The sequence below is a fragment of the Siniperca chuatsi genome, linkage group LG4 (assembly GCF_020085105.1).
Source record: "Siniperca chuatsi isolate FFG_IHB_CAS linkage group LG4, ASM2008510v1, whole genome shotgun sequence".
NCBI classification, from domain to species: Eukaryota; Metazoa; Chordata; class Actinopteri; order Centrarchiformes; family Sinipercidae; genus Siniperca; species Siniperca chuatsi.
In genome coordinates this window covers 22,179,937-22,252,025 of record NC_058045.1, presented here as the reverse complement: position 1 = coordinate 22,252,025, position 72,089 = coordinate 22,179,937, and the positions used below count along the sequence as shown (strand labels likewise).

The following is a 72,089-nucleotide window of genomic DNA, read 5'->3' as shown; positions in this document are numbered from 1 at the left end:
GCCTCTGCCAGTCACATGGCCCTTCCTCCCAGCTATTCGGGTGAGGCGGTAGGATGTAGCGTTTTTTTGCTGCAAGTTTCTCTGTACATCGAGATGGATTCTCATAAATTCAACACCGAACAAGCTAAAGTGGCATTCCTCATTTCCCTCCTCTCCGGAAGAGCATTGCTATGGGCTCAGACTCTTTGGAGCTCACAATCTCCCATGATTAACTCCTTCTCCAACTTCTCGTCCCACTTCCAGGAAGTATTAGGTCTCGCCACCGGGGACCTGGCGGTCTCCGACCAGCTCTTCCGCTTACGTCAGGGAAATTCATCGAGTGATTACACACTACAGTTCCATACGCTAGCGGCTGCTAGTGGATGGAATGAGGCTGCACTGATGACAGCCTATCGCCAGGGTTTGAATTCCCAACTCCGTAAGAAGATGGTAATCTACGAAAACAGTATTGGACTTGAGAACTTCATGCAGAAAACAGTGAAAATCGCTCAGCTACTTACCGCATGTCAGCCAGAAGAAACCGCTCATTTGCCGCTCTCACCCGAAGCCTGTCCTCCAGTACCAGAGCCCATGCAGGTTGATTCTCACCAACTCTCTCCCCCCGTGCACTCCGTTTAAACCAGGGCCGGTGCCTGTATTGCGGGGCCTCTGGGCATCAGATCAGGACATGCCCAACCCGTCTTCCACGTCCTGCGGTGAGTACCATTCCCAGTTCTCCTGCAATTTCTAAATGAACTCTTCTAGAAATTCAATTACTCACCCCTCAGTCTGTCGTTGCAGTACGCGCCCTCCTCGACTCGGGCTCCTCTGGCAACTTCATCTCCCCGTCGTTATTAAAACGACTTGAGTTACCTTTTTTGCCTCACGCTGAACTCAGGGTGGAAACCATCCAGGGAAAACCGCTGGGACGTGGTAGAGTGAAGTATCAAACACCACCCATCATCCTACATGTCGGTTGCCTGCACAAAGAACAGATCTCCTTCCTGGTACTGGAGGACCCCACCGTCGACGTCATCCTGGGACGCCCATGGCTCACTCAACACTCTCCGGAAGTCAGATGGGAGTCCAGTGAGATTCTGCGATGGAGTCCAGCCTGCCTTCAACATTGCATCTCCTCGGTTCCTAAACCTCCGGTCAGTCACTCTCCTGTCCAGGTACATGCCACTCGTGTGGAGAGTCCGGATCTCGACGTCCCATCTGACTACGTGGCGTTCCAGGATGTCTTCAGCAAACAGGCAGCCACCCTCTTACCACCACATCGGCCATGGGACTGTGCCATTGACCTGCTGCCTGGGGCTACACCGCCTAAAGGACGCGTGTATCCTTTGTCCATCCCGGAGCGCACGGCTATGGAGGACTACATCGAGGAGGCTCTCCAACAGAAGTTCATTCGACCTTCTACCTCACCTGCGGCCTCGAGCTTCTTCTTCGTGGGAAAGAAGGACGGTGGCTTGCAGCCTTGCATTGACTACCGGACCCTCAACAGCCAAACTGTCAAGCTCCCCTATCCGCTTCCTCTGGTCCCTGCCGGCTTCATGAACGAGGTATTCCGGGAGTTTCTTCATCGTTTTGTGATCGTCTACATTGATGACATCCTCATCTACTCCCGGAACTTGGCTGAACATCGCCACCACGTCACACAGGTTCTCCAACAGCTCCAGAAACATCGGCTTTACCTGAAACGTGAGAAGTGTGAGTTCCATCGCCCCACGGTCCAGTTCCTCGGGTACATCGTCAGTGCAGAGGGCATTCATATGGACCAGGGGAAGATCCAAGCCATCCAAAACTGGCCACTTCCTCAATCAGTTAAGGAACTCCAACGTTTCCTAGGGTTTGCGAACTTCTATCGCAGATTCATAAGGAGCTTCAGTTTCATGTCCACTCCTCTCACCTCCCTGCTCCGTCGCAAACCCAAGTCACTGTCCTGGAACCCCGAGGCTCGAGCCGCGTTTGAAGAGCTAAAGAGAGCCTTCTGCATTGCTCCCATGCTCACTCATCCCAACCCAGATCTCCCCTTCGTGGTAGAAGTGGACGCCTCCACTACCGGCGCGGGAGCGGTGCTATCCCAACGCCACGGAGAGCCTCCTCAACTCCATCCTTGTGCCTTCTTCTCTAAGAAGCTGTCCCCGGCGGAGCAGAATTATGACATCGGCAACCGGGAGCTGCTGGCTATAAAGTTGGCATTAGAAGAGTGGAGGTATTGGCTGGAGGGAGCAAATCACCCATTCACTGTCATCACCGACCATAAGAACCTAGAATACCTACGTACTGCTAAAAGATTGAACCCTCGCCAAGCCCGCTGGTCCCTCTTTTTCACCCGTTTCCACTTCTCCATTACCTATAGACCCGGAGACAAGAACGTAAAAGCAGATTCCCTCTCCAGAATCCATGCTCCCGAGGAATCCCTCACACCAGAACCCATCCTTCCTCCAGCCATACTTGACAGCCCTATCCAGTGGGACCTGAACGACCAAATACAGGCCGCTGCAGTTTCGGAACCTGCTCCGCCGGGAGGCCCAGAGGGTAAGATCTACGTCCCAACCAGCCTACGTAAAGACCTTCTGGGCCGGGCGCATGCTTCTCCGGGCTCTGGCCACCCAGGCAGCCAGCGTACTCTCTTGCTCCTTCAGGCTCGTTACTGGTGGCCCAGTATGGTCCGGGATGTCTCCCAATTCGTGGAAGGATGCTCAGTCTGCGCCATCTCCCGCACGCCACATCAACTTCCTGCTGGCAAACTGGTACCCCTTCCGATACCACGTAGACCTTGGTCCCACGTCAAAGTCGATTTCGTCACAGACTTACCCAAATCAGACGGTTTCACCTACATACTCGTCGCGGTGGACCGTTTCTCCAAGGCCTGCAGGCTCATTCCCTTGAAGGGCTTGCCTACCACTCTTGAGACCACAGAGGCCCTTTTCCAACAGGTATTCCGCAACTTTGGTATCCCAGAAGAAATCGTCTCTGACCGAGGACCACAGTTCACCTCACATGTGTGGAAGGCTTTCTTCAAACTCCTCCAAGTAGCAGTCAAACTCTCCTCCGGTTATCACCCTCAGACCAACGGCCAGACTGAGCGGAAGATACAGGAGATAGGGAGATATCTTCGGACCTACTGTCACAACACCCAAACCAGCTGGAACCGCTTCCTTCCGTGGGCCGAGTACGCACAAAACTCGCTAAAGCAGAACACCACGGGTCTCACCCCGTTCCAGTGCGGCTACCAACCCCCGTTGTTCCCCTGGACAGAGGAACCCTCTGAAGTCCCAGCCATTGACCACTGGTTTCGAGCGAGAGAGTGTGGGACTCAGCCCATATCCACCTGCAGCATGCTGTACGGAGACACAAGCAGTTTGCTGATGCCCGCCGATCCCCTACCCCGGTCTATCATCCAGGGGATCGCGTCTGGCTTTCCACTCGGGATCTGTGTCTCCGTCAGCCTTGCCGTAAGCTGAGTCCCCGCTACATAGGTCCATTCCCCATCGAGAGGCAGATTAATGACGTCACCTACTGGCTCCAGCTCCCGCCGAGGTACCGCATTCACCCTTCATTTCATGTCTCCCTCCTAAAACCTGTGTCTCCATCTTCCACAGAACCCGAGGAGCTACCCCTAACTCCTCCTCCAGATGTGATCGAGGAACCCCTAATCTACCGGGTGGAGGCCATTATGGATTCCAGGCGACGGGGCGGCCGGCTAGAGTACTTGGTGGACTGGGAAGGATACGGGCCCGAAGAAAGATCTTGGGATCCACGAGATGACATCCTCGACCCGGCGTTACTGACGGACTTTCACAGGGCTCATCCGGATCGTCCTGCACCCCGAGGCCGACCCCGTCGCCGTCAGCGGGCGTCAGGAGCCGCCCCTGGAGGAGGGGGTACTGTCAGAGAGCCAACACAGACACCACCAGCTCCACCCACTGCAATCAGCAGATCGCACTCACCTGAGTATTGATTACACACCTGCTACTAATCATCTAGTTTTTCTCCGCTTTCTGACGAGGCAGCAAGTTTATTCGTGCTTCTTTAGTGTGGGAGACGAAATTTGGACATTCATTAGCACTGCTTCAAAGACGCTGCAGTCGCACACTCATATTTAGAATCCTGCTTACTCTCCCTGTATATCAGAATTTGATTATGGTGCCTTGTGGCTGTAAACAGCCCACTGAGCAGGGAATCAATGCTGAGATGATGAGGCTGAATTGTATATAAAAACTGCAGCTAGATAGATAGATAGATAGATAGATAGATAGATAGATAGATAGATAGATAGATAGATAGATACATAGATAGATAGATAGATAGATAGATATTGACACCATGTAAATGTCTTAAATTTAACGGCTTCATAGGAACATAATCCGTCTTACCTTTCATACTTAACTTTTAGATTTTAAGATGGTAAAAGACATCAATTAATTAATAACAGACAGAGAATTCATGAAACTTGCTGTTGTTGGTGATGCTTCATTTTTAAAATTTTCTATCGCAAAACTCTACCCACATTACATAAAAGAGGGGCTCTAGCTAGCATTAGCTGTCTCTCATTCATGGGTTAGGGGAAGGGTGAGGGCAAATGACCGAACTGTCAAAACTCACTGCAACAATTAGTTCTGTAACCTCAGCGCTTCGTACATTACCCCGTGATTCAAATCACGGTACAGAGTGACATACAGAGTGATGTAGGCAGACCACAGATGGCTAACGTTTACCACCCAGCTGGTTAACTGCATGTGTGTTCATTGGAATTTAAGTGATATTACGAACTATTCTTAGTGTCCGCCCACGCTGGTATTGCATCAATCAAATTACCAGCACAGAGATTAGTAGTAGTACCAAAAATTCCCACTGCCTGGAGGACCCTAATATATGTTATCACTGCAGAAAAGAAATAATTTGGTAATTACGATTTTGAGCAAGTACATTCAGCAACAAACACTAAGTCTATGCAATGTAGCGTTGCGGGGTATAGGCAGATGGAGGAAGAACGCAGCAACAGCTAACCCGAGGTTGAGGTGTCCCCTGTAAAACATCAAAAACAGGGTGGGTAACCCGCTGGTTCTCTAAATGTGTACTTCTAGATCCAAGATCCCGTAAATGGCACATTTAAGTCTTGTTTTAGGGTGCATTTGATATGGGCCACAATATTTCAGTAAGGAAGGAGCACAAGAGGTCTACATTAGGATGAAAGTTATTTTAAAGCAGAACTGACCGTTCGCTAAACCCCTCCCCTGAACATTCCTCTCAAGCTTTGGATTTCTTTACATGTTAAAAGTATTAAAAAGTCCATGAGGCTCTAGTAAGATCAATTTCCAAAACCCAAAACACAAGCAAAAGTGTAATGATAGATTAAACTCTGTGTTTATCTGCTCTAATGTAAGCTGCAAACGTTAGCTTGTACGGCTAATTAACTGAGCGTTACTTCCAATTAACTATGTTACATTAGTTTATGGGGTACAAGTAAGCAAGCACTGTTCACCTCAGCACATCCACAGTGAGATGTGAGCGGCACATAAGCGCTACCGAAGTGTTAGGTCCATTCATTCTGCACTAACTCTGACATTGGCCGCCTCTGTACGCAGAGCAGCTGACTATCAGCAGCTGAGGACAGCGGGCCGGCCAGGCTGTCTACATCAAAAGACAAAATAAAAATAGTTTTCAAGTAGGCTGCATGAGGATTATGCAGGAAGGGAACCGCATTGTTTTTACTTATTGATTCATTGATTTAAGTTTAGGGTAATGTTAGCGGTGCACTTTTTTTGGTGAATTAAGTTTACATCCCACAGCCGCAGCCAACGTTACCTCAGATATCTTATCCATCCAAACATAGTGGTTAGTTCTCATCCTGAAAGCCTTTTGTAATGTTGTGAGTGAACATACTGTTTGAAAACACAAAGTATTTAAGTTAAGCAGCCACATAGAGTTATGGCAGCAAAATAACGGTTCTTATCATGCTAATTCTAACACTATTCTTATAATACTGTGACCAACTTGCTCTACACTGCAACACAAGAACAATGCTGTTTGTTGTGTGTGTGTGTGTGTATTCTACTGTACACCTACAACTGGTGAGGATGCTGACTTTATTTTTTGCCTGGGACATTTACAGGTTTGTAGCATCAGTCCTTTAACAAAATATCATGTTGCCACAAAGTACATATGTAAGGCCACTTTTACAAGATGCCTGTTTTAAAACGAGTCAGCTGGAAACATTAAAAGAGGCAGTGTTTTCAACTAACTCATGAAGCATAACATATTGCTTTTGGTAAATTGAATATAAATCTTACTTAGGAAAAACCTTTTCTCCCCTTTCATCCTCCTTCAAGCCCCATCGTTCTTTGCAGCCTGTCTATAATGCTCAGTCTTTCTCTCTCTGGTCGCTGGGTAATAAATTGGTTGACACCAGACATTTAGGCCGGCGATGGAAATATCACATACAAATATCACACTGACCCTCAGCAGTTCTCTCATCGCCTGCCGGACAACGTCCTTCTTTGTTCTTCACACACAGAGGACAAGACACGGATACAGGAAGGAAGAGAGACAGAAAGAGAGAAGTAGAGGAAAGAAAGATCTAAGAAAGGATATACAGGATATAGGTGGAGACGGACAGGGGGACAGATGAATGAACAAAATCAGCCATCAGAAAGATAAGGTGTCTGATTATTGTAATTTCCACTCCCTCTCTCTCACTCTCTGAGGGCTCCATAGCATCATTAAAAGCTCATTTGTACTTTTCCCAAGCCCCTCCCCCTCTGCATTGATTAGATGTCTCACTGATGCTCCGGTGATTAAGAAGATGATTGTCATTCGATGGAATACCAATCAACACACTTGTCATGATGAGCAAACTTCACATCTAAGCCCTCATGTTGTGTCACCTATATGATAGTATTTAATGTATACACACATATTCAAGGCGTCATGTATAGTTTTTTTGTGTTGTTTCCTAATTCCTGCAGAGTTGGTTGGGTCCTCTGAGGTAGAGAAAAGGCATTAGGCTTCATGGGCTAGAAGTTTTAGTTGCTTTGTAAGTTTCTGTTCTTTTGTCCATCAAAAGAAAAAGGTGACATTAGATAATGATTATGTTTCATTAAGTAGTTTTAAATGACACTTCTAATTAACAAGAAAGTATCACACACAAGGAAACAATGGTGGAGTGTAAACTGATGAAACAGACTATACTATAGTATAGTCTGTTACTAACAGTTACTAATGTAACAGTAAATCCACTCTTTGAGTAAGTAAATTATATAGGTACAGTTACTTTATTGTACTGTAAACTACATAAGTGAAAATGTGTGATGTCGTACTGCACTCCTCAAAGTAAAATAGAACATTTTGCCGACGCCTTGTGAAGCCTTGCATAACGCAACCCACAATGTCCACTGAGCTTGACTCGCAGAAGCGTGAAATTGACTTGCGTATGTGTTTAAATACCTGTATTTACTCAAATTAATATTAAAATGATCAAATACAGCCACAAAGCATTTACCACATTTAAATAAGTTGCAAAAGTATATTTAATACGGATGTACTTAAAAGATCATGTCAAAATAACTCTCAACTATAATGGAAATGTGGCTGCTGAAGAACCGTTGCTTTGCTTCTGAAAGTGGAAACTGGAACTGCGGTGGAGAAGTGGCACAACCAAAATGCAGTATGAGGCTAGCTAGCACTTTAAATAAGGATGGCTCTGGACCACCATCTTGCCAGTCAGTGGATGTGGGTAAAAAGATGCTTTAGAGTCATAGTTAGATCGAAAATGAATCATATCTGTTCTGTCAGATACATCTGAGATGGATGATTGAAGAAAGCAGCTGAAATGCGTCCAGTTTAGATCCAGGTTAGCATTTACCACCTAAAAAGCCACTTGTGTAGCTGAGGACTTTAATCTTGTTTTTACTTTAGTTGAACAAATTAGAATTGTACATTATTATTATGTATTAATAAAGTCTGCATTGTTTTGAAAGAAATTGCAGCACCCAAAGGTTCATTAATGCATTTGTTTTTTGTTTTTGCTTTCACATCTAAAATTTCTCTCCAAATATTCACCTATTTTAACCCTGTCTTCAAGTTTGCATACATGAATTATACTGTGGTAATTAGACAGGTGTTGTGCTTATGAAGACAGAATTATCCATTCATCTGTGAAAAACTTCAGATGACTTTTCAGATAACAACCTTTCTAGAGTGACTACACTGTATGTCATTTATTCAATCACTGATTGACTGATCAATTACCCAAAGGGCAAAGTGTTGATTGTGATGTAACAGATTGTAATAGTGGTTTCATAGAAGGCTGCTGAGAAACAAATTGTTTCTTGTTGCCAAGTGAACAGGCTTCTCTTTTTTTTGCATTGCTTTGTGTTGCTGCATTTGATCTGTTTTGATTCCTTGACAGTTGGATTGAATCTGATGACAGCTCGGGGCCTGCAATGCTCTGTGTGTCTTCTGTAATTGGTAATGCTTGATTTTCCTGTTTCAGAGGCAGAAAACCAGAGCAGCAATCTGTCTGTGCACAGGCAAACAGTCAAACTATCAAGGTTTTTAAGATGTAAGAAGTAGAAAGAGGAAATATTGCTACTGATAGATCAAACCTAAAATCAATTAAGTCAGTGTGAAATGGGAATTCTCCTATATATATATTACTCTCTTAACACATACACACAAATACACGAGCTAATTAAAGGAAAACCAGAGTGGAAGAGAATCAGACAGGCAGGTACGCCGATGGGATGAAGGAGACTTTAGACTTCATAAAGGAAAGAGAGCAAATTGAACTCCTGAATGAAGGAACTATTTCATTACATGTCCCCTGGGTGTGCAGGGTAATAAGGTTAAAGCTAGGGGCGCACACCATGGGATTAAAAGACACAAAGACACACAAGCAGGAGGGAGTGAAGATGGAGATGAAGTCATTGTAGCACTAAATGTGTAAAACATCCCCAAACACATCCCACACTGCCTCTAGTTTGAATTCAGCTCTGGAGAATAGCTGAAATCGAAATTACATGTTGTAGACAAGAATCACATTCCTTCAACATAAACTAGATTATGTCAAGTAAAATATAGTCAAATTCTTGCTTCGACAAGAAAAACGACATATGTTTAGGCTTCTAGCGGCTGTAATAATTGTGACGGTAGCAAAAAAGGAAGTGAGGTGACGAATTATAGAGCGATAAAGTCTGCGTGGGGAGGAGGTTGGGTGACTGACCATGATCATTCACTAACCTTAGCCACGAGCTTATTATTGTAACCATGACGACGATGGTCCCTTAACCCCTAACAAAGCACTTATTTTAACCCAAACCACATCTTGTTTCCCTAAAACCTAACCAAGTCGTTTTTGTGCCTAAACCTAACCAAACCTTAACCATAGCGTTGTCGCATCATAAACTGATTTATTTATCGACAGTGATTTGTGAAGGCACAAACAAATAATGTCATCCTGCTGATAGTGGCGTCAGATCAGAAAATACTTCTATGTGTCGTTTTAGAAGGCGTGGACAAACAACGTATTTTATTGTTTAATTTGGAGGATTTGTGGGAAAAAAACCTTCTCTATTAATGACAGACGGTAATGACAAGTTTAATGGTGTATATTAGCATGAAATAATTTGAAAAATAGAAATGAGGTTAAAACTCAACACAGTGGTCATCTGGCCCCTCAGGGGACAGTCCATTTTCTGAGGAGGTGCTATCCTGTATGCTGTTGCATGCTGGGGCAGCAGGTTGAAGGTAGCGGACGCCAACAAACTCAACAAACTGATCCGTAAGGCCAGTGACATTGTGGGGGTGGAGCTGGACTCTCTGGCGGTGGTGTCAGAGAGGAGGATGCTGGCCAAACTACACGCCATCTTGGACAGTGTCTCCCACCCACTCCATGACGTGCTGGTCAAGCAAAGGAGCACCTTCAGCGGAATATTGATATTATATACCTCCATTACTGCTGTGCAATATCTTAATAATCTGAATAAGCTACACTTAACTCGACAATACATGCAACACTACTTATTACTTATTACATTGTTTTATTATACTGTATTATCATCATCAACCGGTAAACCCACTTGGTACTTATTTTATCTTATACTTATACCCACCTGGTACTTAATTTATTTTCTGACCTGTTTTTATAGTGTTTTTATAGTGTATATTATATTTTTTGCTAGTACTTTCTCCTGTGTGCACTGACGTAAAGGCGAGCTGCTGTAACAAAGAGTTTCCCTACGGGGATCAATAAAGTATTTCTGGTTCTGATTCTGGTTCTTAAAAATCTGTGAAGTTTGATTTGAAGTCACTAGTAAAAAGTGTAAAAACTGAACAGCAAAGCTTTGCATCAATTTGATTCGTGTGTGTTAACAAGCCCCCAAAGAACAGCATTCTGTGTGATTTTGACGCACTGGCCGAGGTTAGAACTACAAATCATGTGACAGCCCATACGGACAAAAACACCTTTAGATCTCATGTACTATATTGAAAGGCTGCTCCTGTTTTTGAAGCAGCAGTAGGTCCAGCTTTCATTGGAAATGAATGGCATGCCATCCATTGCTTAATACAACATAGACGCATGGCCGTTATTACATAATATCTAGTTTAGTTTAATTTTATTTCGTAGTTTCAATACTTGAAAGAATTGTTTGACATATTGGGAATGGGCTCCTTGCTTTCTTGCAGAGTTAGATTAGTTAGAAGATTGATACCACTCTCAGGCCTGTACAGTATGAGGTATATGAAGCTACAACCAGCAGGCGGTTAGCTTAGCTTAGCAAAATGACTGGAAGCATGGAGAAACAGCTAGCCTGTTCAACAGTAAAACAAAAACTCCCTGCACCTCTAAAGCTCACTAATTAACACGTTATATCTTGTTTGTTTAATCCATACAAAAAGTGCAAAAATTACAAGTTGTGGTTAGTAGTGATTGCTGGTTGCCTGGCAACGTCCCAGTGATGACAAGACTCCAACTAAACGTCTCTTGGATGTCGATTCATATTTAGTGTGCAGACATTAGAGTGGTATCAGTCTTGTCTTCTCTCGGCAAAAAAGCAGCTACATTGTGGTTTCACATCAATGATTGGTAAAGGTAATCAGGAGCCAGGAGTGTTAATTTTCAAACAAAACACTCTAGTAGTGTATCCAGCAGCAGTATTTTGACCTCCACAATGACAAGATCTGTAACTTCCCATGAGATTCCAAGATTTCACATCTTTGAGACCAGCCCAAAAAGCACGGCCAAAGACACTGCAACCAAGCTTTTTGCACCGCATTGATGGTTTGCCTCTACATAGGGAGCAGTAGTGAAAGAGAATTTTTGATGTGTTTTCTTTGTCAATGCAAAGGTTAAATAAAAAAACAAAGTCTCCCAAAGTAGACCGTTTGAAAAATGTGAGCGCTTTTTAGTTGGCCGAGGTCATCAGTCAGTCCTGAATCTTTTATAGCACAGCTGAATGACCTACTGCTCTCACCACCACCATCTCATTCACACACACACACACACTAACTGAAAATGGATGGTCAGAAACAGTAAACCAGAAGCCTGCACACTAACTGGAGATGAGCAGTCAGTAAAGATGGGCATACACACACAGTAGCCTGCTGTTACCCCCACACACATCCAATCCCTGGGCTAGATGGGCAATGAGAGTTCACCACACGCACATACAGTATGCACCCAGAGTGAATAGTGCTGGTTTGAAGGGCAGAGGGGCAGGGTTGAGAGGGGACCAGTGTCCAGGTGTGCCTCTCCAATTATCTGCTGCTGCTGCCTCTCAAAAGTACATACACACACACACATGCAAGCACACACAAAAACATACCCCCCTCGCTCAGATTCCCTTCTCATCTTTCCACACCACACAATTAAAGCACCATCCTGCTCCAGCACCTGGTCTCCCACTGTAGAGAAGAGAGTGAGGCAGGTACAGGAGGAGAAAGATCAATCTGATATCCTGTTTGTATTGTCTCTCTCTCTCTTGTCTGCATCTCAGGCTGTGTCTTTTATTTCTTCTTTTTTTATTTGAAGTGAGATGGCAACCTGCGAGAGCCGACCCGCGTGTGTCTCCAGTCCTATTTGGCATGCCAGTGACTGCTATTTGACTTTGAAAATAAAAAATCCGTGAGGAACAGGGGGGTACGGCAATGGAAGAGGAGGAGAAAAGACAAGATTGAGAAGGAGGGATCTGAACACACTGATAGGTTTGTGTGAAGAGGAGAAAGAGGACAGGTGAAAGAAAAAATGTGGAGGAGGCAGGAGAGAGAGAGAGGTGGAGGTGAGCAGGGAAAAAATTGTTAAACAAACAGAGAAAGTAATAACAGGAGCTGAACGTGAGAACATTGAGGGGGATGAAAAGAAATACGGGAATGGGAGCAAATCAAAGCGCAGAAGGGTGAGGAGTGAAATGGTGAGACAAAACAGGAAGCTGCGAAAAGAGTGAGACTGAGAGTAAGAAAACAGGCGAGGCAGCATCTAGGGGAAACAGCGTGGAGAGAGGCTGCTTTCCATTCACAGGGTTAGAGGTTAAGACAGCACACACACTTCCTGTTGATTGTAAAATGTGCTCCTCACTTGGCAGCAGCCAGACTCAGGTTCCAGAGAGGCCTGATCCTGAGGCGCGCTTACTGACTTCCTGCAAAATGTTTTCCTTCAGTCAGTTTGTTTGCTTGTGCAAAGTGCTGCTTTGAAAGTTTTTTTCCTGTGACACAGTGAGTTTTTGGTATCGTTGGTTTGGTTATGGTTTGATATTTTGGTGACTTTCCATATGCCACAGTGAGAGAAAACATGCAGAAGAGAGAGTGTCACTGGCAATCAGGCAGTACACTGCGGCTTTGTTGTCTTTTCCATCTCTGTCTTCTGTTTTTGTCACTGTAATTGGTGGAGGTGCACCAATATAAACCTCTCTCAGGTCACACAAACCCCCGACATTCATGATTTACTAAACCAGCAGACCAGCAGAATTCTTTTTATGAATATGGAAATAATGCCAGTAAGAAAAAATTAAGATTAAATTAAGATTCATATCATCAACAGCTAGCATGCTGTATGATGGCCTTCCCTCTCAAAATGTTGTCCCCCAATGCACATGTAAGCTCCTCCCAAATGTAGCTACCTCAGAAAGCAGTCTATGGAAATAGCCACTACATGGTCTGTCCACTGTAATGGGATAAATCCATGTGTTTGTGTTAGTTTTTGGATAGTTGTTAGCAATAACAGCTACATATAGCTAGCTAACTGTTAATTGTTGTAACTACACTGCTAAAATTGACATCTTGTTATTCTTCTGGTGTTTTTTGCAGATATCAAACAGCTTCAGGTGCATTACCATCAGGGCTGTAGCCAGGGCAAATTTTTATCCGAGGTCCACCAGTGGCTTTGGGGGTTGTGGAGAAAAACTGTTACAATTTCCTGCAGTATCTTCCATCTTTCTTTCAATGCACATTGAATCTGTCTGATTCTTTGCTCTCTATCATTTTCTGTCTCTGCATCTCCTCTTCATTCTCTCACAAGCTGACTCTCTGATACTGACAGTCTTTGGGCAGAGAAGGTGATGTATCGTGGTTATACTCACCCAGCCACAACTTTTAAAGCTGAGTTAAGTCAATATTTGAAAGGCATAATGTTATTTCATGTATATATAAAAAGTAATATGTCTAAAATGCATGATGCCATTGCCTGTTAAGTTAATAGTTTGCTAGCTAAATTAGCTAGTTAATGTAGTGGTCACGAAACAATGTGGGTTTCGACATTTACTTACTTTTTGCACTTTAATATCAACTTGCACTTTTGCAGTTGCTACTGCGATTGCAAGTGTAATTTCCCATAGGGAGCCGAAGTTGCTAGTGTGATTGGATCCTGCTGAAGTTGGACTACTTTTTTTTGTTGGAGCCGGTTAAAATGGATTTGGGTGGCCGGTGACAATTTGGGAGTCTTTTTGCTCCATTTTGGCAGTTGACTAAAACGTGAAAGGATGGCAGGTATTTTTTAGAATAAGCGTCAGAATGTGCAGGGAAGGGATAGATTGACACTGGGGCTCGACAACTAGGTTGTACATAAATTAATCATTAATAATTATCAACCGATTGCATTTGCAGAGTTAAAGTGAATTGGTAAGTGCTGCTACTCCATAGCCTGTTTTGTGTGTGAGTGAATTTATTGTACTGTTGTTTATTCAGTTAATTGATACTGCTTGTACAGTTTTATTGTGGCTCACGTGTCATGGCAGCATTTCGCAATGTTTGTATAGGATGGTTTTCTAACTCTACTGTTATCTGTGGATTGCATATTAAACATTTTATCTTTGATTATTTGATTAAGCTTGTATTCTTATGGCATGTTTCCTATTGTTGTTAGCCTACGGTTTTATGTGGGTTTCTGGAAAAGAAATTAATGTGAGTTTTTTTGGGCGGGTTTTAACCAGGATTGTGCGGAAAACTGTCAGTCTAATCTGGCAACACTGCTGATTGCATGCCGTATCTTGGCTCACCCCACATCAACATCAACAGCCTGCTTGCTTGTTTTGTGGCCTGTGAAGGCAGCATGGAGGGAGGTGACAGTGATGTACAGGACAATGGTAGCTTGACTGAAAACGGAAGGGGAAGATTTATTGGGATTTTCTCGGCCAGTACAGATACCTCACCTCACAAACTCTGATCTGCTCACCTGCAGGGAAGAGCAACCATGCTGAAAAGAATCCTTGTCTTGACAGACAATGAAGTTGTTGCTGTTGCCTTTCCCCTGTTCGTCCTTCCCTTCTAAGCAGGAGGGACCTAATGACAGTGAAAATGTATTATTACATACACGCTTACTGTTTTTTTTCATAGATGGCCTGCCATAAAAAAAATGGAGGAGGCAAAATGCTGAGTTGCGTGCCATGGCATTGTTGAGGATTGACTCAGAGAAGGATCAGCCTTCTTTTACAGCTGGGGCTGGCCTGGGTGCAACCAGCAACAGCATTCCGAGAGAAGATTTGGATAATGCAGGGGGTACTACAGACACTGAGAATGACGATATTGGGTGTGACCTGGATGGCCAGCAGTATGACAGCCACAGTCAAAGTGAAACAGAAATAGGCACCTCCTCAGATGAATCGAGTGATTTAAGGAGCGATTTGGCTAAATGGGTTGTTCATAATAAAGCAACACACACATCTGTTGACAAGCTTCTATCTGTGTTGAGAAAACATGGACATCGACTGCCTAAAGATGCAAGAACACTGTTAGGAACTCCTCACCAAGAAGAAGTACGGGAATGATGTAGTGGCCAATATCTGTATTTTGGTCTTGAGTCTAGAATTTTGAAAATATGTTCACAGTATCCAGATGAGTTCTCCAGAGAAAATGATGTAGTCCTAAATTTCAACGTAGATGGTTTGCCATTGTACAAGTCATCAAATGTCCAGATTTGGCCAATTCCTTGCAGTGTGAAAAATGTAAGTGCTGCATTTGATACTGTTGACCATTCTATTTTATTGGAACGTCTCACTGGGTTGGCATCTCTGGTTCAGTTTAAAGTGGTTTTATTCCTACTTACAAGATAGCCCTGGGGCACCGCTGGGGCATGTATGTCATGGTTTGAGGGTTTATGTATGTTATTTCCTGTTATATTTTGAAATATTCTCCTTCCCTCATGTGTCTTGTAGTTTTGCTTCTACCAGCCTGCCTCCGTTGTCTGCATGTGGGTCCAATGCCTTGTTTCCCTCTGCTACCCTGCTTGACACCACACAACAATGTAATCCGCAGGCATAATGTGAGCTTCCATTCCTACGTATGTGACACTCAGTTGTATCTCTCTTTTAACCCCAATGATTTTTACCAAATTAATATACTCAACAACTGCAAATGATTGAGGTCAAGGATTGTAGAAGACTCAAACCTTTTTAATAGCTCAAAGTAAAATATTGAATGTAATTTATTGCAGATAACCTTCCTGTCAGTGATGCGGATAGAGTTGAAACAGTGGCTGTTGCTGACCTCCAAACAAATGAGAATGCAGGTATGTAACAGGGATGCACATTTTGGATTTAAAAAACGATTTTCACATGAAATTATCGATCAATTAATGATGAATGATGATGAATATGAACAGAATGGAACCTATTGGCAGAGATGGTTACAGCAAAGTCTTTCTAATAATGAGAAGCCACACAACCGGTTTACATGTTGTGAAATGCTAAAGATGGTAGTGCCGTCAACACAAGAAATGCATGACACATGCTATCAGCCAATCACACGATCAGATTTTGCGCAGATCACAACGCTGATATTTATGGAGATGAAACGTGTTGGGAGCAATAGCTTGACAAAACTGCAAACTGTTGGTACACTGGACTTGTTAAAAGTTATATCTATTTCATGTGTTTATTTAATTCGTTATTGAAAAAAAATCTCTGTTCTGTTCCTTGGCGCTGTACATTGTCCATGCATACCAAGCTTCAGTAAGTAAAAAATTAATACATTTCTTTTACACTGACCTCATTTGGAACAATTTGATCACTCCATATTGTTTTCATTTTTACTGTGTCTCTAAATATGGAAAGCAAATAATAATACATATACCAGAACATCAGATACAGACAACTTCCCATTCAAAGAGATAGAAAGGAGTCTCCTTTCTCAGTTTGGAGCATTTCACAGATGGCACTTGAGTGGCATGACATGCTCTATAAGGAAGCGTTATATAGCCTAATATGGCTATTTAGAGATGATTATGCTTTCTTTAACAGAAAATCTCATTTAAATTGTCAATGCAGTCGTTGAAGACGCAAGATAAGAATAATAATAATTTTTTTTTTGGTGGTGGTAGTATGGTATTCCATACCTCCAGTAGAGTCCCAGAGACTTGAGAAATCTTTGCCATGGCAGCTTATGGTGGCCCAATGCCATACTAAAAAGCACTTTATAAATATGACCTTTGTCATAAAAGTAGTACTACAAAAAAGTAGTTATTATCATTATTGTTATCATAGTAGCAATATGTGTATTAATAATGGCTGTTGCCTTTTCCTTCATAGTTGATCCCTCACACTGTGTACCCAAAAAGGTTCAGAAGAATGCGCAGTCTGGTAGGTGGTTGTGTTTAACCGTTTTTGTTGCTGAATGGGAATCAAATTCTTGCATATAAACATAGATAAACAAGTTCTGCTGCACTTAATATGTTATGATCATCTATTCTTTTAATGAGCAGAAATTGTCAAACAACAGCTACGTGTATGCACAACAGATCTACTGGTTAGTTTGATTGCAATTTGTGCACTCAGCACTAGGCTGTCGCAAATGAACAACCCAAACTTCTGTGCTATTCTGGTTGGTTATGAATCATCATTCGTTACAGTTCTTTAGTTTATGCAGTGCAAATTAGCATGAGTTTTGCACACAATGGAACACAGTTCAGACAGTTTGATGAAAATAATACAATAGTTGAAACTTCTGTCTCCTCTTCTGATAAAAGTAGCACACAAAGCATTGCATTTATTTTTCCAGTAGAGGTACACCTGTGGCAGCGATGAACAACGTAATGTTGCAGAGCAGAATCATGCAGCGCATTATCAGCCTTTGGCACCATATTTGGGCTGCTGTAGATTCACACTTCTGAGTTCCCAGATTAGAATGTTTTGTTTTTTTCAGGAAGTACTGGTAAATGAGACTCTATTCTCCTTTACCAAACCGTCAGAACGTCATTGTTACATCCCCCCATAAGTGTTAAAAATATGTGCTGTGTTGCACAGTATGTGGGCCAGTGGCCTGCCGTTTATGATCCTCCTCCTCTTCCATTCATACTACTGGTTGGTAAATGTGGAGATCTGCAGCCAATCACACATTATTTGGTCCACTATTTGTCCATTTACTGCTGTTTGCTTACCCCCATAAGTGTCAGGACATTTTTGTAAAATAAGTCCATAGCTCTGTTATATGCCTTGTCTTGTTACCAACTAATTGTCAGAAAGGTAGTGGTTTTGCTGTTATATTTTTTTTATCAGGTAATTATTTTGAGTTATTAGCTAGTGTAACGGAGGTCCTCGCAGTCCTCTCCGCTACAGGACATGTATTGCATATTTGCACACACGGTATATTGGCACAGTAGGAAGGTATTTGGCACAGCAATAGTTTGCACATAATGGTGGTCATAAATTGCACAAAAACAATTATGATTATAGCATTGTAAATGTGTATTGAAGCAGTGAGTTGTGTGTGCATTTGTTATGTTGGTGTGTTCCAGATGCAGTGGCCACGCCTCTTGCAAGAGATGGTCGGAAGCTCCGTTCCGCCTGTAAAATAACTGCTGCTACTTTTTATGCACAAATTGAAAAAGTGCTTAAAAACAGTTGGATGGAAATCCACCTAGTGTTTTGTAACTCCTTCCTTGACTCTTTGCCTGGAAGCTTTGTAGGCTGAGAGCTGTCATTTTGTTTCCTTGTCTCTTCTCCTATCTGTTTGCATAGTTTAGTACTGTTACTTTAATTTCTTTTTGGGCAGAGTATTTAATAGTGTGATTTTACTTCTAGTGAGAGCTGGTTGGTTTGTTATTTTGGCCTGGAATCTCCCTGAAGTTCAGTTAAAACCTTCCCTCTTCCCCAGACCCCAGACCTACATGGGGTCATAACAGTCATGGTGGGAGAGCGCTTGTTTTAAATTAGATGAGAGGAGCTGACATGATTAGTACCACCCGCAACCAAAAAGGCAAAAGTGCGCTGCCATTCCCTCGATTACTGGGCACTGCACACTTGACTGCACTTTGCACCCTGCGCCTTAACTGCTGAAAAAAGCACCCTGTGAATAAATCTGTGTCCCAGTAGATGGTTCCAGTACATCCTGCTAACACATTAGCATGCAAAGTTTTAAGCTACACTTTAGCCATCTTTTTCCTTGTCTCTCTCTCTCTGCCTCATATATGTGCAGCTGGTAGCTGCAGGTATGGTGATGCATGTATGTGTCTTGGTAATGTAGGTGTGATTACAGTGTAAATCTGAAGTGGAGCAGTCCTTGTCACTTCAAGTTATTAATAATACACCTTAATCTTGGTGCCATATGTGTGTGTACATATTTGTCTTTATTTGTCTGCCATCTGCAGTGTTGGTGAGTGTGTACTATGAGTGTGTGTGTGTGTGTGAGTGTGTGTGACTGGGCCCCCGGATGTGCGTAGCATCATTAACGATGGAACAGTCATCTCAGGTAAGTGAAGTGGTCCATCTCTGTCAGTTTAGCTTCACACCTGCGATGAAACTATGCGAATGGACAGATGCTGTACTGCCTGAATCTCCAATTGGTGTTCTTCTCATTTTAGTTCTAACTGCACTTTGGTTGCAAATAGCGCATTAAGCACCATCGTTTGTAGTTTAATTCACATCTATACTGTATATTCTGTGTTGTTTTCTTCCTGCACTGTTTATGACATGTTTTTCATCTATGCATGTCTGTTGTGTAATATGCATAATCTTTGTAATGGTCAGTGTGAAGAGCATACTTAGACACTTAATCAGTAAGAGTAATTTCGCTGTTTGTCACTCTTCAGGATCATCCATTACTGGTGATCAGATGGAGAAGCCAAATTCATCAGTTTCAGACAAAAGCAGCGCTATGAACTTCAGGATTTTACAACTCTGGAAAGTATCTCTTGTCTTGACAATCGTAGCTGACTGTTTTTCACGACTTGTGTGACGTGACTTGTGTGTGGTAAATGCAAGTGACTTCACTGCTCCACGGCACCAACAACATTGTTTTGCTTCATCATGTTTACAGTTGAGCGTCATGGAACAGACATTTTCAAACTAAGTAAGAGAAGGCAAAAAAATTCTAGCATGCCAGTCTTTTTGTCATAGCCCAGTGTGAGAAATACGTTAATATTGGACGATTCCAGACTTCATGATTAACATCCTATCCCAAAGTTCAGTGTGACCGCCGGAAATAGTGTGCACTTTACTTAGCAAGGCAGATTATAAGGGTGTGGAGGTCAGGGTGGAGGATAGCAAGTCAGCCTTTCATACAGGAGACTAGAGTTCATGTCCTGTCACAGACCAGCAGTTAACATTTAACATTTTGTTAATCATGATCTTTCCCTAACCTTAAAGGCCCTATAAACTATTTTCTGAATCAGCTTCTTGCTATGAATGATGGGGTCCTACAAGAAGACACTATTTTCTTCCCAAGTTAGAATAGTTTTGGTTATTGCACTTGAGAGATTTCTGTATTTGTGTTGTCTGCGATTTTCTCTCTGGTTTTGAAATGGGCAGGACTGGAAAAAGGTGATGTCACATACTACACCAAGAGTTGTTGTTGTTTGCTGATGTTTCCAGGCCATTGTCACTGTCAAATCTGATCATACCACACCCACACAAGCAGATTAACTCGATTAAGTGTTTGAGTGTTAAACTCTGAATCAAATAATGTTTGTTTTTTTCTAACTTGATTAAGTTGATAATTGCTTCTTTAGTCATGACTATTTATTTATAGTTTTCAGGGGCTTTAACCAAGCGTTTCAGTCACTAACCCTAACCATACCTTAATTATAGCTGATTTGCCATAACCTTCCCCTAACTTTAACCATACCATAGTTTGGATTGAATTTTAAAAACGTGGCATTTGATGTAAAAAAAAGAGTTGTCACTGAATGTAGCTCAGGGCTTTGCAGAATTGTCCAATAAACACATGTTTGTCTGCAAATAGGGTAATTTGTTGAGACATAGTGAGGTGTCTCTGATGCTGCATGAGTTTTCTTACGATTATATATTTCTATCTACTATAACATGCCACACAGGATAAAATGAACAGCTGTCATGCCTAATGCTCATTTTCGTTCCTGAAGCCCCATGTCTGTCAGATCTGGCTGATTATCGTGTAGTTTGATCCCGGCAGGAAAGATTTATTTGTTCATAGACTGAACACCTCTTGTAAACAGTAGAATTACAATTTAATCTACCAGAAATTCACTTGCACGCATTGGACAAAGCAGTGCATTGCCAGAAAATGTTACATTGTGTTGCAAAAGTTGAGCCAGGCTCAGGTGCATCTTTTGACACAGTGTTGAACATTGTGGTTTCATGTTATACGTGTTACAGAGCTCATCGATTTATGACTAAGTGGTACTTTCTCAAAATAAATGTGATACTACTGAAGACTGCATTCTGAAGAATTTCACTTCTAGTAATTTAGGTGGCATCTGAAACAGATGGTGTTAACTAAATTAAATCTTCATCAATGTTTCACCAAAGAAACTTGAATACATATTTGTCCAATAGTAATTTTAATCAGAAATGGACTATTTTGAAATGTCAGCATTATTAATTCATTCTTAATAATACATTTCACTTGGTATCCGTTTGCATGTCCTGCAGCAGACACATATATAAGGAGTTACATATCATAAATTCTTAATGCGTACGGAGAAACCAGACAGTCACAACACACACACACACACACACACACACACACACACACACACACACACACACACACACACTCACACTCACACACCACAGAGCTCTGTAGGTCTTTACTTAATGAGCTTCAAATGCAGCTCTCCCCTACTGCGCTGAGTAGGGAGAGAAAGATGGACGCATTAGAGAGAAGATGAGAAGAAGGAGGAGAGCAAAAGAGGGAGAAGTGGAGACAGAGAAGAGGTGTGGATGAGGAAAATGGAAGGATAAGAGATGAGGGAGACGAAGTGGGGAGGAGAGAGGGAACGTAATGTCTGAAGTGTCTGGATGAATTATCACTGTATTTATGTTTGTTGGTTTTTATGTTGTGTTATTGTGAGTGGTTAAAAGGATTTTTTTTCTCTCCTCTATGGAATTTGAACTTCTAACATGAATCTGGATCTGAAAGGGAAGTACGCCATGTACTGTACTAGAGTTGCAATTTCACATCTGGCTAAATTCCATTAAATCTTGATTCAGTTCTGATTTTAGACCAATTTAATGGGCAAGTGTGTTAGTCTTTATATGTATATACTGTATATGTGTAAATACAGTGACAGTCTTAGTTTCATATCAAGCTTTGGACTGCCATCTGTATCTTGTGAGCTGGTTAATTATGGTCTGTATTCCCTTTTAAAAATAGAGCAAAGAGTGGAAGTGACAGGACAGATAGGAAGAAAAAAGAGAGACTGCAGCTCTGTTTTAATGTCTAAGCCTGGTGACACTTAAGTATTTTACTAGGGTGCTGCTCTTAAGGCCTGTAGAGCAGAACAGTGTTACATACCTATAAACATTTTAACTGTTTATGTGAGTGATTCCCAAAGAGTTTTTCGCTATAGTCTGTAAGTCACCAGATGTTAAGCTATGACACTTTGTTTTTCAGTTAATAAAAGCTAAAAGCCTTTCCATCAATTACCAAACCTGCCACTGCGACAGCGCTACTGCATCTTTGCAACAACACTTTATTTTTCAACACAACATTAAAAATAGCATGTGTTATGTTAAAATGTCTTGCCATTAACATTTGTTGTACTCCCACTCCTCTGAGCTCAAGTCTGTTGACATTGATTTTTACAAATGGCACATATGTTTAGCATAAACAGTTAACATTATAGTGGCTGATATGTGTAAAATAATTACATTTTAAAGAATGTCATATAGAGGCAGAACCTGACACGTATATAGTACAAACAGGTAACTTCAATAGTGTGAACCCAGAGTATAATCTTTCAAAGAAAAATATTTATTTGTAACACAAAAGTGGTGAATAACTTTCAAATTAGAATTTTGGGATAATATAAATGGTCAATTATCTTGTTATAATGGGATAAATATTTAGTTTTCAGAAGATAACAAAAGATTGTCGTGTTATCTTTGGATAACAATTTTTGTTTTCTTGAGACATCATAATAATCTTGTTATTGCAAGAAGATAGCTAGCTAATGTACTCAAGATAATGGATAAAATAAACAACCACGCAACCACGGTTGTTTTTGGCTTCTGTAATAAACTAAATTAATTGACTGAAATAATTGACATATCTAGATTACTTTTTTGATGAAGATCTTTTTTCCCCATTCATATGAAATGCTAATTAACAAATAAAAATAAAAACTATATAAATTATTTCATTATAGCTATTGGATAAATCACCTCTAAGCAGAATTTGAGTAATTATTATGGAGAACCAAAGTGTTAGTATTAGATAAATTAACAATATATTATGAATAATCAATCATATTAATAAATACAGACAAAATATGTAATGTAACTATGAAATTGTGAAATAATCCATAATAATACATTTTTAAAACTCAACCCCGTATTATGAAATGTGAATTGGCTGTTCAGACCAAAACAACAGTCTTTTATTGACAGATAAAGACTTTGTGATGAGTGGTGGCATTCTGAAACAAAACAGTCATTGGGGGAAAAAATATCTCTTTTATTTTTTCAGTGAAAACTGGAAAATATATATTTTGAAATAAAACGGCTGGAATTCATTTTTCTTTTTTTTTTAACACAGCAACAGAGAAGCAGGATAAAATAATTATCATTAAGCTGGGTTTTAAAATTGTATTTTACAATTTCATGGTTACATTATATATTTTGTCTGTATTTATTAATAACATTAATTATTTCATAATGTCTTAATTATTTAATATTGGACACCTTTGGTCTCCATAAGTTAAAAGATAACTTTTTTCAATAATAATTGTGAATGTAATAAATGGGGTAAATAAGGGGTGCAAAGAATACTTGATCTGCTTGCTTAATGTTTGTCATGTAGTCTTAATTTTTGACTGAAAAAATGGCCCACCCACCTCAGTGTGTGTGTTTATAGTCACTTTCTTGTTGCTGTGATTTTTCTCCCCCAGACTTGTGTGTAGCAGCTGACTATTGGGACGCTTTTTGCCTCTTTCCATTTAACTTTCTTCTCCTGAGCACTGCAGCTGGTGTGAAAAGCACGATGGCGCACCATGGCAGCCTTGACATGCTCAAACACAGACTTGGTTAGTGTGTATCACTAGCTTGTCTCTCTTGAATCTTTTTTTATTTTTATTTTTTTTGCTCCTTCCCTCTGTTTTCTCTCTCTTCCTTTGGCTCTGCATGCCCCAACAGAAACACACACACACACACACACACACACACACACACACACACACAAACACATATTTATGACCCCCCTGTCTCATGTTCTCTGTGCTGGTCCTTACTCTAGCTCCAATTACCTGGTGGCTACAGCAGCAGGGCCTTAAATGGGTTGTAGCACCAAACAGGCATGTCTGCAACGGATCGCTCAGTGGGAGGGAAGGAAGAAGACGAGGAGAAGAGAGAGAGGGAGAGGAGGAAGAGAATGCTGGGCTAGAGAGAAGATGAAGAGTGAAAAGAAAGGGGATGAAAAACAGGACGGTAAGACTGAGAAAGATGGGAGAAGATAGAGAAGAGAAATGCAAGACAGGAGAAGGAGGAGATCCTAGAGAACATTCAGAAGAAGGGCGGAGCAAAGGAGAAGAAGAAAGAAGCAGGAAATGTGCTTCCTGCTGCTGGTCTGTAGAGAATTCAAGTAGAGAAGAAGAAAAAAGAAGATGAGAAGACTGTTTCGTTAAGTGTACTCAATATTTGATACAATTAAAAGCCATAACATGCTGGTGAGGCCATTTGAATGATGTACATGTATGTTAACATATTGATGGTTGTTGATGTGTGTGTTAATCTCTTTCTCTCAGGTGTCCAATATCTTTTTCCTCTCATCCCACAGTTTCCCATTATTAATCTCTCTGTATTTTCTGTCATATCTTTACCCTTCTGTATGTTTTTCTCCCGTCTTTGGCTCTAATACCTCTTTTCTGGTCTCTTCCCTCTTGTCTCTTTTCAGCTTGTGAGGAGGAAAAGGATACGAAGAGGAGGAGGAGGAGGAGGAAGAGACAGAGGAGAGGGAAAGCAAGCAGAATAAAGGCCAGGAGTGGGTGAGAATGAAAAGGAGCTGTCATTTCCTACACAGCTTAAGAAATAATCTTACTGAGCCTAACGCAAGATACAATTTGTGATTTATACTACGTAGAAATAAAACCAAATTTTCATTATTGGTCTATTTTTGTATCCAGAAACAAAAATGCAACATCAAAGAAACAGCATCCTGAAAACCTGCTGGATGCATTCAACAGTCTTAATAAAACTGTAGCAATAAATTAAGTCAAAATGGCTTCTGTCTTTAATAATGTGTTTTAAAAATGCCTGCTCATGAATTGGCAAGGTTAGCGCAATTAGGCAGGACAGCTGCTCTACTTCTAATGGAATTTCTGTTGGTTTCATTGAGAATTTAGGCATCAAGAATTTCATTAGTTTTGGCATCACAAAACAGCAGTGTTTGTTCTTAGAAAAGGAAGTTATTTGAAAGGAAAATAAGTAATATTTTTTCTGTCCCATTAAACAAAATGAGCTTAATATATCTTAACATTATACCAATATGGTAATACTTTACTCTAATCCCCCCATTGCATCTGTTACTGGTGTATTAACAATTAATGAATGATTAACAACACTGAATAATATGTGTGTAATTATATATAGTGAAAACCCATTATACATATAATAATACAGTTTGTAATAAGGCATTTATTAACTGTTGATGCACCTGTAGAAATATTCACAAGTTTTTAAATGTTTCCAAAAATCACATTCAAAAAGACATGTTGAGCCGTTCAGCCGCATCTCATGGCCTTCATCAGCGGATGGAATTTGCTCAGTTGTCATGAAAAGTGAAAAAATAACAGTATAAATAGTATTTATTTATAAATAAATAAATACTTAATTAATAAATGGTATTATAATAAGTGTCTCGTTAATTAATGTAATAAATAATTATATTAATATAATAACTAATAACATACATATTTTAGATTTATTGTTATATTATTCATTATCTGTTACAGATGCTTCATAAAACGAGTTTTAGTTTTTGACATATAGTAAATATATCCTTATAACTACATTACAGTGTGTTAGAAACCATTTATTGATTGATATATACTCCTTATAAATGTGAAACAGCCATATGTTGCAATTAAAACTTCTCCTGTCCATACCTAGTCTCTCTGATTTTGCTCAAAATGTACTATTTATCATGTCAAAGTTACAATTTAATTCATTATCAATTACAGATCATTTGACATTTCAACTGAGTCCAGGTTTTTCCAGAAAGCTTGATCCCTCCATCATAATCAGACGATTGGTGTCTAAGATATCATCTGAAAAAAACAACCTTAAATTAGAGGCCTACCCCACCACACTGAATGGTTATCAATAAATAAGATGTATTCTTAGCTGTCAGACTCACAACTTTCTACTATCCACAAACAGGAGGTTGAAAGATCCAGGAAGTCATTATTAACTGTTAAGTTAATAACATAACATGACATGAATTGATGTAGCATCCAGTGTCTCTGTGAGTACTTTGTATTTAATGCTGACAATCAACATTTTACATTTTACTACCTGCCATGTCTTATAAACTGAGGCTTGTTAAATGTTGTGTTGATTTGTCATGTCTTTTATTGTTTTTAATCCTTCAGTTTGTGTTTTTATTCTAAATCCTGTCTCCAAACCAAATTTCCTTTACATGGACAATTAAGCGGAGAATTTACTCGATGGCCTTAAGAGAAACTAAAGTCGTGTGTGTGTGGATATTGTTCACCCCATGTCTACACACAGAACAATAGTGAGCGAAATATTAGACATTTGATATTCAAGACTATACAACAGTGTGGGCTGAGTAGTATGTTGGTGAAGATCAGAGTGTAATAAATATAAATATAATATGTTTGGGCTTGTGTATGTGTATCCACAGATAGATCTCGCTCTCTACAAGTAAACACATGAGGCAGTATAATGCAGCATAGATTATACATTAAGTGACATTAAAGAGGACACAGGCCTAATGGTGGAGAAGAATTGAGAACACCTGAGCCTCTGTGAAAGGAGACATGACATGTAAACAAACGTGGATTCTTCATGTCAACTAAAAATCTATAATTCAAGGTAACAAAACCTTAATTTGATGCTATTTAGATCATGCAAACATTAGTTTACCTACTCATGACTGCTGCTCAAATTACACTAGATTATGTATCTCCAGTGGTGGAAGAGGTACTCAGATCTTTTAATTAAGTAAAAAATAATAATACCACAATGTGAGTATAGTTCATCACAAGTTTAAAAAAAACGTATGTAACCGTACAGAAATATCGCCAGCACGATATACTTAAAGTATCAAAAGTAAAAGTGCTCATTGTGCACAATGCCTCTTTTAATAGTGTTATACATATTTTTGGATTGTTATTATTGATGAAATAACATGTAAGCAGCATTTTATTGTTGTAGTTGGTCAAAGTGGAACTCATTTTAGCAACATGTTATATTATTGGGTAGTTTAATCTATAGAAAAGCAGATCAGATCATTTGGATGTAAAATCTTAATCTGCAAAGTAATCAGTAACTACAGCTGTCAAATAAATGCAGAGCAAAAAGAGCAGGTACAGTTCAATGATTTAATGAACCCCACCATGGGACGGCTCCCAGACGTCCCTTCAAAAACAAGTCCAATATAAATCAAGGGACTGCTCCCAGATGTCTCCTCAACAAACAAAGTCCAAAAAAGAGGAAGGGGTCTGGAGGAGGGATTCACAGTCCGAGGAACATGGGGCTGGACACAGGTGCAGGGCAGATAACCTCAGGTGGGCATCAGGGCTACAGAACTGGAGGCTGGTGACAGGACTGGAGGCCGCCGGTGAAGGCGGGACCTCTGAGGTGGTCAAGCTGGTGGCGGGTAATGTGGCTGGAGAGCTAAGCAGGAGACCAGCAACAGGGCTGCAGAACTGGAGGCCGGCAACAGGACAGCAGGGCTGGAGGCCAGAGGGACTGGCAGAGGAGCCAGTGATGCTAGGAACCCAGGAGGCTGATGTTGAACAGGAACTGGATGTTGCTGCAGCTCATGGGGATCAGGAGACTGCTGCGGCTCCACAGGAACTGGTGACTGCATCAGCTCAGGAACAGGAGATGGCTGCAGCACAGGAACAGAAAGCAGCTGCAGAACAGGAACTAGTGATTCCAGCAACTCAGAAACAGGAGTCAGCTGCAGCTTAGAAGGACCAGGAGGCTGCTGCAGCACAGGGACAGCAGATTGCAGCATCTCAGGAACAGAATTCAGCTGTATCTCTGCAGGAACATGAGTCTGCTGCAGATCTGGAACTGGTGATTGCAGCAGCTCAGGAGGTCCAGGAGAGGGGTGCAGCTCAGGAACTGGGGAATGACATGGCCCAGCAGGGACTGGGCATGGCTGCTGCGGCTTGAGATTACAGCACCTCAGGAACAGAGAACGTCTGCAGCACAGGAACAGGGGACTTCTGCAGCTCAGGAACGTGGAATTGCTGCAGCTCGGGAACAGGAAACTTCAGCAGCTCAGAAACAGGAGACAGCTGCACCTGTGCAGGAACAGGCATCTGCTACAGCATAGGAACTTGGGGCCTGCCGTGGCGCAGGAACTGGTGTTGGCCAGGCTGCCAACTGGACACCAGGCAGGACTGATGATAGCTCTGAGGCACTGGACAGCAGAGTCTTCGTGACACTGGGTAGCTGAGTCTCTGAGGCGCTGGGCAGTGGTGAGAATGAAGAGCTGGGCGGTGGTGAGGATAAGGAGCTGGGCAACAGTCAGGACAAGGAGCTGGGCAGTGGTGAGGACAAGGACCTGGAGGAATGAGGACCCACGCTTCCTTCTGGGGGGTTTCCCAGAGGGTGGCACCAGGACTGGATTAGGCAGGGAACTGGCTGGTTGTGAGCAGGCCGGAAACCAAGCTGATGACTGCAGGGACCTCCCAAAGCCAGGCGGGTGCCTAGGTGCGGGCTCAGGGCTGGGGCGAGCTCAAGACAGACAGGTTGCAGACTAACGAACCCAAGCCTAATTGACTGGAGTGCAGGCTGAGGTGAAGGCTAGAAACTAGCGGACTGCATGCTAGCAGGCAGGGATGCAGGCTGGTTGCTGGCAGGCCGGAATGAAGGCTGGAGGCTAGCAGGCCAGAATTCAGGCTGGTGGCTGGCAGGCCGGGAATCAAGCTGAGGTCTTTGGGTATCGAAGAAATCTGCAACCCACTCAGGAATGGCTTCCCTCGGCCCAGGCATTGCCAAATATTTCCCATGTGCCAGAGAAATGATTGCCTCTGTGGAAGACATTGATTGCCTTACTCCACATGCCATTGAGGCACATCAGGTCACAAATTACACCATGCGCTTCCCCAGAAAAGTCTGCTGTTACGGGAAGTGACAAGCAGGGTAGCAGGAGAAACAAGGGATTGGGCCCAAATGCAGACACTGAGGCAGAGCGAGTACAGTTCAGTGATTTCATGAAACAAACAGGGTTACACAGTTTTCAGGCAGGCAGTGGTCAAAATCAGGGAAGTAGGCAATCAAATCCAACAAGAAGCAGGCAAAATCCAAAATCCATGCAAGGTCTAAGGGAAAAAGAAGATCATTCCAACAGAACACACAGGTAATCAAGGCCGGGACGCTTGACAAACAACAACAATGAACTGACACAGAACAAAGGAAGCACACAGACTTAAATACACTCAGGTGAGGGGAGATAATGAGACACAGGTGAATCTAATCAGGGTAGGGCAAACAATCAAAACTGGCAGGAAAAGTAAACAAAGACAGGAAGTAAAACTACAACAAGACACATGAGGCTGAACACTTACAAAACAAGAAATAACTACACTCCAAGCCTCAAACCATAACATACTTGGACTACAAACGGAAACCAGAACACTTCCTATACTAAAATCTTGTCCCTTGCCTACAGATTCTGCATTCATATACAGATATCTGTTTGTAGATATTAATATTTAGGTGACCTGGTAATATTGCTTATATTGCTTTTGTGTTTTTACAATATTGCTTGTAATTTAGTTACATGCAGTATTAATATTGTCCTGTATACGTGCTCTGTCTGTTTCACATGAAATCGTACTAGAATCAATTCTCTAGATGTCACAGTTGGTGCGCAAGCAGGGTAACAGAAATACAGAAGTGTCTTTATTATCCAATAAAAAAATTGATTTGAGAGCAAAACTATTGATACTGCAACAAAAAATTGCATTGCAAGTAAAATTAATTTGTGATTTAAAATGTATTATTGCAAATCTAAAAGTTTTGCATTTGAAACAAAACATTTTGCTTGCTGTTAGCTGACTCTCATGGGCAGGACCTACGCTGAAAGATGTAAGACACGTTCGTGTTGGCCAGCCTCAATCGAAGTGACAGCGTGGCAACATCCACTGTTAGCAGACAGGAGATGGAGCGGGAGCGGAGAAGACAGAAAATCGTTGCACAGGTATGTTTACACATAACTTCCGTCTTGGAAACATCAAGAATGTTATGTTTGAACTGGTGCACATAGATTGATTTTGTTTAACGATCTGTGATATTGCAACTGTAATGGGTTAAAAAATACATATTATTTTGTCAGCCTGTAAGTTAGCTGCTAGCTTAGCGCAATAAGCTAGTCACTACAGTTACATGCCCAGGCTGCCTATTAGCCTGCATTAAGTTGTGCATGTCGCAACAAGACTATTTGCGTTCAGTGATCTAACCTTAGTTAGTTAATGTTATATTTGTGATGTGCTGTATTATTTTGTCAGCCTGGAGCTGCGGCTTAGCTCAATGAGCTAGTCACTAACATTGTCGTTACGTGCCCAGACTGCCTATTAGCCTGCATGGCGTGCATTCAGCTACTAGTTAACAGGACTATTTGTGTTCAACGATCTAACAATAGTTAATATTATATTTGTGATGTGCTGTATTATTTTATCAGCCTCCATCTTAACGTTAGTTAACATCAGTTACTTTCTCGTCTTGTCACACTAGCTGAGCTGTCTGGGTGCAATCCATTTGTTTTTATGCGCATTTTAATAATAGCGGCAGAACTGTGACCTGTCAGATCTGTGTGGAGCGATGAGGGGACTGTAACCTTCCTAACATTAATACATGAAACAAACATAAATGTCACATTTCCATTGTGTTTTCTACATTGTTTTGTCACCGTTTGAGGTTTGATTGCCGCTCACTCAATTACGAAAAAACTTTAAAAACCCATTGTACACTACTACTGCTCAGCACCAAACAGCAGGCAGACACGGTTAGTGAATAGCGGGTGAACATAATGGAGCATCTGGCAGCTAAAGAGCCAGATATTTCCCTCAGAAATTTAAGAGGTGAAGAGCAAGTGAATATTGGACTGACATTCATCAGGTGGCCAGAAACACGACTCCAAATGAATGCTAACGTTGCTCCATATCTGCTGGATGCATAAATATGCAATTGTTTGCTAACAAATTCGATTCAGTTTCAGCTCTGTGTTTACAACTTGTTTCTCAATCTGTCTTCCCACTTCACCATTTTAATCCCGTGCTAGACATTTTCCTAATACTGAGCTGTAGCCCCTTTTTCACCATGCACATCCCAGTTTAACTAGAGTCCCAGTGTAACTGTTGTGTCTTTCTTATTTGCAGCACTTCTACCTGTGCTTTTCAGATTCAGCCAAGAAATTTGGTGAGGTATTGCAGCTTTCGCCTGGATGTACGAAAGGGTGTGATCACAGTTTACTTTTCCTTGTTGCAATTATTCCAGAAAAAGATCCACTGTTGCACTTCACATCAGTTCACAGGTAATACTGCTGTATTACAAATCAACCAAGAGCTGTAAACATGAAGTCACATGGCAGGTAACTCATTCATTGGACAGTGTTGGTGACCTCTCATCTTGTGCCATCAGCAGTACACAGACCTGCGGGAGACAATTTGCACCAAGTAAGCATCATCTTCTCAGCCATATTGTTCTTGACTCTAAGCAGCAAAACACCTGGAACACCTTCTTTCTGTCTTCTCATCCACTTCTGAACCAGTGCGAGTGTGTGTTTCCATGTCTCCATATTTTCAGCATGAATCTCTTGTGTTCTTCTTTAGCACGTGTAGGCGGGTGTCTGTCTGTGTCTGTGTGTGTGTGGGGGGGGGGTAAAGTGACTGTTTGGGTCTGTGTCCTAACCAACGTCCTAACCAACGGCAGTCCCACATTCTGCATCACCATTCATCTCAATTTAACAGTGCTTAATCTGTGACTCGCTGCTGTGCATGTGCACGTGTGTGTGTGTCTGTGTGTCTGTGTGTGGCCATCAGAGCCTGTAGATGTATAAATCATTGGTCGAGATTACGGCTGTTTTATTATTCATGCAGGCCTTTTATTGCCAGCGATATTTATCTCTTCGCTATCTCCCATGACCTGCAAGAGAAAGAGGGAGGAGGGAAAAGTCAGTGTGTTCCTGCGTTTGGAGGGGGTGGGAGGCTTTAGCTGAGCTGTACATAAATAAATTTGTTAAGTAGGCGGGTGTGGTTTAGTATTTGTGTGTGAGCGTGCGTGTTTCGATTCTCCCACCATGAGGCCCAGAAACCACACGCAGCCATCCTGCATAACACATTTTGCTTTTCCCTCTCTTTCTCTTTTCTTCCTCTTCACATACGCATCTTCTATTCATTGCTTTTTGTCCCCCTCTCTCTCATGCAGTATTGTTTTTTGTTACGACATTTGACATTGTTATTTACACCTGTGCTTTTCCTACTTTTATATGTCAAACGTACTCTGTGAAAGTCTTATAGCTGTGCTGCCCACCTGCATGAATATGACTGGACGTTACTAGTCAGCTGATAGCCACACAGCTGTGAACAAGCCAGCAATTTTGTGAAACATGAATGAAACAACTGATGCCAATCAACTAATGCAAACTCACCTTCAGTGCTCTGCCTGGACTAAAGGCACAGTCACACTACATTTCTGTTCAACGAAACTTCCCCGCACCCAGAAAAAGGGATGTGATGTCACATTTCTGATGTGGCTAATAAATAAATATTGCACTGAACAATCACAGACTGTAAACAAAGCATTAGAGCAATGGTACAGTTTTTTAGTCTGTTAGTGTGATAATTTTCTAAAAATGGTGAAGAAACAAGCTAGAATAATAACTTCTCCATTTCCAAACACTGCAGTAGTGTTTCTATTGACCTAAGCACATCTGCTCAGTAAAAGCTGAGCAAAGGTGAACTCTGACCTGCGAATCCTCCAGAGCCGGCCGGAGATTGCTGCGTAACAGGCAACGCAAGCTTGAATTTGTCCATCATTCAGGCTTCAATAGAAGTGAATTGGAGACCGAGCAAATATTCGTATACTGGAAATGAAATGTGATCATACCTTAACGCTGCGCTTTATTTGTTGTTTGTGTATGCCACTTTTCCACCAGTGTCTGTGGAGTAGAAGAAGGAATTCTATGATTTTCCCTCTGCTGATATACACTATTCAGGACATACAGATACAAAATATAGATAAGACAGCATGCTGTGTACAGTAATTAAAACAAGTACAGCCAAAAGGTGTCTGGTACCACATCAATCATCAACAAAACAATACTAGAAACGTGACTGCTGAAAACAGCTTGAAGACACAGTGCTTCTGAAACGCTTCCCATGGGCATGGCACTGTGGTGCAACCGGAATGTGACACAGCCGCTTCTAGTGGACATGAGGGGTGAAGTTGCTGTGTTTTGCTTATAGCTTGATTCATATACAAATAAATGATGTCAACTGCCTCTGGGCTTTCTTTAATGTTCTGCTCTTGGGTTATATGTATTTGCTTTTTAATTCATTTTCAAGCGCAAGCAGAATTTAAGTAATTATTAATAAAGAGCCAAGACCTCATTCTGCCTTACAGGCATTTGCTTGCATCTTCCTTTGGATATTCAAAACTTTCAAAATTCAGCTCGCAGGGATTCTGCTGGGTTTTCATTTCATGTAGTGGGGCCATTTTAACTAAGCGGTCCCCAAGATACTGTAGCCACCTTTTTCCATCTCTATCGCAAAAACACAGTCATGTGGAACTAAAGAGGAGTATGTGTCGCAGGTCAGCCTCCCTTTCACCTCACAGGTAGCAGTCACAGCTGTTCTCTCTCACACACACACACACATCTGTAACTGCAGTATGGAGCCCCCTGGTGAAGCACTGACACACTGGCTGAGTTTTCACTGTATGTTGACAGTCCTATTTTTATATTTAGACTTTTTAATATTTGCACTGACACTGTTCAACAACTTAACCTGAATTTGACATTTATTTTGTCATCAAATGTTTGCTGTGTTTTCTTTTATGCTTGAATTTTACACTTTCCTGCCATTCTTTTATCTACCTGTCCAGAACAAGTAGCTGATAAGTGTAATGTATTTTGCACAAAGCCACTGGCAGGATTTCAGCAACTCTGTCGACTGACAGCACAATACATCACATCAACATTGGCAAAATTAGTAAAACTAGGCAGTACAGTACGGCAGTCTAACTATGAAAATTGCTGTCACCTCTGTCTTTCTCCCCCTCTCTCCACATAATGCAACACAATGAACTTTAATAAAGACAATATTCCTTTCCTGTGTGCGTCTGGACCTCAAATAATGAAAAATATTGATTTGAAACATCTTTAAGTCGATATTACTCTCTGTCATCAGGGAGCACGGACAGAGGAGAGCTCAGTGTCAAGTTGCCATTCTGAAGCTTACAGCACCATCTAGTGGCTGCTGAAGATGAAAGGTTGGCAAACAGGGTTTGTTGCAACAATGGGTCATTGACTAGAATACTATGTATGTATAAGAAATTATCTGTTTGATCTTTTTCAGATGACCATGTCATTTTCTTTAGATTTTTTAAATGTCTAATATGTGAATGTGTGCATAAATCACACGTTATTTAGTGTGAGGCTGTTGTGTATCACCTTAAACAAAATCAACTGTTCTTTACTATACTTTACTTTACTATAAATGTACACAGATTTCCTCTGGCAACCTTGGGCTAGGAAGATCCAAAAGCATTATTTATCTGAAAAACCTAAAACTGATATGGTTCTTCATCTAAATGTATCTTTTATTTTATTTCTCTTTTTTTGGGCATTTTTTTTCCCAGGAAGAGATTTTTTTTAAGTAATGAGCTGAAAAAGTATTAAACCGTAACATAATATCATTTTCCCTGAAGAAATTATCGTGTCCATTGAACCTGATTACTTGGGTTAAACCACTCTAGCAGTGGTTGTTATAGGAGAGGACACATTCAGCTCACCCAGATGGTGACAGCTGGTTTCTTTTATCATTTTTTATTATTACTTGTGATCTTGCCCAAGACCACAAGCTTTAGCCACAACTCACTGTCACTTGGCAGCTGTTACTTTTAGGCCCTGAGCAGCAGTGATGCATTTCACAGCTTCCTGTGGAAAGTGTAATGCTGTCAGTGCAATAATATACTGTAATATATCAGTTCTGAATATCACTGATGGTAATCACACTCTCTACAGTCATCAGATCACTGGAAACATCAGTAATATACATTGACTAGAGACATTCAAACTAGAGAATATATACAATATATCATTCACATGTGAAAATGAACTAATGGGTTAGGGACTGTATTATTATTAACATTTTCTTTGGAAACAAAATGCACCCCCCTCCCCCCACTGTGTCAAAATAATATAACAGTATTAAGTTGGTATAAACTGTTTCACTATTAATAGCTAAAAGAAGCAAAGCAGTGTACCCCAATTTAAACATTATCTGCTTAATGGAATAATAATTTTCCCAATAGTCCCCATGCGTCAGGAAGTGGACATGAAATTTGTTGTCAAATTTATGGCAAATGAAACAATAGGGGAAAAAAGAGTATGTCCTGTTTATTCGTTCAATATTTTTGAACAAAAGGTTATTAAACTACCACTGTCACAGAATGAATGAATCAGGCACAGACAGCTATCTTGTTGATGTAACTATATTCATATAATTCTTATTTTTTCACTAGAAATGTTGCAAGGGTAGGATGAAATAAAATATCAGTCTAAGGTGAGGAAAAAAATTAAAAACCTTCCCCTGCTCACCCATAAAAGTCAAACTACCCTCCCTTCAGACAAACTAAACTTACATAACCCTCATACTTTTTTGATCCCACCCTGCCCGGCCCCCCAATAATTTTTGTACAGTCCCTTAAAGGCATTTACCCCTAAATGTGACAACAAATAATGGCATGGTGACAGTAGCAGAACTGATATATCACAGCTCAGCAGCAAGTTGACTCTTTTTACTAACTGTATTTTTGAACATGAAGGTCTAGTGACCAAAAGCTCGACATTATTATAAAACACTTGCATTGGATGTACAGAGCCTTCCATTCTCCATGTTTGATGCTGTTAGCCTTCTCATCCATGAGTGTGATGATCTTCTCAAAAGTGCATAAATGATGCAACTCGATTTTAAAACCATTTCAAGCCAACCGGGTCAAATGTTCCAATCGCCCAAAAGTTTCAAGAGTGATAGTAAGGGTGGAAAAAGGTGGGTGAGACTTTAAATGAGACTGTAAATGTAGGTCTGCTGTAAGTGTAGGTGCAGTGTCAGCATAGTGATGATATGATAAGCTCTGAATGTATTTAGTGGAGGATGTGGTTTAACAAAAACAATGAATTTTCTATTCAGCCGTTTGTCATATTGTGTAGCTGACTAAATAAAACGTGGGATGGCACTTACCAGCTCAATGGCTACATAGTTTCACTCACCCTCCTACCCTTTCTTTTAAATTGAGGCTATGTAACTTTAAGTTTAAAGTTGAATTCATAAGCAATAACACACCCTTCCTCAGTTAAGTACACTCAGGGGTTTTGCCACGATAGCTTGGTCTGGTATGACCAGTAGCTTATGGTGACCCTTAATCTTGAAGGACAGATATATCAAGTATTGTGTTTCGGTAAAATTATGCGTGTGTCTGTCATGGAGGGAGGGGATGGATCAGCGTCACATCCTCACCACATCTACTGTTGCCATGGAGAATGTAATACAACGTTTGGACAAAAATATGCTCTCAGACTACAATCATTCAGATTTGTGGAAATGTTTGACACTTTGACAATTTATCATTCTTGCTTGTTGAAACAAATACAGAATGACTCCAGAAGGGGAGGAGGCCGGAAAACATTTTCTGCACAACAGGATGAGATTCATATGAAAAATGGTGTCTTAGGTATTAGAACCGCAAAATGCTACAGTAGGATTTTTAAATTTGTACAGCATTAATGACCATGTCTGGCAGCAGTACAGTTCAAAAATAATTCCACATAAAATGCCATCACTTGGCTTCAGTTTGTGTTTGTACTTAAAGCTCATAAATTGGTTGCTGCTTGTATGCTTTGTAAGCTGTGAAGGAAAACAAGAAGTTACCATTAAATACTACATTCATGTTACGCATAAGCGTGAATAATTAAACTGGTTTCATGCCAGTTTTTTTGGGTCATGTCAGCCTTGTTTTGCTTCTATTCCAAAAAATCATTAAACACATGGGTATTGACATCAACTCACTTTTAGATTGGATACACAGCCTTGTAGATGACATTGGAGTTAAAGAGGTGTGTGTGTACATCTGATTTCCCTTTTTTTCCATCTCAAAGCCATGCAGTGCTGAGTGACAACAGATGTCTCTTTGTCCTCTTTTTCGCTGTCTACTTCATATGTCTGTCCTTTTTCTTCTCTCTCATTCTATGTAACTCTTATGATGTCTTTTTTTTCTGTTCCTTATTGGGTTTGTGAGCCTCTGTCACACAATTTCTCTCAAAACATGTCTGTCTTTTACCTTTATTACATCACAGAAGTGGTACATTGAGGCAACATCTGAAGGTCAGAGGAGAACATTTGTTACCAGAAAAAAACAACAACACAGAACTGATTGTTCAAATAGCTGAAATTGACCTGTTTTTGTTCACACACGGTCAAGTTTGTGGTCATTTGGTCATGGATGGTATCATTAGTTTTTAAGATATATCAGTACCCTGCACAAATTGATATAACTGGCATTATTTATTAACTAGCTCTTAAGTTAATACATTTCCTACTGGCTACGGCTGGACCAGCTTAAAACAGTGGCAAACCAAAAAAATGGATTAAGACTGTTGCTGTGTCTGTGCTTGTGCAACTCTACTGAGCCCACATGGTTTAGCCAAATGGTATCTCTATGGTGTCACATTATATACCCTGTTCCAGCCCATGTCCAACTTAGTCCACATTTAGCCCTTTGTAATAATGTTAATTTTAATTAATTCTTACCAGAACTATTTAAACAAGTGTGTTCTGATGTATGGACTGTTTGTTGTTGCAGTAATAATTCTATCATGTTTATGCCCTGTATATGCAGCAATATTTCCTGCAATCTGTAGGAGCTACTGAGTTTTGTTGCGAAATACTACACATTAAGGGATTGGCAAATACCAACCCCATGCGCCAAATCTGGTACTTCATCAAAATGATTTGATTTGACAAATTACCAAAACCATGCAGTGAACCTGTTTTTTGTTGTTGCTGTTGTAGTACACGGAACAGTTGCCTTCTTAGCCCAATTGGTAGTCCAGCCTTGTCGACACCCAGTGAGCAGAGGTGAAAAAGCTGGTCTAAGGCTAAAATAACTGCCGACCCTTGCTGTACTAACTGCAACAAGCAATGAATTCGCAAAACCACGAGAGGGCAAAGCTGCGCATCTTTCGGCTGTAATGTTTTTGGATTGTCTGGCCTATATTCACTTTTCTTCGTCAACCAAGCAGCCATCAGCCGCTCATATTCTCACATAGACGCTGTCTAACACGTATTGATGGTTCTACAAAATTGAGTCTCATCTCCCAGGATCTTCATCTACGGTGTGATGTCGTAAGAATATTGGTTACTCTGCGTCTTGTTTTAACAACACCCTGACAGATAAGCATCTTGGAGTCGCTGTGCGGGGCACGCTTAACTGTCGTGTTTTGATGACGCCATCACTGGGACTTTCCGCATACGTCACTCGGGGCTTCCGAGTTATTAAGCTAGTGCTACCTCTGTGTTCATGTAGTTAGACGCTGTTAACGTCGTTTCGGTGCTTCGGAGTACACACCAAAAGAGACCATGAAAACGGCAAAGGCTCTTAACGTCGCCGAAAGGTTTGAATATTGAGACGTCGTTGTCAGGAGCGACGGTAAGACTGAGAGGCGGAATGTCAACAACGCGGCCCCTCCTCGGAATGAGACGAGTCACCGAGCTAACGTGCCCGGAGCAGCCGACCAGCAGGCTCCTTGCGTCAGCCGTGAGGCAGCAGCTAGAGGCCCCCACCGTGGACGAGTTTACGGTGCTAGAGGATAAAGAAGAGGAGCTGAAATGTGCTAAGCCCCGAGTGGAGCAGGTTTTCAAAGTAACGTTCACCATCATCGGTCTGTTGGACCATACTGGTCAGCCGCACGGTAGCAAAACATCACGGCAGATATGGCTGCAGCTCAGAGGAAACAGAGAAGACGTGTCAAAGGCAAAAGTGAGTTCTGTAGTACAGTTTCACTTGTATTTTCTATATATACCAACAGTCCATTGTCATTGTTGTTTTTTAATCAAATATAACACCAAATAACCACCACGCAGGTAGTACCGCCCACTGTCCGTCTGTTTTTGGCTGATGAACGGGTGCAAGTGTCCCGTGATTGGCACCAGTCTCTGCTGTTTTATCACACATTTCACCAACAATTATCTACTTATATAACATCAGAGCTGGGAGAGCATATCGTATTGAGATTATTATGTTTGTGTTTTCCTTGTCTTTAAAGGCTGCACCTCAAAGTGATAACTTTGTTAAAGTTGTTGTAGCTAGGAGATAGCGTTAAACAAAGAATGTCTCTTTCCTCTTTGCCACCACATCCGCAGTACAAACAGGGTTTTCTTAGACATAATATCACCCATCCCTTTAGATTAGATATTCTATTCTAAATTGCAGTACAATAACAATGGCAACATGTTACAGGCTACATTACTAGACAATCTAAAGAAAGTCATTAGGTGTAAAACTTAAGTTTAAATTGGCATAATACTTGAACCGAGATAAAACATTATGTAACAAAGTGTGTAGTCTTTGCACCACCATTTAAATGTCAAGCAACCATAAGCTAGAAGTGGCAGAAAGTAATTAGTTGAGAGTTCAGTTGTCTGCAGTATTTGAAGCAAACATTATATATCAATAAATCACAATATATTGCTGTATTTTTTTGTTTGGCAGTATCATACATATGATAAAATCTGAGCATTTAGAAAATGTATTTGGCTATTTTGGGGATACATACACACATATAACAACATATTGGATGACTGTATTTCTCTCTGTTATCATAGAATTTCTCTCTTTGTGTGGACGTAGTTATCAAGGACAGTATATTGTGCTAGTATTAGTTACATAACCCTTACTTCCAAATAAATATTTTCTGGCCACAAACTACCATCTTATAGGATTTTGGGTTCTGGGGATGTCCATATGGGAAGTTGAAGACCATCTCAAATTGCTTCAAAGGCTCCTGGTGGGCTTCCTGGTCCACTTTGGTTCAAAACCATCAAATTTGACATCTAAAATTGTGGGACAATGTGACAGCGCTCTTAAATAAACAATGATCAGACAGTGTGACTGCTCAACTGACTCAACTCGAAACACACACAAACACAGCCATCAATTTAAAAGGCACCTGGGCCTGAGATGCATTTAGAGATTATACACTACACTTACACATGCAAAATAGCTGTCAGCACCTGTAGCATCTATTTATTCTTGTGTGATTTCCCATGCAAGAGCATCTTTCACACTTCTGCATCTTGTGTCATGAGTCTCTCTTTTGTGGGTAAGTCGCTCCCCCTGTAATCAGCTGTTCCAAGCTCTGCCAGTCAACCGAGAATGTGATGTGGAAATGGTAAGTCATAAATGGCTTCCTGCATAACCATATCAAGTTATGTTGGTGCTTCCTTTAGTTTGGGAAATCACAGCCTTTTTTGAAATGTAGTTTCACAAGAGAAAATGCTGCACATGATTGAAAAGTCCTAATTGTTATTTTCTCTTTCAACAATCAACAGTTTGCAGCTGCTTCTCACAGCATCAGCAAGTGGGCAATTTAAAGCTGTCTGCTGGACTTACAGAATTGGCAATACAGTTTTTGACTGGCTGTATTTAGTTTTATTTGAAGTGAATCAATGGCTAGCAGCCAGGTATTTGGTGCTTATACCTGAATATGTCATCTTTTGCTTTGTAGTGTATTTTGGCTTTGACTAAACAGAAGGAGAGTCAGTTAAGTGATGCAAGTAGCTTTTATGTCTCACAGGTTTCTATGTTAAATGGAGAGTCACTGAAATAGAAAGTATGTTGTCATATTAGCTTCTGTCCAATCAGTCACATCACTACATTATACTGGTTTGATAACTTAAATTGATTCCTTAAAACATAAGCCATTCAGTTTCCCTTCTATAACTGAAATATGTGATTCTGACCAGAATCTAATTACTAGAGCTACTTGCATCTTGTTTGATTGGTGTGGTGTGTGTTTTACTAGTACAGTCCCTAACTGCCAGTAGACTGTTAGCAACCCGAATACTCGTCATTTCTTTCATATAATTGGGAATAAATTGTTGTGTTTTTTATGATGTCCACTTCTACAAGACTGTAGATCCACTACCCCAAATTGCAAATTGGGAAAATTAGGTTGGATGAAGTAAAGCTGTAATAATTTCTTGTTAAAGGGTTGATTTACAAAAAATGCACTACAGAATTATTTCCTGGATGTATACATGTAGGCTAAGTATATAAATAACTGTATGTATTGTTTGATTTATTTTAATATGAATTTAATTATCTGTTATGTTCTATGTGTATAGCATGAAGGGACTACAAACTCATTTCATTATACAACCAAAAATACATTTATAAATACTTACTGATAAGCTCATGGCATACATAATTATACTTTATACTTAAAAATCACAAAACTAAGTAGATTTACTACAAACTAACTAAAAACCAGATTTCTATTTTTTGTTGTATTTCTTAGTTATTAAAAACATAAAGTACTAGCACCTGGCCCATTTGGTTATTGCAGAGGGCCAGACCTACTGGAAATACCAACTCATTTTATTGGTTGTTTGATTTTAAAAGCCAGACCCAAATATTTGTGATCTGGTTCTCTGTCAAGTCTGACATCCTTTCTTTCATTCTCTCCCACTGCGTCATTGTTGAGTCATTTAACATTCTCAGTACTCAGCTTCTTTTTTTTTTTTACACATTAACACTAAAGAAATGTGACATAGTATCTGTAAGGAAGTTTCTGCTCCCACCTGCAGCTGATTCATCCGAACATTTCCCATAGCCAAGAGATTCCCTGAATCAATGACAAGTGTTTAGTTTCAGCACGTGTCAGCTCTACGGCAAGAGGTGTGTGTGTGTGTGTGTGTGTGTGTGTGTGTGTGTGTGTGTGTGTGTGTGTGTGTGTGTGTGTGTGTGTGTGTGTGTGTGTGTGTGTGTGTGTGTGTGTGTGTGCTTCTGAACTAAGAGAGCACATATAAGCAATTTTAGCTTTATTCTGCTCAAATCACAGATATATTTTTAGGAGCATGTGTCACCAAAAAGCCTGTTTTGCTTCTATAATTTTTACCAGATCATTTTTAGTAGCTAATGTGTGCTTTTGTTGTACTTTTTTAAAAGGCTCCATCCATTTTCATTGCTTTCTTACATTCTTCAAATGTTCCAGAGTTTGTCTGTCAACCTGCAAAAAGCTGTTCCCATCATATATAAGAATTATAGTTGTTTTATTAATGATTCTGTTGTTCAATGACATGTTGTTACAGTTTTTTTTTTTCTCCTTGACATGCAGGAATATATTCGAGGACTCTGCGACCCCGAACTGCAGAAAGAAGAGCAATACCCAGTGGACATGCACTGTATTTTTGCTGGTGCCCGGGGCCTCTTCCTGGACAGGCTCATACGGGACACAAGTGCAGAAGTTGTGGTGCCTGAACCAGGCCGCCTGCGGTTGTTAGGCCGGGCTGAACCCGTAGTGATGGCCCAGAGCAGAGTTCAGCAATTTGTAACACTATTCCAGGTATGGATACTAATAATCTGTGATCACACACCATTTTATTATACAGTAGTTTAGGACTCTTTTTTTAAAGTGCAGAACCTGAGAGCTTTAGTGACAGGACTTTTCTGTACATCTGTAACATGTATTTTGAAATTCAGCAGTTGGAGAAGGCTTTACAGCCACATTCTTAGTCCCATTGAAAACTTTTAAATCTTCCAAAGTAGGCGTGAAACAATTACTCTATAGTCAATCGACAGCAAATTAATGGGCGGTAATTTATTTAACATTTATATCATTTTCACATGCATGCCAAAATTAGCTGGTTTCATTTTCTTATATGATAGTAAATATAACATCTTTGGGATTTGGACTGTTGGTGGGACAAAACAAGCCTTTTGAAGACATCACCTTGGGCTTTGGGGAATTGTGATGGGCATTTTTCACTATTTTCTGACATTAATAGACAAAATAATTAGTCATTTAATAGAAAAATTAATCAGCAGATTAATTGATAATGTAAATTATAATTTGCTGCACACCGTATTTACACTAAGTGGTACAGCACACTCAAATCTGTGTGTGTTTGTGTTGTATCCAGGAGAAGCGAAGTCTGCCGAGCGACAGAGAGCCCGCAGTGAAACGAGCGTTCAAGTCCTTTGTGGAGGAAAGGGATGATAAGTACACTATGGAGCTTCTTCTGCTGCCCAGTGCCCTGAAGGAAGAGTTACTGGGACTCGCTCATAGTCCCACTACCACAAACACATCCTCCCTGGTTAGTGTATACATTTTAAAATGTGGTTTATTACAGTGCAGCATAATAACTGTGTCCAGCTGAAGCTTCAGTTCCCTAGAGTGCCTTTGGATAACTGCAGCAACAGTCAAATGTATCTACTGGATAGTTGGGATTATAACCTCATACTGTATGATTTCTCAATGGCTTGTAAGATTTTAGGTTTTGAAAGGTGAGCTGTCCTATTCCTGTCTGGGCCGTTGCTGCACTTCAAAATGTGGCAATATGTTGAAATCCCTGGGCAATGTATGTGTTCTGCTACTGCTCAGCCAAAAATCTACAAATTCTTATTTGTAAGAGTTAGTGTAGTCATAATTTGCACCTAAGGTGTTAAGAATTCATGCTAAAACGCATTTATGGTGTTTCATGGATTAAATAAAGAATAGGCATCCTTTCTACATAGTTATTGTCTTGATTAGATGTATTGGGGTGAAATCTCTAACCCTGACTGAAGTGAATTTACTTCCTGCTCTTATCTGTAAAGCAGAGACTTAGCCAAGTGTAGGCCTGAATAGGCCCACAACAACTAAGGCAATCTCGGCTTTACCACCATCACCTCAATCCAGAGTCTGCGGGGCCACAATCGGATTTGTCTGCCTGATGAGCCACTCGCCCAACCTGTACCGGCATTGTTTCCCACAACTGTTATCTCTGGAAAATCCTGTTGCTTTTCCAGACAGTGGTATGATCAGTTCAAGTGAATCAAGTACAGTAAGGAAAAATATGCAATCTTTTGCAAAGCCTTTAGGCATTTTCCAGAGGCTCACACTGATTTGCAAGAACTGGATTTAGTAATTGGAAATTGACAAGGATAGCTGACTCCAAACATAGGAAAATCAAACAACATGCAACTGCTCTATCTAAATTGGAAGCTTACAAGCAAAGCCACGGGCCACAGAGTTGTTAAGTCATTCACAGTGACGCTAGGAATATGAATTTTATAAAGAGAAACGGTCAGCAGTCTAAAGTGGTAGTGGATATTGATATGCTGTGTGCCAAACAAGACATTCTACTCGGAGGACACAGGGAAACAGAGGAGACTCTAAATGGAGGGAACTTGTTGTTCAAGTTTATTGCAAAATGCGAACCTGAAGTTGAGAACAGGTTTAAACAGCTCCCTCGAAATGCCCCTCTTATGAGCCCGTACAGAATGAACTGTTGGTGGAGTGTGCAGCCACTTTGTTGCACATCACGTACTATGCAATACTGGCTGATGAATACATCTGATGAATCTCACCGCCTTAATTTGTTTGGGGGGTTTTTTCTGTCTACACCACTGCTGTGAACGCCTGTTTGTCCTTGGCTGCAGGATACCTTTTTATATTGGTTACAACAAGGCAGGTTGTTATTGTTCCTGTTCTACAGGACACGCTTATCTCCAAGAACTAAACATTTCTGAGACTAAACAAAGCTTGAGACATGCATGACCGCTGACATTGTTCTATCTATGTTGTGGCCTAATCTCAGGGTCAATAAACATGTACAAATTAAACATTACAGGGCGTTTAAACATAAGGCTGTCCAAGGTATGGAGAAAGTTGAGCATTCCTGCTGGTGTTAAAACTTTACACGGTGAAACATTTTTCAGTGACACATCAGGCCTGCCACAGAAACTTCTGATCTTTATGATGTAGGTGTGCCGTAACTTATTAAACAGCAGAGTAGTTGAATAACAAGTCAGATAATTTTAGCAGCCGTGTATTAAGTAAAAGAGAACATTTCATGCCTTATTATTTCTGACACAAACTCTGGTTTTGGTAAGGAAACCACGTAGGGCAGACAGGTAAGTACAATAAATGAAGCATGGCAAGTGTTCATGTTTGAGGCGGTCTTTTACTGGACTTCTTAACTGTGGTGATTTGCCATTGTGTTTCCTCTCCCACGCTCAGCTCAACCAGACGCTGCATCCCAGCATGGCAGAGGTCGAACAAGACCGCTCGCAGAGTAGCACCCCTGTGACGGAGCTCTCCAACCGCATCCTGGACACCAGCTTTGAGGAGAAAGGGACCGGAGCAGTATCTGTCACTGGAGGCGGTAAAGCAGGAGGATTGATGGGATTATGTTCTGAGGCCGTCCTGCTCAACGGCACTCGGCCCTCACACAAGCGGCGTTCATCTGAGAGCGAGACTCGGGACACAAAGAGACAGTACTCTCTGGAGCGGAGGGACGAGTCGCCGGAGAGAGCGAGAGAGAGGGAGCGACAGAGGGACAGAGAAGGCCGGGGGGGCGGTAGCAGCTGTAGATCCAAAACCTCCTCTGCTTCATCATCCCTCTCCTCTACAGCAAAAGCAAACACAGTAGTCGGTCCGATCATGTTGGACTCCAGTGAAGGAGTCTCAGATGACGGAGAGGCAGTCAGTCCAGAAACCAACCTCCGCTGCTTGGTCAATTTCTTCAGGTGAAGGTCATAATAGTTTGAAATATGTACAAAGGAATTCATCATTATTACTTTAGGGCTATTAGGAATTACTTGTTATCCGAATTATGTAGTCGTTGGTCAAGTAAAACATGGGGAGTTTAACTTCGTATTGAAATTTTCTATTCATGGTTCAATCTATACAGGATTTTAGATCTTTTTCTCTTGTGTGCTAAAGGATTACAGTTGTCAAGTCAGTCTTAAAACAATGCTCATATCCTCATATGTGCATAGAAATATTTAACGGTTGCTGTAATTGTTCCTCCTGTCCATACTGGCCGTGAAGACATACCTTCATAATGCGATTTCAATGTAAAAGAAGGTGGTCAAAATCCACAGTCATCGTTCCCTGCAAAAATACATGCTAATGTTGACCTGAAGTTCATGAGGCGTTAGCAGACTGAGTTAGTGAAATTAAGTGGGTACCATCCTATGTTGATGGTTTTTAGTCGACATTTCCTTTGTGTTTCCCTGTTCAGTGTTTGTTGTTGAGCGGCAATGGTGGTATAGTAACAAAAAGAGGGAATTTTGTACTAAAAAGACTGAAAAGAAAAGAAAACAATCACTTGATTGTCTGGAATTTAGAGCACAATTTTGCACAAAATAAGGACTGTGAAACTGTCCCCCATCTCATACACTGGAATCACATTAGGAAGGTATTTCCTCACAGCCAGTATGGACAAGATGAACGAAGATAACAGCCACCAATAACTCTGAGTGTACATATGGGCATGTGAGTTTTGTTTTAAGACAGTCTTGAAATGTGAACCTATCCTTTTAACTCTGCAACACCTGTCTTACTACCAAATAAAACATTGTTAAACACATTTTCTTCAGAACCATGGGTTACCAGCAGGAAGTGGTGGAGCGTGTTGTCAAGGAGACAGGACAGACAGAAGATACTTTCCTCGTTCTGGAGAAAATCGTTGAGGAAACAAAGCGTTGTGAAGAGGGCTCAAAAGTAGGGGAAAAAGAAAGACGATCGAACTCTGTGCGCTCCCCAGACACTCCCTCCTCGTCGTCCTCCTCCATCTCTACCGTCTCTCGATTCAGAGAGAAGGAGCGCGAGCTGAGCAGAGTGTTGGTTGACCCGGGCAGGTCTAAAGAGAACATTAAGCCCAACCAGCACAGTGGCAGCAGTAACGGTCTGGGCCATCGTAGGCAGTGCAGTGGCAGTGAGACCAGCACTCAGCAGGTACACCCCTTCACAGAAAGACTGTTGCTTCTCAGTTCAACATTATTTATTTTTTCTTTTTGAAGGTTTGAAATCATAGAGAAATACAGTCTAGATGGTGATACGTTGCTTCTTTGCATGATAAATTTCAGATAATATAACTAAAGTACTTTACCAGGTTTGTTCTTTCATCTCACCTGTGAAACCCAAATTTAATCTTTCACGTCATTTCACATTTACATCTCTCATATTTTAACTTCCATGAGACATTTAAATGTTTTCTTCAAAGCCTTCTTCATTTTATCTTCTACCTTTGTACTCTGATCTGTTTCTTATATTATTTCCAACAAATTGCTTCACATCTTATGACCAGACTTATTACTGGATCTTGAATATTAATATTAATATTAATTGAGACAGCAGAATTGTGTAATGAATGCTGTTTTTCTCCCAAAATATAGAATTTTTAAAAAATCATGTCAAATCTCATTTCAGGCAATCACTATCAAGAGGAGCTCTAGTGCTCAAGGAGGAGCAGGAAACTACGAGGTTATTACCATTGACGATGACGATGAGGTCATTCCCACGAATACCAAAACAGCAGATAGTAGGATGTCCCGGATGATGACAGTGGCACACCTGGACACCCACTCAGGATCCAGAACAGACTACTTGGCGCGGGGAGGGGGTGGAGTTTCACAGAGGGACTACCTGTCGAGGGGCGGGACTCAGACTTTGGGAGGATCAGTGAAAGTTGAGAGTGTGACAGCGCTGCGCAGCACGCCTCAGTGGCTGACTGCCACCACCACCTCCTTAGCTTCGACACCCAGTGTAGGTATTACCTAGAAGAACCCCTCCACTCAACAATGTGTTTTGCTTTGTTATTTCACGTAGATGTTTGACCTTCGCTGTGCAGAATAATGTCTGTGCAGACATTATTCTGTGTACACATTAATGTGCTGAAGGAGGAAAGTTTCTCTGTGCTCACCTTAAAATTGAGTTGGAGACATTTACCTACGAGATGATTTGTGACATCACAACTAGATTGGAAGCCAATCATGGTCCAATATGAAACTTGTACTAGTGTGATGAGAAAACTGGACGTCGCACATAAGAATGGACTTTTCAGTGAAGTAGGAGACATTGTGTGAAGCAGTTAAACCTTTAAAATGAAAAATATTTGTATTCACAAATTCTTGATTTTTTTTAATGAGGGAGGAGTAGATTTTTAAAAAGAAGAACTTTTTTGTGTAAAAAGAACCTAGCAAACAATATTATTCAAAGCAGAGGATGTTTAGGTCTTAAAATATGTCTGGAGTGTTCTGGTTTGTTTTTTGCATGTTGGTGCAGCGTTAAAGAGATTTGTTTCCTAGACTCCTGCTGGATTTGGGAATTTTTTGAATATCCTGGGAGAGTCAGGGACCTTGACAAGCCAGTGGTTGTAGAATTACTTCACAATTAGTCGGTATTTCTACTGATGAATCATTTCTGGTTGTCCACTTGATGTTTAAATAATCAGTTTTACATCTGGATGAAACTGGAATGAGCTGTGATAAACATGCCCACTAATGGCAGGGACTTGGATGGGTGGTGTTCTGATTCATGTCATGAATCACTTCCTTGTCTTTCTGTTATTTTACCAATGATTTATTTTTATTGTCCTCCTCAGTCAGCCCAGCCCATCACCCGGCCCTCAGCCTCTCCCTATCAGACTATCAGCCACATGGGGTTTCATGGGGTCGGGGCCAGAACTCCTCCTGCAAACGACCCCCCGGCACCTCCGGTGACTGGCTTGGCTCGTTTCCATCAGTCACTGAGGACTCCCTACACTCTGAAGCTGCCAAATGAGCCGGGACGTAAGGAGCTCAGACATATAATCATTGATGGCAGCAACGTAGCTATGGCGTGAGTCTGCACCACACATACACACACACACACAAGCAAACATAAGTTGTTTTGGCCAGAAAGATTAAACAGGCATTAAGCAGGATCTATCCCTACATGGATGTATGAGAACATATATATTTAGGTAAAAAAAAAATCTGGCCTTTTCATACCAGGCAGGACTATACACACAAATTATTACTACCAAATTAAAAAAAAGAATCTAAAGAAATATATTTAGTGGTGTGTCATGGAAGTTGCACACCAATGAGAAACTTTCTTGTGGCAGAAAAAAAGTCAGAACCAGATTATGGTAGATTATGTCTCTATGATTTGATGGACTCTGCACCTCAGCAAAGTGAGTTTGATCTGTTTAAAAAATCTCTCATCTGTGCATTTGGACACTTATCACACCTCTGACAGCATTGTGGGTTTTAGTTGGGGGATTTTTTGTTTATTTTTGCCTAGTGTCTGCAGTACACATAACATTAGCTCAGCTCAGAGGATATTGGTGTCACATCTGGTACTTTTCGGCTTGGTTTCCTTCATTGAAGGCACATTTTTTAAATGTAAAATTAAAAATGCAGAAAAGGTGTGGAATGTTTACATGCAGAAATTCAGAAATGTCCTAATTTTGTCTTGCTTTTTTTCATATTTGCACTTCATGACCACGTCATGTTGGTATGAAATTGTTTTAAAACTTTAAAACTCCAGCTCTGGTTTAAAAAGCAGGATATTTATGGAATTCAACATTCTATCAACTATCTGTGAAAATCAATAACAGGAAACAGTCTATTGCTGAATCTCTTGTTTGGTATCGACATGCAAAGCACGTGGACTGTAACCATAGCAATGGTAAATGTAAGTTTTGCAGTGACAGGCCACAGAGGTCTGGGGTTTACTGGCACTTGTTAACAAGGCTTGAAGTATTACCAGTAGCGTAGTTGTGACGGGGATGACTCTTGATGTTTTTATATGAATCACCTATTGGTTGTTCTGAATATTATAAAGACAAAATACCAGGTATCCGACTCTGGTGAAGCATTTCTTATTGGTTTGAGTGTAAAGACAGAATTGTAGCTCATGTGATGACAAATATAATACTACACCTGTAGTGTATGCCCCACGTTTTTCCTTTTACATATGAAGCCATCACCCTTCCCATCAACATTGCCATCATCTTCATCATCATCAGTTAAGGTCACACACACACACTCAGTCATTCTCTCAAACTAAACAAACCACCTGTTACAGTGCATAGGTCGCAGCTACAACCTTATTGTGTAGGTGCACCAAAACGTATCCCACGCTTTCACATAATGTTGTTACTCATCATCTTTTGTGTGTGCGTGTGTGTGTGTGTGTGTGTGTGTGTGCCCAGCAGAGTGAAAGCAGTTGTAACAACATAATATTGGTGAGTGGGGGTGTACTACGGGGGTGTTTTTGAGAAGAAAGGTCTTTTCTAGTAAAAATCTGTTTGTTGCACAATTTCTGTATAAAACAGAAATTACAAAGAGGAACTTTGCTGTCATCTGTGTTGTCAAAAATAAGTTTTTAGCCATAATTTAAGAATGAATTGTCATCTAGTTGCTAAACTAGCTGCTCTACTTACTAGCGTTAGCAGTACATTAATTTGCAGCTGTCTACCTTTTGCTCATATAAACCTAACCAGCTAGCTAACGTTAGCTTTCATTCACCTCCATGGCTAAATTAAGCCTCCACCTCCATGGCTGTGAAGGGAAGCTAACATTAGCTAGCTGGTTAGGTTTATATGAGCAAGAGGTAGATAGCTGCAAATTAACGTAACGTTACTGCTAATGCTAGTAAGTAGAGCAGCAAGCTGGCTAACTAGATTAAAATGAAACCAACCCACCTTGCCATGGCTTTGTCATTTGCGTATCCATGCACCATGAAAAACGAGCTAGACTTCTCGACTAGTTGAGGAAACTGGCAGCACGCGCCACAGTAGATTTTCATTACGTTCTTAGATGTGTCATATTCTAGCAACTTATACTCATGCTTCCATTCACTCGCACATTTTTGTTGCCATTTAATTTTTTCATGATCTGCCTTTTGTCTTTCTGGTTCTTCTGTAAGGATCGCATTAGCAGTTTGAGTAGGCTTAGTAAACCCATACATGAGTAACCCCAACGTAGCCGGCTAGCTAGCCGGCAACGAGTACTGCTCGCTGGCTACTGCTGAGGTCAAATTTAAACTCCACGCAGATAGAATAATAGAATGTTGAACTAAAAGACGCGAAGGAATCTGTATGTTGGTGGAACTGTAACGTTACGTTGGAGAAGGCTCATGGTATAGGGATAAATGTTGGTGGCCACAGGGGGCCACCTACATGGAGTATTTGGTGGCCACAGAGTAACTTTTTGTGGCCACAGCCCATGGATCATGGTTAATTTGGAACCCTGATATATGTTAGTGTTTCACAAACTAGTTAGCAACTTACTGTGAAGAACACCGCTTGACTCTGTCCTCACCACTGTCTGCTCAGCGGTGATGCCATCGTAGCGCGCTCTGCTGGACAACTATGTGATGACACCATTTTAAATCACCACAAGCATTGCTTTCTGCATTATATGTTCTCTGAAAAAAAAGTTCTGTAATCAAGTACATGTGTACCTGTTTAGCCAATACATCTATGATAATCCCTCAATCAGTTTACATGCATCATCAATATAGTGATAACTTCCATTTAGCTAAAAAATGCACATTATACCTTTTTTTTTTTCAATTCCTTCTAAGTATTCACTACATATAATATGAGTCTGGACAGACATGAATGTAACCTACATCTTGACTGGTTGGCGGAGGCATAGAGCTGCGGGGCTGTAATTCTAGTTTTTCCTCACTCTCGGCTGATGTTTCATCACAGTCTTCATCCTGGATGACCATGTCTTGACATCTCACTTTCAACCACTTACTTTCACGTTCTGTGTCACTCCCACTTTCCCTCTCTCTTTCCTTTCGTCCCTCCCTTCTTACCAGAAGTATGCATAAACAGAAAAGCACGGGTCACCTCTGACTCTATATCTGTCATACAGGATGAACGATTTCGTCATTATTGTATTTATTAGATCATGCAAAGTGATACACACAGTTATAAGTCTGATAGTCTGTTAAAACCACGGTACTCCCCTTCTTCTACTCTGTAAGATTACAGACAAGACAACAAAATATTGTAAACATTTTCATGGATCTGTAAATCCACTTGTTAATAGTGTTTTGTTTTCTTTTTGTTTGTTTTCTTTTTATTGAAAACAAAAGGCCCCAACTGCTTCAAATTGAAGCAGGTTTGAGGATCAGGATATGTCCTGATCCTGAAAGAGGTTATTAGGTCATTTAAACTTATTCTAATGAGTTCTGAGATGTTTTCCCTCATCAGGTTACGTCCGGGTTTCCACGGTAATTTTACTGGTTGCATAATCTCTTTCTGCTGTGGTGTCATTCATCACTTTCTCTTTCAACAGTCGGTGGAACTTCCCTTGAGTTTGCATTGCAATATCAGACTTCATAGTGGAAAATTTCCATTGACTTTCACAATTCTCCTCTTGTTTTCAGGAAGAACATCTCCGTCTACTCACCCTCCTTTGTGGTCACCCACATAAAAGATTGTTGTTAGCGTTTTTAATATGGCTTCATGTTGAGGCCAATTAAGTTTATGAATTGTTTTTCTACCTCGTCCACATTCACTGTGCACTGTATTTTTTTTCCTGTTTGGCCGGACCTACGTCACTTTGCTGGAGAGCTGCTAAATATTTTGTGTCACACCACTGACTGTAACAAGCAGCCACAGAGACTGTTTACTGTGCGTCTCTGTTTCGCCACAGCTCATGTGAGGCCAGATTGCTGATCAAGATAAGTAACCCAGTGGACAGGGAAGTTGCCAGTAGAGACAAAACTGACAGAAATTCACATGACAAGGAAAAGGAGAGAGTGAACAGAAGCTCCATTCATAAGGCAACAATTTGACCATGTAGAACAGTTTTTAAAATTATTTCTCTGAGAATGTCAGTTTGCAGAATACTCTTCCAGCATTAGTCTGACTTTTTTTTTATTCACCCTACTTACCAGTAGCCATATCTACAGTAATTGGCCATTCAGTCCAGACTTGTATTCCATCACAATGAACATGTGAAACTCGTGTGAAGACCATGTTTTTCTGCTGCTAAATGGTTACAAAACGCTTTCTTAATGTACTGCATGTCATTTCAGATTTGACACACAAACATCAAGAGTCAAACATTTCCCCTGAAAATAATCCTGTTCACAAGTAGATTTCCCCAACATAAAAATAGGATAAATAGAGCAGACATCTGTCTTTGTAGTGTCTTTGAGGTGTAGTAATGAGGCAGAATTTCCTTTAACGCATACACCTGACACCATCAAATAAAGTACCGAAATGCACAAAAAACATTTGAAAATAAATCATGTTCAAGAATGTCATCAGTGTTTTGGGTCTGTGTCTTGTAGCAGCAGCAGCCAGCTTCCTGCTCGGTGAGGCTGGCTGCTCTCATGGAGTTTCTCATCTCTGTTGTTGATTGTGTTGTTTTGTGGTTTTCTGTCTTAGCAACCCATTTGTTGTTTTACAGCTGTCTGACGTGCGCATACAAGACCACGCACATCACCACCGGCAATCTGGGTCAACTGATAGTGTGACGTGCAGTGTGTGTGTGTGTGTGTGTGTTCGAGTGCTCCTTTCTATTGAGTACAACTAAAATAATTGCCAGGTTGGTCATTACTTCTGTTGCCAGGGAAAACTGAGACCAGTATGACGTTCAGTGCTGTCCTGTTAATATTAGAAATGAACGTCTGTCGCTTAGTGACGTCATGAAGACCTGATGAGATTTCAGCGCTTGCAGCACTGCCCTGTTTGCCTAATTCCGTCCTTCTTCTCACATTTTCTTGTTTTTCTTCCTCATTCTGATTCTCTAATGCCCAGAGGTGCTATTGGTGCAGGCTCGACAAAATGGTAGAACGTTGTTAAGTTGTGATTTCTCTTGTGGTGATGTAGTATGTAGGGATAGACTGATCCAACTTTTTCTTTCCAAATACCAATTCTGACTCATAGTATCTGCCAATACGAGTACCAATTTGTATCTAAAGTAATATAAGGTCAGAGATTGCTGTGGCACTACAAACTGAGTTGGTGGCCGGCCAAGACTTAATGAATGTAACTAATAGCAGAAACACTGAATTTTTATTGAGACATTGACAAAGAAACTGTTGTAATGTGGTTCACATCATGGCCGATACCCAATCTGCTTGTCAGTATTGGCACTGATACTGATCGCATATATCGCATTTGTAGAAGTATGCTGCCCACTGGTTTTGGGATTTTTTTAGGTGTTACAGGAGCTCAGCCTATTGCTTAAGATACCGTGTTGCGTTCAGTACAGAATCTGCGGGCTGTTCTTTGGTTGCCGAATAACAATCTCTTCATTGTTTTCGCAATGCATAAATGCGTGTAGGGTGCATTTTTATCAGTCGTGGACCTCAGCTGTTCGGACAATGTAAACCGTAGTGTCATCAAACATATTCCTGATTTATCTTTGTAGCGTAATCGTGCTACCATGAGTTCCTCTTGGCCCTGAGACACCACGCTGAGACCAGGGTTTCAGTGTACGTTCTTTATTAATTTATTTCTTTTCTGTCCACACGCTCTTTCTCTTCATCTGTCCTTTCTCCAACCGCCTCTCCTTCTCTCCCCTTGTGTCCAGCATGCTACTGTATTTAAGGAGAGAATAATTAGTTAACCGGGTTCAGCTGTGCCAATTATCTCTCCTACCCATACTCACCTCCACAATCTTATGTTCCTCCTCCTCACTGTGTCCCTCTTCTTTTCATCCCCATCTCTCCAGTCATGGCCTTCATCGGTTCTTCTCCTGTCGAGGAATAGCGCTGGCTGTGGAGACCTTTTGGAGGCGGGGCCACAGAGAGATCACGGTATTTGTCCCTCAGTGGCGTCAGAAGAGAGACCGACTCACAACAGGTACACGTGTGCAGGTGTATACAGGGCAGTCTTCAAGTAAAAGAACAGTGATATGTTTTTCATTATTTTGGCTATTTACTCCAGTGCTTTGCATTTCTAATGAAACAGTGACAAGCAGGTTAAAGTGCTGACTTTCAGCTTTAAGGGTGTTTGAGTGTGTATAAAAAGGGTACTTATCTTTTTAAACACACTGAGGTTATAGTGTTGACTTCAGCTTTAATTTGACCTAGTGTACACAAATTCAGTGTTCAGGTACAGAGCCAAAAACAACAAAACTGTCCTAACACATTCTTTTACATGTTACTGTATCTGGTTTAAAGTGGAAAAATAATGTAAGTTTTAGGCCTCCTGGTAATAAAAACTATAAAATTGATTAATACACCATTGAACCAACTTTTCAACCAATTTGTGTGCATGTTTGAGCATGCAGGATCTAAACCGTGTGTGTGTGTGTGTGTGTGTTTTCTTGCTTTTCTATTTTATTATTTTTATTTCAGAGCAACATTTTCTAAACCAGCTAGAAGACCTGAGACTGCTCTCCTTCACTCCCTCCAGAGAGGTGTGTGGCCAGAGGATATCCTCTCATGACGACAGGTACACACACACACACACACACACACACACACACACACACAGTTTTAAACCATTGATTAGACCAGACATCTTTTAGGAGCGAGTCCACCAATCTTGAATTCTTTATTTCTAGACAGCAGTAAGAAGGCAGACAGAGAGGTGCAGCCATAGAGCAGTGGTGGGGAACACATGCTTCTCCAGAGCCGGGGATTGAACCACTCGGTTATCTCTGTGCGTTTTGGTTCCATTATGAAGTTATCTTCTCCTACGCAAATATGTAACTCTGTGTCTTTTACTCTCACCCCGCCGCCCATCACCAAGTCATATTGTGTTTTCATAATAGAGATGAGTAAGCTCACTAACTAGAGGACAGATCCAACAGATAAAAAAGTCAAATAAAAATAGTGGTGTATTCTGATTTTAAATACTGCAATAACTGCTCTGTTTTGTGATTTTGGGAAGGTGTTTAGGCCAGATCTCTCAGCAACTTAAACTTGATCATCAATTATATCAGTCCTCACAGATTTATTAGGTGATTTTGTGTTAGGGGTTAGTAAAAATGAACTAACTTAAAAACTCATCCTGACTCAACACACAAGGTGTTCCTCTACCAGTGGATTCCCCTCTGTGGGCTGTGGCGGCCAAGCTAGGAACAAGCTTCTGACCTTTGAACACAGGGAAAATCCTGAGCGTCTAATCCAGTCTCTCTCTCTCTCAGGTTCTTGCTCCACCTAGCAGAAAAAACAGACGGGATCATCGTAACCAACGACAACCTTAGGGACTTTGTCGACACTTCGGACACCTGGCGCAAGATCATTCAAGAGAGGTGATTGTTTGTTATGGATACATAGCTCAGTCAGTCATTCACTTATATGTTCCATTACCCAACATGATACTGGAAAGTCCACCGAGGCAGACTGCCAGCTGGATGACATGTTAAGGGTGTAGTTTTTATTTACTTCCTGTTTATTTACATGTACCAACAATCTTATCTTTAATCTGATAAAATCCTTTGCTTAATGGAATAACATCTTCATCTTGATTAATAATAACGAAGAGTTATGTGTGGATTGTCGTCTTTCAAAGCTTTCTTTATTAAAAATGTTTATCTAATCTAATACACAGTTATATACCGCACCAGCAGAGACAGGGAGTAAAGGGAGACTTTGGATGTGTCACCCTCTTTTGGTTGTTGTGCAGCTCAAAAATCTTAAATCACGTCCCACAAACTTAAGCCCCATTTGTACAGGAAACCAGCGTCTCACACATTGGTTCAGCCTGTGTCTGACCCATGTGATGCTATACGCTGGTTGCCTCCATTAACACAGACTGCAGCTGTACTCTCCCTCATGCATACTCTGTCTCTTTATCTTGCTGTTGTGTTAGACTAGTCTGACTAGTTCACACTGACTAGTTTGACTTGCATTTATATTTCACTTTATTTATTTATATATATATATATATATATATATATATATATATATATATATATATATATATATATATATATATATATATATATATATATATATATATTCAAATTATTATATTTCCTTCCTTTTCACCTATAGGTTGCTTCAGTTTACTTTTGTAGAGGACCACTTCATGATCCCTGATGACCCTCTGGGGAAAGACGGACCTCATCTCGACATTTTCCTGTGTAAAGACAACAGGTATGTTTTTCCTGCAGATGTGTGTAAGGTTTGGGCCCAGAGGAAACCTGTGATATCTGTGCTTTTTCTGACTCTAGTGACATGTAAATACTTGCATTTATACCTTTTTGATGACTTCATAAATGTTGAACTATTGTATTGTGTTGCAGTAAATGACTGGCCTGTTGCACCTTTCACACTTTCCTCCCTCCTTCTCCATTTCTTCTGTCAGGAGGGCTCCAGTCACTCCTCCCCCTCTGAGACCCCCTGACTTCCGGCCGTCCTCCCAGCAGCACCAGCCGGTTTACGTCCAGGCCCTCCACTCTGCTTCTCGGACCCCCGCCTCCACGCCCCGGCCCCCTGCCTCCCTGATGCCCCACCCCACAGCGCACTGGCCCCACTCTGGTCCCCCCGAATGGCACCCGCCCCGCCGTTCCCCTTCCCCCTCGCCCTCGCCCCCTCCCCAGCGGTCACCGGGGGAGACGTCAGAGCTGAAACGAAAGCTGTATGACATCTTCCCCGACCAGAAGCAACGGATCGACCGCATCCTCAGCGACAACCCGTACATGAGAGACCTGAACGCCCTGTCTGGGCTGCTGCTGGGATAAATAACACACATAGTACATACACACACATGCAAGAATATACGTGAACTGTACGTGTAAGCATAAAAATAATTTATTTTACCATTTCTTCCAGCCTAGAGGACATGGAAAGTTTTGTTTTTAAATATTATTTCACATAAAGACTGATCATCAAACTAGCTGCTATTGGCAAAAAGTATTTTTTTGAATGATGTTTTTTTTTTTCTCTCCCTCCTCCTTTGCTCTCAAATTGATTAAGGTGAACAACACTGGTGTCCACAGAGGCAAAATGTTAACAAATTGCCATATTTTCCAAGCCGCAAAGTCTATATTGTTCAGATGGTAATAAATCATTGCAGGTCCTTGACAACAGTCCAGAGGTTCCTTGAATGTGGGACCAGCACTGGGAGCAAATGTTTTGGACCAACAGCAGTGAACTGGTCACATGTGACAGTGGCTCCAGCTCAGCACATGATGGGCTTCTTCTGCAAAACCGTGTTTATCATCAGTCTCTAACACCTCTCTGAATATACAAGCTCTGAGCTTTTTCTGGGCAAAATCTGGGACATTGACAGTTTTTGCATGTTTTAATTTTTTCAACATATTAGTTATACACTCGGGCAGTACCAGGTTATTGAACTCAATATCAGTGAGCAGTTCGGAGTCATTCGACATCAACAGGGACGGCTGAGTTTTAAAGTACCACAGATTGTTTCCATTTCCTTGACAGTGTACTTTCAGGAAGCATGATAAGATCGCTAGCTTTAGCATCAAAAAGTGACTGTTAATGTTGGACAGAAATAGTAGTAGACATAACTTTAATTTCAGTTTTGCAGCTAACCACATTAAAGAAAAACACCTTTAGGCATGTGTAAGGACAATATTTTGAGGCTGTATAGATGGGCAGTCATAACCATGTGTAGTTTTCTCATTCTTTAGCTCACTATATGTATATAAACAGGCTGAATTAATCTCACTTAACAGTCCATTTCCCTAATTAAAGCAGCACTGCCCATCTCTATCCCTTTAAAATGTTACCTATATGGCCTTCACTTCAAATTATTGCCTGGCTGAGTCTAGAAGATGCTTTAAACACTACCAATTGTTACTAAAATGTTAAAGCAATAACAACTAACATATAAAAAGTGTTTTTCAAAAGGACCATGCTTTTTCAGCCAGGAATCTTGTTTTTTTAAATTGCCCACAGTGATTATGCATTACATTAGAATTTCATTGTGTCGGCAGAAATTGGCTGAGGAAGAACTCTGGTGTTGAAACTGAATTTGCTGCTCTGATATTCTGTGCTTGACGAGAATTTGAAATTTGGTTGAATCTGTTTCCCAGCATCCGTTGTTCCAGTTAGATACACTGTTAAACAGCGTTTTCAGGAGGATGCAGTCACTAGTTCTGAGATGCGTTGTGAGTTATCTGCCTTGGTCTTTAGGCAATACATATGTCAGTCCATGTGGCTTTGGATGGAAACACTACAAGAGTTTGGATTTATCCTTTTGTTGAGCCAACTTACATTTGAAATCACACACGATACATTTGCTCACCAGAAAAAATCTTGCAAAGATGAGAGATTTACTTAAGTTACATTTGTAATTAGTGTTTAATAGATATATTTAATGCACTGAAGGTAAGTAATGGTGTAGTGTGTGAAACAAGGTTTCATTGATGAATCTTCAGAAAGCTTAAGTGTTTTTTTACCCTCATACACCCAGAGAATGTGGGCCACAGCTTGCATATTTGATGTGCATCTGAGTTTTGTAAAATACAAACACTTTATTTCCTTGTAATAAAAGAATATGCACAAAAACTTTACAAGGGGTCAAATAATATATGCTTTATTCGTACTTGCAATGTTGTAAGGATTACTGAAGAATTTTGTTTCCTCTTGTATTAAAATTCTTTTGTGTATATTGATTTTTTTTGTAAATACAAGCATTTTTGGCTACAGTGCACATATGGTTTTATGTATGTGAAAAAACAAAATAAATGCGGCAGTCCCCATAAAACTTTTCGCATGGCTGTACAGTGCTTGTTGTTAACTCACCTGTTCTCTCATCTACAGTGTTCAGATTATGGTTTCTTTAATGCATTTTTCAGAGGCAACATTACTGTGATGGCCAGAAGTTCAGCATCACCCAATTAACAGAAAAGTTTTGAAACTGGGAAATGCACTCATTCGCTTTCTTTCCAGGAGTTAGATAAGAAGATGGATCACATTCATCCTCTTAGTTTAGCGTGTTAGCATGCTAACATTTGCTAATTAGCACTAAACAAAAAGTACAGCTGAGGCTGGTGTGATTGTCATGAGTTTTGCATGGGACAAATTCAAATTTTGACCTGATTATTGCGCTAGGTGAAAAGGCAAGGGATCACAAGTTATTACAACTCATCAAGAGGGGGACATGAATGTTTGTGTACCAAATTACATGGCAATCTATCCAACAGTTGTTGAAATATGTCACTCAAAACCACAAATGTCAACCTGCTGGTGGCGCCAGAGGAAAAGATGAGATCATCAAAGTCGTTGGGATTCATTGTCTGAGAACCATGAAATTGTGTACAAAATCTTGAGCCAATCTATCTTGAAGTTGAGATATTTCAGAGGATAAATGAAAATTTTGACCTGCAGCTGGCACTCAAGAAAACGCCAGGGGATCACCAAAGTCAGAGGGCTTCATCGTCTGGGGACCATGGCTGTCTGTACAAAACTTCATGACAAAACATCTGATAGTTGTTGAGATATTTCAGTCTGCATCAAAGTGGTGGAGCAGCTGAGTGACAGACCGAAAACAAGAGCCATGTCGCTAGCATGGCTGAAAAAAAAAAGTGATGCTGCCAGATGTCTACTGAAACTTTGAAATCCTAGATCCTTTCTAGCAGCTTCCAGGTCAGGCTGGCCTACAATGAGCACAGCTACAGTACACCCGCGTGTGGCCTGCAGCACTGCGCTTTACACAGTAGAACTCTCAGTAGTTGTTATTGATTGTGATGTAGATGTCTGTGTGATGGCTTCAGCTTTGACACTGAGAACGTGTTGTTTTGCATTTGGTTTGTTTCTCTGCGTTCTGTGAAAACACAGCTGATAGTCTGCAGTGTTGTCACGCACATCATGAATGTACTGGTAAAGATGAAGGGGTACTTTCTCACATGAATTCCCTTTCGCTGATTTTGGTAATAAAGGTGATACTTGTTTATACATGGTGTCACGTGTTCAGTAAAACATCCAAGAACTGTTCACATTTAGGGCTGTGTCTTTATCAAGAGGAAACATTACCTAAAAGAACAGCCATGAACATTGATTGGTTCCCACTCTTTCATCCAAAACCAGAAGTCAGTTCCCAGATGGATAGTTTTATTTCCATCAAGATGCTGCCCCATCATCTTTGCATGAAATGTGTGACTGAGTGGTTTCAGTTGTGTGTGTGTGATGCTAAGTATTTGCTCATAACCGTAGGCAAAGTACAGGGGTTTTGCTTCTTTTGTTTCTTTGCAAATCTATGACAGAAGTTTCCCATCGTTCAAATTCTTTTTAATGTTTTAAAGGTGCACACTTTGCCCCCCGTCTTCTTAGCATGTCTTTGTACTCTGGAATTGCCTGACAAGTTTGTGTGCCTTTAATTTCGATGGTTTGCATGAATGTTTTTGAAGTTAAGGGCATCAAACTTTGCTTTGATTGCTTTCTGTTAGTGTTCAAAAAGCAGTGGCATGAGTAACTGGAGACAGAATTGGTTCCACACCTGTCGGATCATGCACCATATCATGCACCTTCTCTGCTCAACTAATCATTGTTTGTTCTGATGAACACAACTATGGATTTTACAAGTGTGCAGAATGCAAGCTATAGCTGCCCAGACACAGTTTCTCTGTATCCCTGTACTTTCACAGATACACGCTTTGGTCTTTAACTACGTCCCAAGCCACAGTGCAGTCGTGGGTTTGCCTGTGCAAAGCTGTGTGTAAGCTGAGCGCCCCCTACTGACATTATACTATAATGCTACGCTGAGGCTAGTGTGGTAACCTGGCAGAAAAGGTACAGCTTTTCTGGGTAGGGGGCAGGGTGGGTGCTACCACTGTAGGATCACTAGGGTCTTGGTATCTAGCCATGCAGATAGTTTCCGTTTGATGTGGCAAGGTTTTATCTTCTCTGAGATTTTGGCTGCTACCTCAATACAGTAGAGGTTTTTCAGTGCTGCTTTGAAAAAATACATTTTGAAAAAATACATTTTGAAAAAACTCTTGACTTGTCTTGAATCCTGCAGTACGAAGCACAGTGTCAGTGGTTTATAGGGACAATTTCTGCCGCGATAAGTAATTCCAGTAAAAACTGTTCACAGGTTCCCAAAGTCTCATTCAAATCCCTTCACCAAATGAGTCCCTATTATGCGAAAACCAGGACCCTTGTTGACGCTCCCCAGTGAAAACTGGCAGTTGTGTTGACTGGACAGCCTGGCCATACTCTAGGCCCCGTTGCTGTGCTGCAGCGTTGAACACCAGAATACTACAAAGTTGGGTGTGTCCTTGCTTTAATGTGCACAGTTGAATCTTTATTAAAACTGATGAAACATATGAAACTAGAATTGCAGTATGTCATATGTACACTTATCATGTACATTTGTACAAACATCAAAGTAAAACGTTACATTCACTTCACCTGGTTCACTGTCTCCACCGCGGCCTCTCTGCTCTGCTGTGTGTGTGTGTCTACAGTCTGAGGTGGCTGTTATGTTTTCTTATATGTTTAGTTATGGCACACCAATCAATTTAATAATGACGGGTTCACGAATTCAGTTCATTTTGCCACAAAGTGAAAAATAATTTGTGTCTCTGCCCAGTGATTCTGATCTGCTCCAAAATGTAATGGATTCTTCCTTGGCCCATGCTACAGTCTACCACCAAGATTCATGAAAATCGGGCCAGTATTTCTCGGCACTTTAACTTTTTTACTTTATAGGCAGGTTGTTATTGAGTTTTTATTGCATTAAAAATGCAAATTGAGTTTACGGCCCCTTTCACCAATTCAACAGCCCACGCTTGATGTCACTGTGCATGTATTTGCACAGTGCACACCCATCCTCATGTGGTTATGGTTGGTGTTCAGCTGCAGTGTAGATGTGTAGAATTCCAGTAAAAGGAGTAAGTTAAGACTAAACATACATATTTGATATTCCCAAAGCATTCATAAAGCTTTAACATCATTTTACATTATACATGCCCTGTAACTGACTCTCATTTTCTCACACTGCTTCAGATTTGAATCATCCTGAAAAGCAACAGTCGTGTGCTTTGACACCACAGCAGTTCTAAGTCACTTCTGCAGAATATGCACTAGGGGTCAGTGTGCATTCAGTTGTGGCCACTGGAGTAATTGTTTTTTGTCACTTCACTTTACAACTTTTGGCTTCACCAGATTTCATATATATTACCACACATTTCACAAGGCAGAACAATGCATGAAAGTGGGCAGATTGTAGAGGCTCAACAGAGATAATGGATCAGCATGTCACCACACTGTCCTCATATAACAGCAGGCATTTAAAAATAACACAACTACATCTCTTTTCACTATTTTACACTGAAAAAAAACATGGGTGATTATTCCAAACTCTAAATTGATCTATTTGTTTGGAGAGCATACAATGTACAGTACATGTCATTAGGTATGGAGCCCCAAACATGACTAAATGTAGTAAAAGGTTATCATACAAGTCAAAAATGGAACTGAGTAGGCTCATGGGCAGCAGGTGTGCAAGACTGCAGGCTGCTTCCACACTCTGAGACTGTTGTTCTGTACACTTGTGGCTCTGGTAAGACAAACCTGTGGGTTTTTTTAATCATCAGTGATGTTTTATATTAATTTTAGCATTTTCTTGTTTGGGTGCAAGGTGTTGTACCTTTTAATTTTCATGATATAGTGAGTCTGCCTTAACTCTTACTGTGTGTTGAGAAGCTGAAAAGAGATGATTGACAGCTGGTGCAGAGGTATGTAAGGTATTAATTTAGTACTGCAAATTATCGATGTTGACTTGCACCAAATTTGTTGTGTTTGTTTTAGCTTTAATTCTGCTGGGAGTCCACTCACTGTTGACAGTGATTTGGTTTGTGGTGGCCCATTTTATTAGTGTGGTGTGTTTATTTAAAATGTGCATTTTGATTTGTGTTATATTTTTTTCACAGATAGAATACTCTAGCGGGTGGTTGGCATCCTGGCCATGGTGCGACTGTCTGTCTGTCCTCTCCTTTTCCTTTCTTTGAGAGTTTTAGTATACGTTCTTAATAAACAGCCAATTATGGCAGTTAACCCACACTGACTGTTGTGGCCTCTTTATTGAAATCCCTGTGTCTCAGTTCAACTATTAATTCCAGGTATTTACCAGTTAAGTAGAGTTAAACACAATTAAAACAGGGTAAAAAGAGATATAAAGCTTTATACTTTTCCTTTAACCACCAATCACTTGGTTAAATAGAGGCTAAAAAGCCACTACCCTCCCAAATAAGTCTATTTGTATTCTGTTATTGGAATTTTATAGCATCTATCTATCTATCTATCTATCTATCTATCTATCTATCTATCTATCTATCTATCTATCTATCTATGTTTTACAGTCATTTCTGTATTTTGTCACATTGTTATTATATGTTTTGTAGCAAAGGGAAGGGTTAGCACATAGCAGGGGTCTGTGGGACGTCAAACAATGAGGACGTAAAGCCAGTGTCAACACAACAAAACACAAGTCCTGCAGTAAAAAACACAAAAGTAAGTAGAGAGGTTTCTGTGTGTCCCCATGGCATCAGCTTTTATTTTTAACCTTGGTCCCAAATGTATCCATGTGGCTCATTTTTCACGTTTATCCCCAGAGACTGAAACGTTCAAATCTGACCGCAGAGGGAGATGGTTGAGAAACTGCTACTTTTCGTTCATTCCATCCAAATCATTCATTGCTGTTTTCATTCACCATTTTCATTGTCCTTCTTCCATATTTAAAAACATCCATGAAATACCCATACATATTTTTACTTATTCTTCCTGATTAAACCTTTTCTCAGGACTGTGTGGATTGTGCCGTGTACAGACTGTGCTCGACTGACATGTTCCTGTCAGGGCAGGACAACCTTCACCTTTTTCTCTTTCTTTTTTCTTTTTTGCACACATTTAGTTTGATGACCTCAGGGAACTCTCAGCTCCACCCAACTTCAACCTGAGCAGAGGTCCAAAGAGCCTGAATAACTGAAAACATCTGTTTGGTTGTGAAAGGCCTTTGACAGCTAGCCTTCCCCTTCATTCTGCCTTGTATCCAACATCCACATTTCAAAAACACCACTTACTTTTGCTTTATGTTGTAAAAAAAAGTGAAGTGAAACATTCAGCTGGTATGGTCATATAGTTGTAGACTGTTTAAGGCCAGTGAGGTTTCTCTTTTTGAACCATTTCCATTTTTAAACTTGATTATAAAAAGGATATATTCAACATTCTACCAAATAGGCCTGTGGCCTGATCAGGATCTCAGAGTTAAAGGTTGTGTCCATGTAGACAAACGGGTGCCAAAAGGAAATCAATCCAGGCAGACTGAAACTTAATATTGTACTTCCTGATATTGGATATGGAGTGGTGTTAAGAGGGAGGCCCTGTAGGTACAGGGGATCACACACACTTATGAGGTAAATGCTTACATAAGGAGCACCTTTCAGTCGCTTTGCCCTAATGCAAATGTGTGTGTGGTCTGTGTTTCATGCAGATCAGACTCAGCCTGATTCCTGCTAAGCAGACACGTTTTTGTCTTGTTTTTTTTTACACAGAATAATTTCCTGTTTTCATGAATCTCTTAGTTTGAGATCCACATTATCATACTATCCCTTTATTTATTTGATAATTTTCCAGGGAAGGCCCTGGCCCCAGAGACACAACAAACACTTATATCAGGTGCAACATTACATGAGAAACATGCTTCTTGCAACCTGGCTCTCATTATGCAAATACATGTGGCTTGTGTTTCAGGCAAAGTGACTTGCCAACACTGACAATGTGTGTGTCCAGATGATTCCTCGACTGCAGTGGGACATACTGATGCTGATCATAAGCAGGTCTGCTTCAGCCAAAATATAGCTTTGGGAGAATTCCCTGCAGGACAGGCAGTTTAATTTGGGACAGATTGGGGTGCCTCTTGTTGCAATGAAAGGCTTTTGCATGCAAAGCGTATGGCTACTGCACAACTAGTTTGGCAGTAACACACGAGGCCTTGACCCAACAGTTGAGAAACTCTGGATTACAGGAAAAGAGAACAAAAAACATGCTGGAGAGAACTAAATATTTTTGTCTCCCTGTGAATTTTTAGCAGTGGACGCTTAGAATACACTGCACTCTTAAAACAAGTTATTTTTATATTGAACCTTTGTAGGTTCTATATCTTGGTACATATATGGCACCCCTAAACAGTTCAATATCAAACAATGTTACAGGATTCATTATGAATAACCTTTGGCTTTCTTTAAAATTCTTTACAATGAACCCTTTTTTAGACCACAGAATAAGTTCCCATTTGATTAAACAATAATAATAATACTTTACACACACATTCACGCACACAGATACAGGCAAATAAATAAAAATTAATAAATTAATTAAATGCATATAAAGAAACATTAGATTAAACATGCTCAACAATTCTGATAATCAACTGATTTTTGAAGAAATTTTTCAAACAACAATGCCAAATATCGGTTTGTTCCAGCTTCTCCGCTGTGAGGAGTTGCTGCTCTTTTTCACAGCTTCTTTGTTGGCCTGCCATGAAAAATGGTTGTTGGGGTAGTGCGGATGGGCTCCCGTTGACAGCAGTGATTGAGCATATTTGTCATTTTTACTGTAGAATGTTTGAGAAATTGGTGGTCTTTGGAGTGAGATGATTAAATTGGCTAAATCTCATTCACACAGTACAGGAACTTCATCTTCTCTGGTAGCAGAAGGCCAGTGTTCCTCTGGTCAAGAAACAAGGAGACACAGAGACACTGATACAAAGGAAAGTCATATAGGCTAAAACCGCACTACATTTATTATTTATTACTGTTTTGTCAACCTTGGACTAACAGCTCTGTAGCCAGGTCTTTGTTTACACAGCATTAATTGTATAAATTGTATGTTTTTAAGGAGTGTCAGCTGAATACACCTCATTTTAATTACTTCTTGTATTGTTACACATGCAATGTTAGTAAAATGAGGACTAACTCACACAGCATCACGCTTTGATATGACTAGCTAATGTCAGCTAGAATAAGCCTTAGTCACACTGCTTACTTGAAATAAAATACATTTTACAAAAACTGAGAGAGACGGCATAGTCCTGGAGCTGTTTCTACATTACTACACTTACCATATATTGCTTGATGATGCACCTAGTTTATTTAAGTTCTGTTAATATTATCGGGAGCTTGACATTTCTAGTTGACAGTTAGCATTAGCTAGAAGGTTAACTACTGTAATGCTAATTTACAGTTAGCCCTAACGGGACCAAATTTTGGTCAACCCAGGTTGGTAGCTGTAGCTGTTATTTTATTTAGACATTTCTCTTGCACTTTAATCGTCTCTGTTTCATGCATAAGATAAGTACATGAATCGAGTTATACTCTAATGTGTCAGCTAGATTGAAGTTAAATGTCAGTTGCAAGTAAAAAATAAAAAAATAAAAGAAGTAGTTTTCTGTACAAGTCTCATATTGAGCCTTTTTGTGGATAAGGTTCTTTCCTTATTAAACCTTTTTATGAGAGGGTTGAGGCTACAATTTAATGACTAAAAAATATTTTTTACTTCTTTATATTATAGTACAATAACAATAAAACACATGGGTGAACATTTAGCTGGTTGTTTTGGTCTGGGTTCATGCTGGCTACTTGGCATATATTTACATTTGCATTAAAAATATGTTTTCTGATGTCATGATGTCATTTGTCATTTTTTCTGTTCTGGATTTTATTACCAACCTGGCAATCTGTCAGATGCCCTGTATAACAGAAGTAGGACTCTTTCAGGGCTGTGGGCACAGGGTTTGATTGTGCCTCCTACCACCACTTCTGAAAATGGGGAAATGCTGATGCCCATTATAGACTTGTGGTTTTTCCACACTTAATGAGGCCACTCATATCTAAAATCATCTCTGTGCCACTGTTCCTCTGTTTTTCTGAGTCAAACTCAATCCTTAATTGGCTTTCTTGTTGCTCTGTGGTCCTGTGTGTGTCATACACAACCCTGTAGTTATGGTTATAAAGACATAAACAATGCTGTTTGTGCTGCACTTGTGCTTTGATCACTGCCCATAGACCATAATTTAATAGCCGGATTTCATAATCACATAATTACATTAATCCACCGTAAAGTTATTTGGTGGCCAGAGGACTTTAGGCTGCACAGCGAGCTGGTGAGAGGAAATACATGACATTATGTAATGTGACACAGAGTTTCTTAAAGCTTTTTTGTTCTTGAGTGTCATAATGCTTTTGTCATCATGCGGGAACCCACATGCAACAGCCATGTCATGTGACCCAGTTTATTAGACCAGTTAGGCGAGAAGATTGATACACTCCGATATCTGTATGCTAAATATGAAGCTACCAGCAGCCAGTTAGCTTAGCTTTGCTTAGCATAATCTGCCCACCAGCACCTCTAAAACTCGCTAATTAACACGTTATATTTTGTTTGTTTAATCCGTACCACAATTTGTTGTGGTTTTATAATGGCTTAAGAAGGTAGTCACTGTGTCCGGCCATGAAATAGTTTTTGAACAAATTAAACAAATGAAATATAACGTATTAATTAGTGACATTTAGAGGTGCTTTGTTACCTTTGGACAGAGCCAGGCTAACTGGTTTCTACGGAGCCCCCTAAAGGTCATCGTAAGAACACTTTTCTTCTTCCATTCCTTCTGAGCCGTATGTCTATTTGTAATGGAAGGAGATTCTCAAGTTAATGCATTTAGCATTGTTTATGGACACCTCACCTTATATGATGCCCATTGCAAATAAATTATCAGAGAGAACATTATCAAACTTCTGGATTGGAGCTGTGTGTGCCTCAGTTATTGCTCCACACTTATAGCAACAGGCCTTCTACCAAAACCAGTTTCAGCATTGAAGGTTAGTGTAATTTGTTTTGCGCAAAGAACAGAGGACCCTCTGCAAAAACGCTGAAAGTTTTCCAACTTGCGTTGGTCTGCATTCCTGATGCATCTCTACAAGTGGTTCAATGTTGTCTGCTCTTTCTGCGACAGAACCACAGACTCCGTTTGCAGCATTTCATTCGCCTTCTTGTTTGTTGCTTTTTTTGACTCAACGCAAAATATTGTGACTGAATGCAATATGCAAGGAAATGCAAAATTAGTTCTGAAAAAAATTCTCGCCATGACCTTTAGGGGGCTCCATAGGTTTCCCCTTGATTCCAGTCTTTATGCCATAGTCTAACCAGCTGCTAGCAGTATCTTCATATTTAGCTTACAGACATGAGAGTGGTATCCCTTTAACAGTTTCACTATAAATCCAGCATCCACAATAGGCATATCGTAACTAACAAATGTGATAATGCTGGATAATACATTAAATTTCAGACAAACATATTGTGAGGGAAGTGCTCTTGCACAGTGGCACATCAGCAGCAGCTGCATCAAACCAGCAATGCTTTAAATACCATACCTAATCCAACCCGCTGCCTGCCTCTTACTCGGCTATTTGCCACGTTTGACCTTGATCTCAGCAGTAAACAAGTCCTCAGTGGGGAGCCTGAGAAATCCACAGCTAATAATCTGCACTGGTTTCAGGATAAGAATCTACTGCCAAGCGGCGTTATGTCTGGAATTTGCTGATGAACAGTTCTGCCGGTTCCCTGTCACCCTCTTCCTCTCCCTCTTCCTTCTTTTAATTTGTCTTTCCACTCCACTCCACCCTCTATCTCTACTCTTCTCCCCTCTTCCTTACATCCATCACCCCTGTCTCCTCACTTCCTTCCTCCCTTTCTCTCAAATTCTCTTCTCCCCCCACCCTCCCCTTCAAACTATCTCCCTTGACCTCTTTCTTCCACATTTTCTCTCTCCTCAAACCACTCTTTCAGTGTCTTTTCCTCACCCTTTTCTCCTTTTCACTTGGTTAAGACAAAATAAAACAATGTGTATGTTGTTACGTCCAACCAGAGATTCTAATTCCAACAACATTCCAGCACAGCTTAACATTCTCTTGGGTTTGGATCGCCCCACTTCCTCTCTCTTCTTTCCCCCAACCCCACTCCCACATACTCCTTGTTGCTCTCTCTGTAGTTTCATTCCTTCTTTGTACTGTAAAAAGTTTCAAGTTCAATGATGAAAACACTGACATCCTTGCAATTGGTTCATATTGCCAGAAATTCTGATGCTTATAATCACCTCAGTATTTGCACTGTAGAAACATTGCCTTGGTAAACATGTGCATTGTGCTTTTGTATATTATTTTAATTTATGAAAATCTCAGATTGAAACATTTGTTCATTCATCATTGTATCCCTGCACTAATTTACTGACATTCAAACTGCAGCTACCACATACCAAGAAATAGGATTGTATTACACCAACCATTGCTGTGCTTTGCTGGTTACCTGTTATGTCAGAAATTATTTTAAGATATTAGAGATTACTTTTAATGTCCAGCCTGGCACCCAGGTACATTTCAGACTTTCTAACAGCTCAGCTCACTCTTCCCTTAGATGCTGCCTTTCTGGTTGTCCCACTGAGGGGAGCAAACCTTTTCCATTACCCCTTGATTTTAGAAATAACTGGCCAGTGAAGATCAGGTTAGCAAAGACATTTAATTATCTCCTAAAAAAGCAGGGTTATAAGCATTAATGGAATCTTTTATTACCAATATTTTTTTATTTTTTGCCTTCTATTTATTCTATCCTCCAGAGTTCATAGTTTGTGTGAAATTCATTTGATTCTTTGATGCTTCTGTTTTATTGGTGTACTTTATAGTGGCCTACCGCATTGTTTTTTAATCTATAAAGCACTTTGTGAAGTTGGGAAAGAGTTTTATTTTAATTAGTTATAGCAGTAGTAGCAGTGGTGTAGTTTGTAGTATGTTGAAGAGGTGTGTATGCTGTATTTATGATATGTAGGTTATTTGAATTCTATATTTTGGGGGTAAAATATGGAACATGTATTGGATAGTAAGACTAAGAATCTACAGCCATGCTAGTGGCTCTGTAAGCTTTTACTTAAGTACAACAGTGCTTTGAGCTAAACGGTAACATCAGCAAGCTAACATGCTCACAATGACTATGCTAACATGCAGATTTTTAGCAGGCATAATGTTTACTATGTTCACATAGTAAGCGTGTTAGCATGCTAACATCTGCTAATTAGCACTAAACATAAAATACAGGTGATGCTGATGGGAATGTCAGTATCAAGTAGCATTTGCAAGTATTTAGATATAAACCAAAGTATTGGACAAATTAAAATTTTGGCCTGATGATGGCGCTAGATGAAAAGTTGAATCACCAAAGTGATTACAATTTATTTCCAAGGGGGACATGAATGTCAGTACCAAATTCCATGGCAATTCATCCAATAATCATCTCACTCAAAACCACAAATGTTAACCTCATGGTGGCGCCAGAGGAAAAATTGGGGGATCGCCAAAGTCACTAGGACTAATCCTCTGTGCACCATGAATAAATGTACCAAATTTCATAGTAATCCATCCGACAGTTGTCAAGACATTTCACTAAAATCCACAAATGTCAACCTGATGGCGGCGTTAGAGGTCAAGTCAGGGGATTACCAAAGGCATTAGGCTTCATCCTCTGGAGACCATGAATGTCTGTACAAAATGTTATGGCAATCCACCCAACAGTTGTTGAGATATTTCAGTCTGGACCAAAGTGGTGGACTGACCAACATTGCCATCCAGCTAGTGTGGCTAAAAAGGTGGCATTATACAGTAGATATACATATATATATCTTTATTTTAGAATATTATAATAATAATTATTATTATAATTAAAACAAAACATATTGTTTACAATTAGAAAAAGAGGTGGTGGTATACACTACATGTGATCGAGGTGGTCTACTTTGCACTGTATGT

The 72,089-nt window shown here is 40.6% G+C and overlaps 1 protein-coding gene across 1 annotated transcript; it reads left to right on the top strand.

The window, feature by feature from the left end:
- Positions 1-38,583: 38,583 nt before the first annotated feature.
- n4bp1 (nedd4 binding protein 1) lies at positions 38,584-60,009 on the top strand. Its single transcript, XM_044193470.1, has 12 exons — positions 38,584-39,344; positions 42,703-42,930; positions 43,508-43,681; positions 45,589-46,097; positions 46,953-47,310; positions 47,785-48,120; positions 48,959-49,194; positions 55,047-55,177; positions 55,675-55,771; positions 56,469-56,576; positions 57,322-57,423; positions 57,635-60,009. The coding sequence occupies exons 1-12, from the start codon at positions 39,033-39,035 to the stop codon at positions 58,008-58,010; spliced, it is 2,967 nt and encodes a 988-aa protein (XP_044049405.1). The 5' UTR covers positions 38,584-39,032; the 3' UTR covers positions 58,011-60,009.
- The last annotated feature ends 12,080 nt before the right edge of the window (positions 60,010-72,089 follow it).

Excerpts from the sequence above, each read along its gene's own strand:
- n4bp1 (XM_044193470.1), top strand. The coding sequence starts at position 39,033 with ATGTCAACAACGCGGCCCCTCCTCGGAATGAGACGAGTCACCGAGCTA. Across the intron at positions 46,098-46,952 it reads TGCTTGGTCAATTTCTTCAG|AACCATGGGTTACCAGCAGG; the intron begins GTGAAGGTCATA and ends CATTTTCTTCAG. Across the intron at positions 49,195-55,046 it reads GGCAGCAACGTAGCTATGGC|TCATGGCCTTCATCGGTTCT; the intron begins GTGAGTCTGCAC and ends CCATCTCTCCAG.